Source organism: Rhipicephalus microplus, chromosome 1, assembly GCF_043290135.1.
Source record: "Rhipicephalus microplus isolate Deutch F79 chromosome 1, USDA_Rmic, whole genome shotgun sequence".
Taxonomy (NCBI): Eukaryota; Metazoa; Arthropoda; class Arachnida; order Ixodida; family Ixodidae; genus Rhipicephalus; species Rhipicephalus microplus.
Window position 1 is genome coordinate 281897211 of NC_134700.1, and position 59147 is coordinate 281956357.

Here is a 59147-nt window from a genome sequence, read left to right on the forward strand (position 1 = left end):
TTCATACACTGCTGTGCCTCGTAAACTTTCCATAATGAGAAAGCGATGAAGTGCAAGCACAGGTTTCTTCTACAGACTAATGTTCCACCTTTCATTCAAGAAAGCAGATATATATAAAAAAACACCTAAAAATGTTCAAAACGTGACAGAACGTTAATCGAGTTATGCGGTGCGTCGCACGTCTCATTTCGTTTGTTTTGTGCGCTGTTGTAGTTAGGATAGAATTGCAACACGTCCGTACTAACTCCTGTAGCGAAACGAGACAGAGAGGTGCGACGTGCCGCATAGCTCGATTAACAGTACAATAATAACCTGTTTTCTATATTTACTTGTAATGCTTCGTAAAGTGAATCATTAGTTGGAAGTTAGCGTTGAATCCGCGTTGATGCCTGTTGGAGGCATCGATGTGCTACTGGTAGACTACTACAGAGCGTATAATTTGCCCCAAATATCTGACATTGCTCGTGTTCGGACGTTTTAGACATGGAAATATTCAAGACCTTTCCTGTAATTCTTGGCTATTAGACCGTTCATTACAAAACTTCGTAGGTTACAGCATCTGTCTTCCTCGTGCTGTCGCAGGTGAACTACCCGGTGTATTCTGCCGCGAACAAGAATGGACGTTTTGAGTGCCTGACGGTGGACCCAGCGGACAGGCTCTGCCTGCTGGGTCCCAACATGTTCCCCAGCTACCGAGCATGCACACGCGCTTGTCTCGTTTCGTGATAAAGCTTCTTTTGTTTGTTTCGCATTTTTTCGATGACTGCGAATTCTCGAGTTCTTTTGTTTGTATAGCTCGCTTGGGTGTTTTAAATATGGGTGTGCGATCATTTGTTTTCGAATCGAGTCCTAATAATAAATGCTGAATGCGGCGTTGATTCAGTGTTTTCTCGTAGGCTACAATTCACGGGGAGAAAATGAGCTGATATTTTGGACACGGTCACTCCAGCCTCTCGTTACGTGTACTAATAACTGTCGGGGTTTAACGTCCCCAAACCACCACATGAATATGAGAGATGCCGTAGTGAAGGGTTTTGGAAATTTCGACCACCTGGGGTTTTTAACGTGCACCTAAATCTAAACACATGAGCCACAAGTTTTTTCGCCTCCATCGAAAATGCGGCTGCCGCGGCCGGCAATCGCTGCCGCGACCTGCGGGCCAGCAGCCGAGTTACCGTTCTATGCATGCGCTAGTCGCATAGCCGCAACGCTCGTGCCGGCACACCTGCCGCACCCAAGCGGAGGGTGAAAGAGCGTCGCCAATTGGCTTAGGGCCGTTCCACGCGCTTCCCGCACAGCCGCAACGCACGTGCCGGGACCCCTGCCGCACGCAAGCGGGGGACAAATAAGCCAATTGGCGACTCTGCGGAGGGTTGAAGAGCGTCGCCAATTGGCTTATTTGTCCCCCGCTTGCGTGCGGCAGGGGTCCCGGCACGTGCGTTGCGGCTGTGCGGGAAGCGCGTGGAACGGCCGCAACGCACGTGTCGGGACTCCTGCCGCATGCAAGCGCGGGACAAATAAGACAATTGGCGACGCTCTTTTACCCTCCACTTGGGCGCTGCTTGGCAGTGGACGACAGTTATAGAGCGAGAACACAACGATGACAAAGAGACAAGAAGGACACGAAGGACACGATTATATCGTCATGTCATACCAACTAGCCCAAACTGCCACACTTCTAAAATTGCATTGGAGTGAAGGCTACAGAGCCAAATCGCGGGCACCCTACCGCCAGTGAAGCCACTAGGCCACCGCGGCGGGTGATGGTCGTGGAAGCTGAATGTGAAATGATCGAATCGTTCCCTATTCAGAAACACGATCGATACGTATTGTGATAAGCATTGCCGCTTGTCACTTTAATCACAGGCTCGGCAAAGCGTGAAGACGAAATGTCAAGTCAAATTGTCTCGGGCGTTATATGCTGTGGAGAGTCGGTAATATTTTATTTATTTATTTATAGAATACTGCGGACAAAAAGTCCAAGCAGGGTGAGCATACATGAAACACACTAAACAACATAATGAAACAAGGTTGCAAAGCGTTTTTTACACAATTTCTTTGCATATAAGACAGGGGTCATGACTTTAAAAAAAGTAACAATTGAACAACAAGGTGATAATACAATTCAAGGAAGTCATGGAAGAAGAGTATTTACACAATTGGTCAAGGGCGTTGAGGAAATATCGCTTCGGTAGAACACGTTTTCCGTGTACACACAATTTGACGCATGACGACAGTTAGCGACTAGATCAGCGACCGTTGCGTGAGAATCGAGTTATTTTTCGGTGCTGCATGCCCATTTGAACGAGTACATCTTTGTTCTTCGGTAAAGCAGTCGCAGTGGGCTCGGATGACGATAAAATTGTACAATGAGCATGAAAGAATGAACGCGGAGTCACAGGTGCCTGTCTTAAGCCAAGAATGGTCAGTGTTACGAAGTGTGTGATGTATGTATTGCCTGCAAGTTTTCGCAATCCAACCATTTGTAATAATGACATCCTGGAATGCCGCTGTTTTCTTCCCGAATCTGTAAAAATGAAGAGTGCTTGGGAAACCACTCGTGAACTTAAATTAAGGTGCGCTTTAACAATGCGCAGCTTACTTCTTCTTTCTATTCATATTGCGGCTGTGACATGTAAAACTCGTATAATGAAATTTTTACGCTACTGAGATATCCACCGGTCATGTCTTACGCGACTTGTCTCTCTAATGAAATTATGTTTCTTGTTTAATCCCATGCACAATCGCTGTTTTCTAATCTCTCTACATCGCGATACCATTTTAACATCGATTTGCTCGTGACGATGGAAGTGTTTTAGCGATTTCAAAGAGCAAACTTCATAAATGAATCATTCATTAAAGTTTAAATCTCCAAAGACAACCCGATGAAAGAATGACGCTTCTTTGAGAGCACGTGCCTTCTTTGTAGATATAATCTGATTCGCCGACTCTTGCGTAAATTCACTTAAACTTGTCTTCCTAATTATAGCGCCGGTGTTCTACTCCGAGTCCTTATGTTTTTTTTTCAGTCAAAAAATAAAGCCTGCTCACGTGCTACCCCCACTGATCTCAGAGTTGCATTCATACACGACGAAAAAGCAAAAATAATAATAAAAAAACACTATAGGATATGCATATAGTCCCGCCTAAAAGCTTAGATTAAGCTTGACAAAGCCCTTATTTGCTCGCGACTCTGGCGCGTAGGTTTTTATGGCAAGTGGGCAGTTAAATTTTAATCATACCTTTTAACGTTCCTGTCGCGCTTGGGATCCAATCTATAGTGCGCCTACCGTATATTTTCACTCACTACTTCAGGCCGTTGCCAAGCAGCGCTTGTGTAACACTCGACACTAAAGCGCTGCTGCTGTTGATAACGACTTGAAATAGGGCAGAAAGGTGGGTCAGATTATACGCACCTGGACAAAACAATGACACGCGGCTAGGTTCAGCGCCGCATGCATTGTGCAGGGGTTTTATGCTTGACGAATCAACCCTGCATGCAGCCGTGCATCAACCAAAGAACCACCGCGGTGGTCTAGCGTCTAAGGTACTCGGCTGCTGACCCGCAGGTCGCGGGTTTAAAACCCGGCTGTGGCGGCTGCGTTTCTGATGGAGGCGGAAATGCTGTAGGCCCGTGTGCTCAGACTTGCGTGCACGTTAAAGAAGCCCAGGTGGTCGAAATTTCCGGAGCCCTCCACTACGGTGTCTCTCATAATCATATGGTGGTTTTGGGACGTTAAACCCCACATATCAATCAAACCCCACATATCAATCATGAATATTTGTTAACTGAAAATAATGTCATTTCCTTTGTTTCTTACTAAGCACGGGCAAGGTCTTAAGAGGTCACGCGTAGCGCGACGTAAGCCTGCTATTCCATATGCAGTGTTGTGCCGATGCCTCTGACTGCACCATACCTCAAACACAATTGTCATTTATCAATTGTCATTTACTTATGGTCTAGTGGCTAAAGTAGCCGAGTGCTTTAGCCACTAGACCACGGGTTCCTCTTCATTACGTCAACTACCGCTAATAAAGAGCCACTAATATATTATTTATTTATTCATTTATTTCTTTATTTTCTTATTTATTTTATCGATCGATCAATCAATATTTTACACTCCCTTAATTCCCTCTCCACGCGTGGGAACGAGACACAGTCACAAAAAAACGTCAAGCCATTACTAAATTACCCCCATCTCCTTTCCCTCCGCCTTTTTATTTCTCTCTTGACAACCAGCATATGCGTGTGCAGACAGGGTTACCCTTCAGCTGGGGTGAAGGTTTGTCAGAGTTAAATAGTCGCCGTGACAGCGTGACTGAACGGCGCATTGTTGCAGCGCATTTGATAGCATGGTTGCATCTTAGACTGTTCATAGACTCTTCTTATCGTTAATTATTTCCTTCTCCTTTTCGCCCAGGTACGTCGTCTTATTTTCCTTCCTCTCTCTTTTTTAGTCTCTCGTTCTGCTAGAGGTGACACCTAGTATATTTAATAAAGCGCTGTTTGTAAGCAAAGTAAATATTTCTGTCTAGTCCTAGAAACAAAAAATCACAGCATATCCACGTAGTGAATGATGAGTTGGGCGAAGCGTCCGTCAGCCCATCCGTGCGTCCGTCCGTCCGCGCGGCGATTCCTGCGTCCATCTGTCTGTCCGTCCGTTCGTGCGTCCACTCCACGTTCGTGCGGACACTCCGAGTACCACCATCTGCCATCCCCTGTGGCACATACCCGCTTTAAAGTGGGTATGTGCCACCGGTGGCTACATACATACTGTTATGCCTGCGAGTCCACAGCGAACGTCCATGCCTCTGAAAAAGGCAATCTGTGTCAAGGCCAGCACGGAGCCCACCTGACGCGATGAACAACTCAACGGCGTCATCACGTGACGGCGCCTTTCTGCCGCGCACGTGCAGTGAGTCACGTCAGCCAGCGAGCCGGCGCCTTCGTGTCTGGCGAGTCTGACGCAATGCGTGGCGACGTCACTCGTCCTTGGGTGCGGCCACGTGCCGCGCAGTTGCTTCAGATTCGATGACGCGGCCCAGCGGCGACCCCATTGGAGGAGTCTGACCTCACGACTAGCGGCGCTTCTGGTTGGACATTTGGTTACTCAAAGAATCCACCCGGTGCTTATAAAAGAAGCCCTGCGGCGCGTCGCGAGCAGTAGACATGTGTGTCAGAGAAGAGAGTTATGTGTAAGAGAGGAGAGCTCGGCTCTTCGAGTCTTTGTCGGCCCCAGTGCCGAATTTGTAACGCCTCTGTAAATATGCTGTACATAAACCTTGTTTAATTCACCGTCGTCTCGTCCGCTCGTCTATCAGCTCTTTGCAGAAGCAGTCGCGAGCTGAGAAACCTACGCTACCAAACGGCTGGTGACCTTCCCGGCGGAGTTCGAAGCAGTGACGCCTTCGGGACCGTGTTGGCGTCGCCGTCTTTCGCAACAATACATACATACGTACATACATAATACGTACATACATACGTACATACATACGTACGTACGTACGTACGTACATACATACATACGTACATACATACATACATACATACATACATACATACATACATACATACATACATACATACATACATACATACATACATACATACGTACATACATACATACATACATACATACATACATACATACATACATACATACATACATACATACATACATACATACATACATACATACATACATACATACATACATACATACATACATACATACATACATACATACATACATAGGAGTGACACACACATGCCCCAAGGAGCTTCGCCCCTAAAAGGAAATTGAAACGTTTGCTATACGCAGCATAGGAGCATAGTCATTAGATGGACATTAGACAGAAAGCGAAGCACGCAAGGCCAGTGGGATTGGTCTAGGCGTATATATGCATTGCAATGTGTGCTTGTATCGGTGGAAAAACGGTAACTGCCAGTTCGTCCAAGAGGCGCGCGCACATTCAATCAATATGGGCGTAGACGTCGTACGCGCTCGTTCAGGTAAATGAAAAAAAAAAAAATCGGCAGATCCCACGTACTTTGGGAATCGACAGTTACGCGAAGCATGTGGAGGGAAGGTGACCGTGTTGTAATTTTTTGATTGAGTGAAACGTTATGAAATGACGCTAAATATATCTATAAATATTGCACGCACAGATATTTGTTGAACATCGTGAACTTACAGCGCAACACCAGAAAAATACAGGACAGAGAAGGAGTAAAAGAGAAAGAAAAGACGGCACTGATATCACAGCACCGTCTTTTCTTTCTCTTTTACTCCTTTCCTGTCCTGTATTTTTTCTGGTGTTGCGCTGTAAGTAAGTTCACGATGGATCCTAACCAACTGGCCCAACTTACCGCTTTACTACTATTTGTTGAACAGTTTCAGATGTTTATATAACCAGTTGTTTGCACTTGCGCGACGATGCCAACAGGAACAGGAGTATGAGTAACACCAGAAGCGATAAGCTGGTATGAAGCGCTGGTGCTAGCGAGGATAGTAGCCATGGACACTGCTACATAAATCAACTTAAGCGTAGTGCACCTAACTGCAATTGACGTTAACCCGACATGCAGGCTGTATCATGGGAGTTCATATGTAACGTTTATAAAATTAGATAGTAGTTCCGAGACCTAGCGTAACTCCGTGGTGCAATACTTGATTGCTACGCAGAATGCTGGGGTTCTATTCCGGCTGTGACCCTGACATTTATTCTTTTCATTCGTTGGGTCAACGCTGCCGATGCCACCTTTTTCTTAGCACTCACGTATTAAATTTACCCACGTCTGTTCCCGTCGTTTTATGTTTGATACAATTTGTCAATCACCTGTGGTACATACCAGCATACCAGTGACATATAGACGCCCGTGGGTATGTGCCACTGTCGGGTGGAAAGTGCTTGACAACGTACGCGATGGGGTTGTGACATTATTCATGTCTTTACCAGCGTTACGATAGTTATAGCGCGAGAACAGAACAACGACAAAGAGACAAGAAGAACACGAAGGGCACGAGCGCTTCTTGTCTTTTTGTCGTCGTTCTGTTCTCGCGCTATAACTGTCGTCATGCTATACCAACTAGCCCAAGCTGCGACACTTCACCAGCGCGTATTATTCGTGAAACCATCTTACCCTCTCGTACTAATTTTGGTTGGCGCCAAGTTAAGGGGTTGATCACGAGAACACTCAGACGTAAGCGGCTAGATAGATAGACATATAGATAGATACGTATATAGACGCCAAAACTGGTTGCAGTACGCAAAGAAGTGGTTTATATTGAAAAAAGAAAATGGCAACCAAAGAAAAACACTTTTCTTGGCCAATTCCCTGGAACGAGTATGAGCCACCCTCTGACTGAAAAGATGACAGGCAGTGACGGCAGGCGAAATATGTCGTAGTGTCTAAATAACGGCAGAAATAACTGTGCTAACAAGAATGGTAACAAGCAAGGGAAACAGTGGACGCAGAGTGACGTCATTGAGGGACAGCACATATTTGAGGCTTAATATATTCCGCTTACCCGCCTTAATACCTCACGAAATCACGCTTCCCACTCCGTCCATGCAAATACCAGAAACCCACATATCCACTTTCTTTCTCTTCTCAGTCGATGTATTGATTCTGCCCTGCCCTGTACGAACGATTTCTGCACCTAAAGTGGTTCTCCACACCCTCTGGGATCGCAGGCACTTCACCTGGTTTCGGATTGCCTCCGTGATCGGCCCACCCATGACCAAGGTACGACGTCTTGTGATGACGTCATCATGTATTGTTAAACCACGTGACGCAATAACGACGTCGCAAGTTTTGGCGATTGTTTACGTCATAATGACGCCATCACGAGCTGTTTTTTCCCCTACATGACCCGACGCCGCTGGACACCGAGGAACAATTTTGGCGTTTGATGAGTCATCTAAGGCTTTCGCCTTAAAATAGTTCATTTTAGCAGGAGTATATCTTCGCAGGAGTATGTTCGCAGGAGTATATTTCGCAGGAGTATATTCGCAGGAGTATTCGCAGGAGTATATTCGCAGGAGTATATTCTCAGGAGTATATTTCGCAGGAGTATATTCGAATTGTTTCTAAATGTTTACCGTCTAAAGTTACCGAGGCAAATCATCGCTCACAGGCTGCAATGGTGACGTCAAAAGAAGTAAGATCACGAAATGTGGCGAAACAGTGGATTGGGACCTTACGTTTTGTTTCCATGGATTTCAGACAGCACCGAAGATATCAATAAAGCGGCATCGGAAACACGAACAGCTTGCGTAAGAGGAACGCACGACGACGACTTGAAAAACCCATTGGGATATAGTTTTGCAGCTGAGGCTGCCAAACTCAAGGACGCGATTTCGATTGGTGGCCACGGCGGCGGGTTTGAATGCAGTTAATATCCGTTATAGACTTGCATCTGGGTGCTTATTAAGTAAGACCAGCTTGGCTGCTCGGTTGTAACACTTTATAAGGTCCTGCAAGGAGCACGTTAGCGCGGAGCAGGTCAAAATTAAACTAGTGTACGCTATACCGCTATACAACTACATGGTGTCTGCATCATGTATATATATATATATATAGTAAAATGATTCAAAAACTTAGGTTCCGCCTTCATTCTAGGCCGAACCAATTCTAGAGTTGATGGGATCACCACCGATAACGCTAGAAGGTTCGATGAGACATCTATAGAAAGCCGAAGCATTTCACAAACGAGCAGATCAACCTAGGTGTGATGAATTTGCTCGCCGTTATCATTGTGCCGGGAGTATAGCTTGTCATTTGAGTCTTTATGTTACTGTGAACAGGTTCGCCCAGTAAAGCGTTTAATCTTTACCGACTGCCTCATGCTTTTTTTCATCATTGAAATTCAATGGAAATTGGGTGGTTTTGACCCGTAAAACCTGATATTTTAATATTCTTTAAGAACTCTTGTAACCACAGAAAACGAAACTAACAAACTAATCAACCTAAGGAGGCCCATATATGTTGCAACGACCCAAATGATCCGGTACATACGCGTACATATACTGCTGTGGCATCCGGTTGGCTTCCTTCAGCACAAATTATGACGGCGAAAATATATAGACAGACATACATACATACATACATACATACATACATACATACATACATACATACATACATACATACATACATACATACATACATACATACATACAGACAGACAGACGGACGGACGGACGGACGGACGGACGGACGGACGGACGGACGGACGGACGGACGGATGGATGGACGGATGGACGGACGGATGGATGGATGGATAGATGGATGAATATTTGATTTCTGACTGGGAGCACAGTTCACCACCCGCTGGGAAGAGGTATGGAGAAAGAAAAAGGGAAGGGCAGTGGTTGCTATGAACGGAAGCCAAAGTGCACAACTGTTCTAGCAAGGATGATCAGGGGCGAGACGAGTGTGGTCTCTTCCGCAAGCGGTCAATCAAGCACCGGAAAGACAGAGACTGATGGCGGGGCGCAGGAAACAGGATGGTCGGCGCGCAGTTTGCTGGCGGCAGGCCGTGTTGGCGGATCGTACGGCAAGGAAAAATTTGTCCACGGCGTGTTCTCGCTTTTGCAACGTGCTATTCCAATGGCATCACAATCGAGATGATGGTGCTGAGGAGTAAAACGATAACAGGAAGGCATCTATATCACCAAGAAAAGATTCCTAGTAACTTGTTTCACGCAACTGCGTGCTCGTAACCTCTGATGGGCTGGGAAGGGCATGGACGTTCTACGTGAATGTTACGGGAAAAGTTTGAAAACAATTTTTCAAATGATCACTCAAGGGTACTCAAATATTCTAAGCAGCACCTGTAGCTATCTGTTTAGAGTATATTTTTTTGTTGTTGCAGGATTCACTGTCATTGCTAGCGTGCGCAAAGGTAAGTATGAGAGGAGTGATCATACGAAGGACACACAGAAGAAAAGAAAGGTTTACCTGCGTGTTTACAGTCAGCAATCTATGCAATCATTATCAACTTGATTTACATTCTCGTCCACGTGAAAGAATCACATGAAGACAACTTCTGAATGGTGGCGGTCGCACTAGTAGCGCTCACTAATACAAATCAGAAGTCGTATTTTGGCGAATTGAGGCGCCTGTCTCGGCATTCACACCATGACAGACACGGTTGTAATTGATTGATATGTGGGGTTTAGCGTCCTAAAACCACCATATGATTATGAGAGACGCCGTAGCGGAGGGCTCCGGAGATTTCGACCACCGGGGGTTCTTTAACGTCCACCCAAATCTGAGCACACGGGCCTACAACAGTTCCGCCTCCATCGGAAATGCTGCCGCCGCAGCCGGGATTCGAACCCGCGACCTGCGGGTCAGCATCCGAGTATACCTTAGCCACTAGACCACCGCGGCGGGGCGACAGGCATGGTTGTACACAGCGGAAAAGTTCTAAACTTGCCTCAGTGTGTGCCACGTATTAGAGGCGATAAGTGTCATACAGCTCAACTTGATAAAAGGTCGACGCGGCCGGCGTGGACGCCAGCTGGCCACGTCACGGCCACTTTACTTACAAAGTGTCTCATGAGCGCCCTCACGGTGCGTATATCCTCATTGCAAGGTCCCTTTATAATAAAAGTTTTATCTAGGAACCTTTCCTCATTGCCGGGCGAGGCACCATCCACCATTTGGGAACCGAACCATAATTAGACAAAGCATAACACAATACATATCGTCTAGTTATATTACCCTGTAGTATAGTGCATTCTAGGCACTGTATTTGCTAGAATGGATAAAAAAATTCAAAAGCTCCACTGCGGAGCACAAGACTGCACTAAAAAGAAAGATGGTAACAACAGAAACTGCGCAGCGACCTACTTTTATATTAACAAAGGGCCGTCCAGATGGGCTACGGCGTTGCAGTTTCGCTTAGCCTATAGACCTGGCCAAATATGGGAGCGGCCCACATAAGCCCTTGGCTGCCCCTCAGAACCCAATAAATATTTATTGCACTATAGCAAGTCATATACCATGCCATATCATACCATACCGCGCCGTACCATGCCACATTTGCCACGCTCCTTTCTCAAGTATTGTAATCGCTCCATTACACGTGTAAGTTCTACCTTGCGTAACCACGCCGATTGATTAAGAACCATCCAGATGATCGTACAACATTTAGAGATGCAATTATGCGCATAACGCTAGCATTACCGATTTTTCTGGAACTTACGTGGCCGCTAGCGATAACGCTGGAATGTTCGACGTCACTTATATGAATGGTGACGCGCGTCACTCCTTGTTAGATTATCGATGACCAAAGCTCTGTTCGCCGCTATCAGTGCCAGCGTGCATTGCTAAAGTCTGAGCTTCTCTTTCACTGTCACAAGTTTCGCCAAGTAAATAGTTTCTTCTTTGACGCGCTGACTTTGCCTTCCTCGATGTCGTGACCACGTGACAATATTGACTACTCGACCCATTTCCTGTAATGGGCAGCAGCCGTGGAGCGCTATGCAGGATGGCCCGAGCTTCGAGAAACTCTGGATCTTTCCAAGCTCTGCCGAAACCCCCTTTTGAACGAGCCAACAGTACGAAAAAGTCAAATACACTTCAGAGCGCAGCGTTTCATTGGTTTCGATGGAACCGCGCGTTGTGTCAAGGACGGTTGACAAAACTACATTCGTCTTTTTTCATTTGTTTTTCGTTCCACTTAGTGAAGAAATGCAGCCATGCAATAAAAGTGGCAGAAACATTTCCTGGTGATATTTTTTAAAGGAACGGGCTGCTTGAAATCATTTTGAAGCATTTAACGTCTACACTAAGCTGCTTCATAATAATCAGCACGGTGGCCTCTGAGATTAGTTCTGACCGAACGCGCCTTACGTCATCGCGACCGCAGCTGAACCTGAGGCCATGTGTTAATCATAATGGTCGGCCTGTACATTCTAGCGAGCAGCTCTGACGGTGCTGCTGCTGATGATGAATCCACAGTCATGGCTCGTATCCACTCAGAGGGATCGACCAAGCGCACCCTCTTTGTCGTCTTCATCATCTGCTAGCACCCGAGCACGTGTGTCTGGCTAATTAGCTATTTGGCTGCATGGTATATTTTGATAGTTAGGCCTGGACATGCTACGACGAAGCTAATTAGGCTAAGTAGTGGTTAGACTAAGGTGGTTACGTCGCATCGTAATTAGACCATGTTAATGAAGCCATGTACAACTAAGAACGTCCTAACTAAAGCATGCTAGTTGACACACTTACTGAACCATCATAATCAATTTGACGTTAATCATGATCATTTAGGTAAAACCATGCCAAATAAACTTTACTATTATAATTACAATTAGAATGACATTAATTACGATTACTTCAAATGACTCTACACTAATCATGTCGTTGCTAATTGCACCCAAGATAAATATTATAATTTCAATTGACGCCTTGTCAGTCAAGCCAAAACTGTTCAGCGTTATGTTCATTAAGTCAGAGCTAATTACTATAATCAAAATTAGGATAGAGTCACGACTTCGAAGGAGACCAAGCAGATACGTAGACGACCCACTGAAAAAAGCTTGAAAAAGCTAGGTTATCACAACCTCCTCTATAAGTCCAGCCTTGCACAAGTAGTGCAAGCTGACCAAATTATTTTGTGCGCAAAGATGCAGCTGCTTAGCTCCCACCGCATCAAAAGCTTCACAGACACACCGGCACCATGACAGTAATAATCTAAACCGGGGCCTTCTCAGAATCAACGAGTTCGTATTCAAATTCACGCATCAATGAATTTGATTGACAGACGCCCGCGACGAAAATGGGGTCCGCCCACCACATTTGCTGTTGCCAAGAAGCGGTGCTCACGCCGCAACGGCAGCGGTACGATTCATTCATTAGCTTCATCGTGCAGACTATGCACACACGCGCGCAGAAGTAAAAGTTATGTCATCGCGTGGAGTGGCTGAGCCAGTGATCAGCTCTCGAATTTTACTAGCCAATCTACCATTTAATATTTAGCTGTTACACTGCAATGATTTAACCTTCAGAAGAATTTCATATAACGATTGCACCTAAGATATTCAACAAATTCTAATATTTCTCCCCCCCCTTTTTTTTTACATTGCGCCAAAGTAATTTCACAGTCAAAACAAAGTAATCATATTCCCCTAGTCTCGAAAGGTATTGACTTGCATTAACCACCGGCTTCTTGGCCAATCACCCTTAGTGGGTGAGAGCCACAAGTGAAAGGTTCAAGCAAGCAAGCAAGCAAGTGGCTACGATGTCTTGCATTCGATTTCACCGTGCTCACGACGTATATCCACTCACAGCCGCGTTGCCACCTCGATGCAAGCAGATACCCCGCCGTGGTGGTCTAGTGGCTAAGGTACTCGGCTGCTGACCCGCAGGTCGCGGGTTCAAATCCCGGCTGCGGCGGCTGCATTTCCGATGGAGGCGGAAATGTTGTAGGCCCGTGTGCTCATATTTGGGTGCACGTTAAAGAACCCCAGGTGGTCAAAATTTCCGGAGCCCTCCACTACGGCGTCTCTCATAATCATATAGTGGTTTTGGGACGTTAAACCCCACATATCAATCAATCAAATCGATGCAAGCACCATTGGTGACACCCTGTCCTTATATTTATCTGCAATACTTGATAGGTGCGAAGCGAGCAGCACGAGAGTGGTGCCTATGCACGCTTGCCGACTTCGAAAGTGAGAATTTCCATGCTGCAGGCGGAACGAAAGAACCTACCCGGAAAAGGACAAACATTCACGAACATGCCTGTGGGAAGCGCCTGCTGAGTTGACAAAAAGATAGCGCGACAATCACGCTGACGTAGCTGGAATGTTAAAATGTTGACCGAGTGGCGGCGCTGACGTGTTTTCACACGGTGTTTCTTGCATAACTGTCGTAAATGCCCCACATGCGTTGCTGACGCCGCGTGCGTTCCTGTAGCCATTTTTATCAGCGCTGCTATCACACGCTGTGCGCTGTCATCGTGCCATGGCCGCCATAGAGCGAGCTCAGAGCATTCGTCTGCCCTAGAAGCTTTGGATATCCTCTTAGAACCCCTGGCCATAGGAGGAAAGCATCACGACTCTTGGTCGGTGCCCCTGTGTGGGTAAGTGCCAATAATCTCAGGAGCACCATCAACATCATTTAACGAGAGCATGCTGGTCGAATCGACACGTGCCGCACGCGAGCGGAGAAGAATTTCGAAGGCATGGCCATGCATGTCACGAACGAAGAGCGCGGTCCCGAACTCTCGTCGACCGAAGCTTCCCCCGTGCAGGACGAACGCTCCCCGTCGGTCGTTACACCACAGCCGGATGCGACGTCCATCAAGACGACCACGTCGCCAGTCCCCGACGGCAGTGGTGCGGAGATCTCGTTGGCCCTCGCGGACTCAGTCGGCGACAGGCCGCGGCGCTCGTTCCTGCACCTCACACTAGCTTCCGCGGTGGGCGTTTTCGCGCTGGTAGCCATCGTGGCTTTTGCCTTCAGCGTTCTGCGGGCCGGCTCGACCGCCTTCCAGGATGACCTCGACGCTGCGGTCGCCACGGATAGCGAGGAAGCCGTCCTCGTGAATGGCGTGCCCACCGTAGATGACCCTCCGCCAGCTCTGAGACCACAGATCAAATACGGCTTTGAGGACGAGCCCGTGCACTGGAAAGAGAGCTTGGTCACGGAGCTCAATTTTGGTGCTGGCACGGAGAAAGGGGTACGTGCTGTGTTCCTTTGCTGTTGGGACTATTTGCGTAGTATTAAGGGAAACTTCTGCACGCTCGTAAGGGGATGTCATGCGGAGTTGAGACATAAGAGAATGACGTACAAAAAGACAATGGACCAGGAGAAAAAAAATAAGCTTTAGCTCATCCTCGTTCTTCACCTGGTCGGGTGTCTTTTTGTGCGTTATTTCGTTATGCCTCAAGTCAGCCAACACTAACTCATACAATCGTCAATACCATAGAGTCGTTGTCTTATTAACTTTATATCGTTCGCCCACTTTCTCATGTAAAACCTTCTGTTGAGGGTCTTTGGGGTATAAAAGGAAATAAATAAATAAATAAATAAATAAAACTTGCCGAACTTTCTATCCGCTTAAGTGCACGACACGCAATAAATGCACTGATGCGCTCGTCTCTTCCGCATTTTCGCCCTTACACCGTGCCTCTATTACTTGAAAGAACAGACCGGGTCACCCTGGGCCTCCTACATACAAGTGACAGGTTCTTAAGGATTATCTCGAGTTGGCTGGCGACTGCATTTTAAAGCGACGTTATTTTTCACGCACGTTAGGAAGCGAAAATTGAGGAGAGGAAAGTGAGGGCCTAGTGGTGATATAAACTTGAGGCGGAACTTCTCCACTCTTCAGTTAATTCACTACTTCGTGTAAGCTCCGCTCTGAAAAAGCTGCTAAGCGTTGTCACTGATATAACCATCATTGCCATGCACACTGCTTTCTTTTTACACGTGCGGCCACCGATCGGTGCGAGCCTTGCTGGAACCTTCCCGATTTATTGAGTTTTTTGTATTAAGATTGCACGCACGACGCGATTACCGCATTCACATCGAAGTAGGTCGACACACACCATTTCAGGAGTCTGAAGTAGAAGGGCCGACGTATAATCGAAACCGGTTTCGATTGCAAGGTTGACAAAACAACCAAAACAGAAATAAACAAGTAATCCGGCATGTTGTTTGGTTCCGGCTCTACCTGCTACATATATCGCATTTTCCTGAATACAATCAGCATCCTCTGCAACGATTCACGGAATTTTTTCTAAAAATAATTCCCCGTATTAATGCAAAGCTAGCTTTTCTGCATGGCTTTGTATTACTGCCGTAAAACGACTTTTACGCTTCGAAATTAAAGTTGTGTTTTCTTCAGCCACATCGTAACACAGTAGTCTACATTATTCTGCGACTCGCTCAGTCAGCACTGATATTATTGGAATCTTCTAATCTGCGTAAAAGCCGTGGCGCTTCACAAGCGATCGGATCATCAAAGACCGATGCTTGTGCTCCCCGTTATCATGGTACCTAAAGTGCTGCTCGTGCCTTGATTCGTTCTTTTGTGGGGCACAAGTTAGCCCAATAGACCATTTGATTTTTTCAATGTCACAACCACGAGACGTCATTGTGGCTGGGCTCCTAGCCATTGAAATATTTCTCTGCAGCCGAAACCTCAGTGCCGCCAGTTCCAGTTCTCCTTCTGCAGCGAACGCAGAGGCGGTGGCGTGTACTACGATGCGGCTTTGGCCTCCTGCCTTCCGGTCTCGGCTGAACTCGCCTACGTGTGCAACCGGAGCCCGAATCGGTTCCCCTCGCTGCACGAGTGCCGACGTAGCTGTGTCGAGCCCACGAAGCCTCAAAGACGGTGTTTGTCGACGCCGGTGTTCTCACTCTGCGACAGGTAAGGCCGCCGTGTAAGTTGTGTAGGTCGCGTCTTATGTGGTTATAAAAGGACAAAGAAGAGAAAAGTGAGCCCCGTAACTGCCTGCATCTGGTGCGACACCTCAACAGCAGCTCACAAGGGATAAGGGGTAAGGAGGGATTGAAAGGATAGGATTAAAAGGTATATATATATATATATATATATATATATATATATATATATATATATATATATATATATATATATATATATATATATATATATATATATATATATATATATATATATATATAGGGTGAGAGGCGCAGGGAAGGGAGCGATGGAAGTAAAGAGAAGATGCATAGAACACGCGTACATAGCGCACACATGCATACATGCGTGTCGCGCCATCTCTTGCAAGCGCGGCGAAGCAACACCCTGCACTATTACGCGAGAAGACGCTCCGCAAATCAAACGCAAAACATCACAAGCTGAGTCCGGCTGTAAACATGTTTCGCGCTTTTCCTCTCCTAAAATGTTGTGCTGTTTTCGAGTGAAACGTCGAGAAACAGTCCGAAATGTCTACAGCACGTGCATTGCAGACTGCTGAAGTAACTTAATCAGGTACATTCGTCAGCAAGATTTTTATTTATTTTATTATACCCTCAGCCCCCTTCGGGCTATAACAGGGGGGGGGGGACAAACATACATATACAAGCATTAGGCAGACCCTATAAAAACAACAGAATATAATAGTCATGGAACTTTACAAAAAATATTAATAGCACATTGCTTTAGAGCACATAAAAAAGTGTACATCGTGAAATACTACGTCACTTAGGTTTCTCAAGAAGCGAGATACACCTTCACACGAGACAATGAAATTTGGCAGCTTACTCCAATAACTGATCACCCGAGGGAATAAGCTTAACTTAACATGATCTTTGTGTGATTTGGGCGGGAGAATGTACACAATATTAGGATGGCTTGATGTTTCCTCAGTTTTTATACCTATATACCTCGATTTGTCAATTTTTGCTTGTTGTTTTATTATTAAAAAGAGTAAGTTAAGCTTTTCGTACTCTGTCCTTTGTTGTAGTGGTTGGAGGTGTGATTCCTTACAAAGCTGTGTCGGGGAGTGGCAATCCTAGTATTTATTAAATATGAATCGTGACGCCAACCTTTGTAATCTATCTAGCTTGCTGCAATTACTTTTTTTGTATACGGATCTCATACCACTTTCGCATACTTCACAGTTGGTTGTACAAGAGTCTTGTAAGTCAAACATACTTCTGGGCTGGCGTGGCACAAATTTCTTCAAAGCCTCCACAACGCTTTGTTAGTCTTAACACATACGGAGTCGATGTGCAAGTTCCACCGTAGATTGGATCTTATGAATAATCCCAAGTATTTTTGGTGTTCGACACTGCTCAGCTCGAGACCGTCTATGAAGTACGTCCTCTTTAGAATGTGTTTTTTTTTCTAGTTACACCCATGGCTACTGATTTTGTGGCGTTTATGTCCATCTGCCAAATTTTGCACCAGTTCTGTTTTTTTTATGTTTAGTTTTAATGGGACGCGCACAAAAAAAAAAAACATGTGACCTACGCCACGAATCATGGCCTGATTTGACCCATTCGTGTCGGGTCATCACAGCATTGCACATTGCATAAATTCATGAACCAGGTGGTCTTAAGTCTATTGTGAACCAAATAAAATGGTTGCTTCACCGACCACCTTCATCATGACATAACCTCGTGTGATAATGTCCTCACGTATCCAAAAGTAAGCTGATACGTTGGTAACTGTGATAGTGTAATAATAATAATAATAATAATAACAACAATAATAATAATAATAATAATAATAATAATAATAATAATAATAATAATAATAATAATAATAATAATAATAATAATAATAATAATAATAATAATAATAATAATAATAATAATAATAATGATGATGATGATGATGATAAACTGAAGGTTGATGCCATAGTCGAGGTCTTAGGGGTGTGTCCAGATAACATCGAATACTCATCCCGACTGGTGACTGATCATTTGTCAACATTCCCGATTAGGATGACATTGGGTGCGGGCCCAGACAGTAGAGCCAGAACAACGGTTTCGAACTCAATGCGAAACGTAAAGGTTGGTAAAAAGGTCATGGCGTCCAATTTTCGACCATAATCTGTGTTGTTTGGGTTGATCCTTGTACGTTCACAGACAAACTGGCGAAATTTAGCGCATTAGGCTCGTAATTGAATATTTTTTTAATCGAGAGAGCAGTCTGAGAGTCGGGCAAGACTGACACGTTCACTAGCCGCCATGACGTAACGTGCCGCTTGCTGGGTGGCTGCACGGTCTGCATTTCGGACGACGATGGCGCTCCGCAGTAATTTGCGAATGCGATCGAGCTTTTGCGGGCGAAGCTCCTAAAGCCGTGGGTTTGCCCTTGTGCTGTGATCGGTTCGTGACCGCCTAGTTTATAGAAGAGTCAGCAGGTAGCGCTAGTGAGACAGATAGACAGACAGACAGACAGACAGACAGACAGACGGACGGACAGACAGACGGACGGACAGGCGTACAGACGGACGGGCAGACAGACAGACAGACAGACAGACAGACAGACAGACAGACAGACAGACAGACGGACAGATGGATGGACGGACGGACAGACGGACAGACGGACGGACGGACGGACGGACGGACGGACGGACGGACGGACGGACGAATGCATGGTTTACCGATAATAAATCTCCGAAGCTTTGCCCCACTCATGATCATTCACTCCGTGCACATGCTACGAGTTTTTCAGCGTTGTTGAACTTACCACTAGAACTAAATGACTTGCAGCGGTCGAAACATTGCCACCACGTCACCCATGGTGGTATTGTTCATTACTGGGGCATAGCAAACCGCATACACTTCACGCCCACCATACGATCAATCAAATTGAGCATGTCAGGGATCAAAGAAAGAAAGCGACGCCTAGCGCAAAATGCTACATGTAATCACTTGGTACGCTGCAAGTGAGTAAAAAAAAAAATTGTTTGTGAAAATGAAAGGACGCGCTTGCGCACTTGCTGCATCAGGGGGCGCGGTGATGCAGTTTTATCGGATTGCGGTCTTCGCACGCACGTCCGGACTTATTTTACAGACGGGTGTACGTACAATCGCGATGGAAAGAAACGCGAACAGCGGGAAGCGTCGCTTTCGACTCGGTCGCACTGTGACATGCCTCGGCTGTGGAAAGGCAGAATTTGTGTTGTAGGCCAGCGTCAACGTAGCGCTAGAATCCTGCTCCGGCTTGCGCTCATGCACGGCATGTGTTTGCCATTTGCCAGTCATGTCTGGCACTTGAAACACACGTGGTGCGAAAGTGCCAGACAAGGGAAGACTTTATAGTGCTATGGTGATGCCGGCTGAAACCGCAGATTCGCCGGGCGACAATCAAGGCACGTCGCAGTTCGACTGAGTCGAGAGCCACGCTTTTCACGCCGTTCACGTTTCTTTGCATCGCAATAGTACCCCGTTACAGTTGTACTAAACGTGCGTGGTGCGTGCATCCACGCGGGAGTCGTGATGTATCCTATTATTGGCCTGCATAAGAGTACTACAATGATTTGGTGCTACATAGTACAGGCGTACTGCATGCAAATCACTGCTGTGAAGTGGAATAGCGGGCATTGCACTTGAATAAACGCTATAAAGATACATAATCATACACATTTACTGAGATCGTAGTTTTTTTCTGTTGATTGCAATTATCCACTGGTGGTGGAGCTCGGCGTTTCTCGTTGCAGATGGAAATCTGTGCAGTCTAAAAACACCACACAGCACGGTTGCCGCGTCGTGTTGTGCACTTCACAGACAATGCTAAGTAATACCTTCCTCTTGCGCTGATTGTTTCCGCATCAAAAGACGGCGCAGTGGTACCTGGACGGCATCTTGTAAGTGGTAGCGGCGTGAATGGGCGCTTTCTCCCACTTTGATGTCCCAGAGATCCAGCCTGCCATGTTAACTTGGCGCCACGGATACATGCCTTAGCAGATCAAAACAAGACGGCCGTCTGGGTGCGAGAGTATACGCCAGAAGCCTAGGCGCCTGGGTGCGGGATAGGCGTGCTCTTGTCTATAAGACACTCTGCATTCTTGGATGATGTCCTTGGCTTCCGTCTTAAGCAGTGATTTAATGTATACGTTTTCAGTGACGGATCGTGATGCAGTCTCGAACAGCCTTTAGGCTTGCGTGAGTTGTATTCAATGCTGTTAAAATGCACTCAAAATAAAAAAAAAGGTTGGGTGGGGCTGCTTGCTTGTCACGCTACACATGCAGCTTTAACCTGTAGTCCTTCCATAATTATTAAGGCGAATATCCTAAATGCTTTACTGATACTTGAAAACCGACCATTAGTATCGCGCGGAGAAACGTCAGCATGAGTGATGTAAGATGATCACGTGACGGCATCACGTGATCATCTCACAGATAGCTCAACATTATGACGTCTCGCCACGTCATCATGACGTCACACGGACCACATGTATCTTCGTTTGAGCAAAGGTGGGCCGATCACAGAGGCAATGCAAAACCGGGTATGGTGCAGAAAGTTTGCAATGTCTTCGATCTTGGAGGCAGCACAGAACCACGTTAGGTGCAGATAGATTTGGGAAGTAGGGGAGAGCGAAACGATACATCGATTGAGAAAAAAAGCACATGGCTTTCATCTTTCAGTCACCTTAGGTGAATGGATAACAGACTCTGAGAGCTTTGTATATCGTATCAAATCACGAAACTTCTGAAGCACGAGAATCACCGTGAAATGATTACGTGCAGGGAGTTGACGAGGAGCTGGTGGTTCTCAAACGGCACCCAGTGCGAAGAGTGGCGCTTCCCGCAGGGTCTGTGCCCGGCGCAGAAAAGCTCGGTGTTCTCGAGCGCACGGCAGTGCAGCGAGAACTGCCTGAGACCGCGGGACAAGCTACATTGCTGCCACAGACCCGAACCTCTCGTATGCACCCTCGGGCAGCTCAAGTACCCGTTTTTTGCAGTGGTCGGCTACGACGGGCGCTTCCGGTGAGTCGTCTGGGCGCGAATGCGAACGCAATCTGATGAACCGTTCTTTCGGTATAACCTCCATTATGGCGTTTATATAGAAGAGCAAAGACACAGGAAACCGTAGAAACAGAGAGGTTCTTCATTGCAATTCTCGTATTGTTGCGCTGATAGGTGCCATCATGGAACCTTACAAATTCCTCAAGTATAAACTCGTCAGAGAACTCTACAGTCGTGTAGTAACTGAAGTTTAGGTAACTGATAGTGATGCCTAATGAAAATCGGCAGATAACAATGCCAAGGAAGGTATACAGGACGTATGAAGTGTACACGAGTAATTACAACACAGACGGGAGGATAATAAAGTGGAGGAATAAGACAGCTTGCCACCACCAGGGACTGAACCGGCAACCTTCGGATTACGCAACCGATGCTCTCATCAACTGTGCTACGGCAGCAGTCGTCCCCTCATCCACTTGTATCCTGTATTTACATGCACGAAAACCCGTGAGTGTTAGTCAGCGCCACTTGTAGCTACCACGGCGAGTGTGGCACACTCTTCCCTTTACCAGATGCCATTATGTAGCGAACAGCTGACAAATAAGCCCTGGCATATTATACCTGAAGGCATCAGATTTGCGGAAATGAGTATCTCGGTAAAACCTATAAATATTTGGGGGTTGTATTAAGTGCAGATTTTAAGTGGAATGAGCATGTTGCCTACATTGAAAAGAAAGCTTTACAGAAACTAGCATTTCTAAGACGTTCTTTGCGCAAATCTACTCCAAAGTTAAAATTAATTGCGTATAAAACTTTTATCCGTCCAATCCTCGAGTACTCATCTGTGGTTTGGGACCCTCATAACCAAGTAAATATTAAAACACTTGAAATGATTCAAAGAAAAGCAATCCGATTTGTATATAATCGTTACAGTGCTCTTACATCACCCAGTGAACTGTTAAAAAAAGCTGACTTGGATACATTGCAGGCAAGACGGCAACACGATCGATTAAAGTACATGTTTCTGCTTTACCACGACAAGCTACGCATAGACAAGCACGCGTACATAAAAACGGTTCACCGCCGATCAACTCGTTCCGAGCATCCAAAAAAACTGAAGGAATATTCCTGTCAAACGAAAGCCTTTAAAAACTCATTTTTTCCACGCACTGTCACTGATTGGAATGCTCTTTCTGCCGATCTGGTGAACTGCGAGACCGTTCAGTCGTTCGTGGAAAAACTTAAACACCAGCAACCCACTTGACTTTGATCTTTCTTTGCGCTTCGCCCTCTATTATTCCACCGCGCATCTGAACAGGCTTACATTTATGTTCCACTTTCTATCACTTTTCTCATATCAATGCGTTGTATTTTTGAAATGTTGCCGATTTTTGAACTGTTATATGATGTTTGTTTCTTAGTTCTGAGTGTACAGATGTTTGTCATCATAGTTTTTTTTTGTACGTGTACGCGTAAACCACTACAATTGTGTAAGTACTAGCGTTTTACTTTGATGCACTAGTTCTTGATGATGTAGCTTTACGTGACGTGTTTCCTTTCCTGTTGTATCTTCATATGTTTCCTTTTTTGTATCACCCACCCCTGCCTAAGGCCTCATGTGTGAGGCTGGCAGTACTTCTGAAATAAAATAAAATAAAACAAGAAAATTGGAGGGCTAGTTTTTTTGTGCGACACAACCTTAATCAAATCCAGCAGGTAATGAAACCAAGGAAGGCATAGGGCACTCTAGCTAGTATTATGTTTTAAGAGTATTGAAGTATTTGTTATTTAGATGCGATGCAAGTGATGGGAATGAAAAGACAACTTGTAAATCAGTAAGATAAGACAATCGGGCATGTAATCCGAAGGTTGCTCGTTCGTTCCCGCTGGCGGCAGGTTGTCTTTATGTAGTTCAATGAGCTTTTTTTATGACATTATCGCGATTAGAACTACAATACCGTACACTTCGAACAGTATAATCAACGCCCCTACACCGTCTTTAGCTTTATTATCTGCTGGTATTTTGTCCAGGTTGTGTGAAACAAAGAAACTAGCCCTCAAAAGTTCCTTCATTCACAACAGCGATGCTCTGCAAGAGCATTCACATATGGAGTGTCCCCTTTGTCTGATACACTCGCTATGGGGTTATAAAAGTTACGGTGCTCATCAAATCCCGGCCGTAGAGATTGTGGGCGAAATGCTAAAGTTGAGGTCCGTGTGTTCTTATTTTGGTGCCCGTTAACGAACTTCAGATAGCCAAAATTTTTGGAACTCTAAATGTTCTGAGAACTTCGGCCATCTAAGGGCTCCTCATGGTCATATCGTTGTATTGGAGCGTAGAACACCAACACTTATCATTATTTGTCGAACACATGAGGAAAATTAATTGCTTACAGTGGTGAATAAAGCCGGGAACACCCCGGCAGCAATCTCACTCTCTCTTCCGCCCTCGGTGTGATGTGTCAGCGTCTACAAATGTAGAAAAAAAGAGAGCTGTGCTTGTTGGTAAAAAAAAAAGGCAGGCCTGCGTGGAACGCGCAGCACAGTCACAGCGAAAGCTGGAAGAGTGCCCTTTCAGAGCTTTTTCTAAACACTCTTGGGTAACTGCTACAAGTACACAACCTGGGTACCCACTACGCCATAAATAATCATAATTTTTTTGTCATGTAGGCCAGCATTCCCTACGCTACCCTTCGTCATTCTTTGGAGAAGCGTGTTATCCGCTACACACTCGCTAAAAATTTCGTGCAATTTTTTTTATGCAATGGCTGACGACGACGAAGATTTGTGAACAGCTAATAGGCGATCAAGAACACGTTTTTGTAACGGGTTGGGCCACTGGACCACGCACTAGTTACGCAATTTGCATTGCGTGATGCTGGGTTGTTCCTTTGACGTTCTAAAACGCTATGTCACTCCCGACATTATACCTGCCTAAGACCAGTTTAGAAACGAGTTCCAAGCATCAGCATGGCACAGTGTTATACCATACTCGGCTGGCGCGTGGCGGACCCGGTTTCATATCCCACTGTGTCCTTGGTGTTCTTTATTTACCGAGTTTTCCCTCCTACTTTCTTGGGATACTTGTTACGGACACTGGGCGCAGCGGTGGCGGACAACTACGGCGCTGCACGTGACTCGAGTTCTGATCTCATAACAGCTTTCCCTGTAATAAACTTTTTCCGGCGACTCAACATGCAAGCACTGACATGACAGAGAAGTCAGCACACCACAGGGTTAGTGTGCCTCTGTGGTGCCTTTGGCTTCTCTCTCGTGATTGCGTGCCGAGTCTTAGAATGTTTACATGTGCCCAGATTCCCCGTCTTGATTCACCCCCTCGAGGCGCATAAGCGCGATTCGCTTTCTCATGGCGTTTTGTCACAGCTTATACACAGATGCGACGTGCACATAGAAGTGCGATGCCACGCGTCGCATTCCCGTGGAGGCAGCTACTGTACAGGCGTCGCTTCCACGCTCTATCACTGTATCGCAGGTGCCTCGAGGCGACCACTAGTACGCTTGCTGGCTACCAGTGCCTGATTGGTGCCAACCGGTTCGACACGATAGACGCGTGCAACAGCACCTGCATCGACAACAGCGGCGACCACGAGTGAAAATCGCCGTCGCACCAATTCGATTGTCGGTGCCCACGCCACGCATACAGCATTCGTTTGCTCATCGCGGCCATCTACCTTTAGATGCGTGGGTCATGATTAAGAGGAAGTGTAAACTTTTTTTTTTGGTTGCATAAACCTAGTAACGATCGTGTAAGCGGCCCTTAATTGCATACTCGACGTCGGCACGATGCACCCGTTGACTAATTCATTAGCATATTGTCCTACCTGCCTGCCTGCCTGCCTGCCTGCCTGCCTGCCTGCCTGCCTGCCTGCCTGCCTGCCTGCCTGCCTGCCTGCCTGCCTGCCTGCCTGCCTGCCTGCCTGCCTGCCTGCCTGCCTGCCTGCCTGCCTGCCTGCCTGCCTGCCTGCCTGCCTGCCTGCCTGCCTGCCTGCCTGCCTGCCTGCCTGCCTGCCTGCCTGCCTGCCTGCCTGCCTGCCTGCCTGCCTGCCTGCCTGCCTGCCTGCCTGCCTGCCTGCCTGCCTGCCTGCCTGCCTGCCTGCCTGCCTGCCTGCCTGCCTGCCTGCCTGCCTGCCTGCCTGCCTGCCTGCCTGCCTGCCTGCCTGCCTGCCTGCCTGCCTGCCTGCCTGCCTGCCTGCCTGCCTGCCTGCCTGCCTGCCTGCCTGCCTGCCTGCCTGCCTGCCTGCCTGCCTGCCTGCCTGCCTGCCTGCCTGCCTGCCTGCCTGCCTGCCTGCCTGCCTGCCTGCCTGCCTGCCTGCCTGCCTGCCTGCCTGCCTGCCTGCCTGCCTGCCTGCCTGCCTGCCTGCCTGCCTGCCTGCCTGCCTGCCTGCCTGCCTGCCTGCCTGCCTGCCTGCCTGCCTGCCTGCCTGCCTGCCTGCCTGCCTGCCTGCCTGCCTGCCTGCCTGCCTGCCTGCCTGCCTGCCTGCCTGCCTGCCTGCCTGCCTGCCTGCCTGCCTGCCTGCCTGCCTGCCTGCCTGCCTGCCTGCCTGCCTGCCTGCCTGCCTGCCTGCCTGCCTGCCTGCCTGCCTGATTGCGCGTTCACAGCAGCCGTGCGTATGCAGCCTCCCAATGCAAATAGCCGGCAGGCTGTGTCTGTACGGCTGCTGCGGACGCGAAACTAAATCTCGTCTAATGTCACAATCGTGTTGCGTACGTCGTCAAGCCTTTTCCACCAGATGTGTGGCACGCACACGCGGGTAGGTATGTGCCACAGGTGATTGACAGCTTGTATCTAACCGGGAACGACGAGAACAGGCGTGAGTAATTTTAACGCATGAGCGCCAAGAAAAGCCGACATCGGCAGCGTTGACCCGGCCAACGCAATGAATAAATGTCAGGGTCCCAGCAGAAATGAAACCACAGCATTCTGCGTGGCAATGAAGTATTCTACCACACATCCACGCAAAGTCTCGGAACTACTTTTCAAATAGACGCTAATGTTTCTGAAACGTCAATTGTGGTTGCAGTGCTGGTTATCAAATTTTACAAACATTACATATGTACTGCTACGATAGAGCCATGACGTCTTGTTAACGTGAACTGAACTTAACCACCATCCACTGAAGTTGATTCATGTAGCACTGTCCAGGGCTACCATCCTCGCGAGCATCAGCGCTTCTTATAAACTTACCGCTTCTGGTGTTGCTAATATCGATGTTGCTGCTATCATCATGACGCTACTTTAAACTGGCTATATAAAATATATGTGGCTGTTTAACGTGTGTGCATGCATTTATACATATTTTCAGTGCCACTTTGTAACGTTTCATTCACTAAATAAATTAGAACAAAGTCACCTTCCGTTCATATGATTCGCATAACATCGACTCCCAAGCTGCTAGGGATCCACCAAATTTTTTTTTATAGCGCCCATAAGTGCTCATTTGTAGCGTTGGTGCCAAAGTGCCTAAAGGGCCTATAAATGCCTACCTACAAAATCGGTGCCTGTATGAACATTGTGTAACCTCGCATATCACTTTGGAGTAGAGTTCGAAACCTCCACACATGTTACTGGCCTAGAATGACTGTTCCAAACTCTACGGAATTCACAGCTTCTTTAGTTAACGAATTACCGGAACAAAACCGCTAGAACCAGTGAAAATAGATGTGCCGGCCACCATACGCCTCCGCGCTGACGTGGTGGGAACCGCTGGTGAATGCCTAACCGAGGAGAGCCTTCAGGGGATAGGAGAGTGAAAAAGAAAAAAAATTAAATATGCGCACGCGCCTTTTGTTAAGCAGTGCTTTAAGGTAGACGTTTGCCGAGTTTCGTGGATAGAAAATTGCAATCATAAAACGTACGCACTGTTTTCGTTTTTTTTGATCACCTCTATCATAGACTTAGCTCCCACAACTCGTACGCCGATTTGTACAGCGTGGGGGGCAATAACTCTGATGGGTGGAAGAAAGAGTGCAGACAGAACGAGAAAAAGAGAAATTCCCGGTGAGGCGAAATCCCAATCCGTGTGCCCAAGATCCGAAGGCGAGTGCCGTAATCACTTGGCTATAGCCAGGCGCGTTAGCAGAGTATATATCGTATAGTCTTGTATAGTGTAAAGCTAGGGGGTGGTAAAGGGAAGTGGGGGTGAGAAGAAAATATGTGAGTGTGAGGAGGAGGAGACGAGGAGTAGGGAAAGAGAAATGAAAAAAAAAGGAAGAAGGTGAGAATTATAGAATGCACGATAGAAGGTATACGCACATGTTCAGAATAGCTTTTGAAGCCACGCAACATAGCTTAGCAAGAGTAGTTACCACTCAGTCCTGATAAACGCGGGTGACATTAAGGAGTCCTGAATGAACGCAGGCCACACTAATATGTACACAACATCGACAAACCATTTTGAGCAGCATGATTTTTATGTAGAACTTGTATGAATTCAGTTATAATGGCAGTTAGAGATGGTGAAATTGTTACACAATGCGCACACATAACGGAAACAAAGTGACCACACACACGTCCGCTCTACATATGCACGTTTGTCCGATGAAACACAGGGTCGGAGACGTGACGAGCGTTGCTATACATAGCACAGTCTATATACACTCGTCTTGTTAAAAAAAAAAAATGTCAGAAGGGCGCATTTTGTGCATGCTTGTCAAAGGGTCGAGCCTGCGTATACATCAGTCGACTATGAAAACAGGGGAACGTCCCACCCGGCAATTGTGGTTGCAAGTGTCCGGAGCTGTGGTCTTCCTTCAGTTGAATCATTGAGGACGTGTTCTTTCGTACGCTTCACACCAGGCAGTATGGGTCGTTCTGTCCTCTCTGTGCAGTGAACAGACCATGACTGGACCCTTCGTGCAGACCGGTCGCTTTTCACTGCAGGCACTCAAGTCCTTTTCAGCGCGGGCGGAATTTCACATGAAACTAGTGGATTCACATGTACATTATAAGTTAGGCGCGAAAATACGCTGGGCTTGTTCGTGGACAGGAAGGTTTTCGCACAGGTCCAACATTGTGCCGAGTGGACTAAATAGATGCGACGTTCCCCCAAGGTGCCCAGGTACCGTTGTGATACTGCGGGAAGGACCTCCGGTCTACGGGCTTGTTGCGTGGCGCCACCGATGTGACGGCATAGCTCGCCAGTTTCCGAATGAGCACGGACAGCAGCTGGATAGAAGGAAAGAACATATAGGCTCATTAAATAATTTTGATTTGTGGAAGCACTTCGACGTTTGGTAAGATGAGACTAAATAGTACTAAGTGTAGCAGTTTTTGGAAGACAATATCTTCTAGTCTCGTATCACCCACGATATTTTACAGTGTTTATGGCGATGCTCTAAATATATTATGACAAAAGGGGTGATCTCGAAAGCAGTTGAAGATCCCGAGGGCTGTGAAGTATAGCAGGTTGATTGTGTAGGATAGTTCGACGGAAAACACATGCACAAGTTCATCTAAATATTGACGAAGAGTTGTATGGTCCCGAAACAAATGAGCATTGAGTACATCTTTTCATGTGGCACGTCATGTATAGGAGTCGAGCTGTAGTCCTAACCTTCGTAGACGTGTTGCCAGAATGAGCGAATTGAAACAAACTTAAGAACGAACGTATACGCTTGCATCTCATTACCTCGCGGTTGTCAGGTGCCAGGTTGTGCTGCTCGCACGGATCCCTGGACAAGTCGAACAGGTAGGGCGGGTCACCTCCCACGAAGTTCGAGATTTTCGTGGGGCCGCAGTGGAGCGTGGCCCTCTGGCGCCACTGGCTGGGAAAGAGGAAGGCACCCGTGTTGTAGAATTCTCGCAGTACGCGCGCTGCCTTAGACTCTGCCATCAGGCGGTCCAGGTCCGAATAAGGTCGAGAGTTTCCGGGCGTCTGGAACCTCTGGTCGTACATTCCGCCGGACGAGACGCCCAGCACCAGCTTGTAATCGCGGTAGCGCAGTGCCGCCGTGCTGCCCACTGGATCGATGTTGTACAGCATCTCTGTACGCGGGGAAGGCAGGTCGGCACACAGGTGCAGCCACATATCGTGGCCGTCGAGGTTCCTCATCTTTGACGGATTTCCGCCTGGGCGGAGGAGTGTGTGCGATAGGCCTGGGTGTTAATGCTTGGACGTAGTGCAGGACTTTTCAATTGACAAAATTACCCAACCGTTTGTGGTCAGAATCCCAATAATGAGATATACCGATCATTTTAATTACTATGTTTTTTGAGGCAATGTGTTGCTTGAACCCTTTCACCCACATTTTGTTACAGGGCGGGGCGATTAAGTAAAGTAGAACCTTCAAACTGTGGCATCCTCTCACTCCAGGGGAATGGCCGATTGGGATTAAATATGGGAGCATCCCGAAAAGCACTTGCCAACCATTTTCAATAGGCATTAGGTCCTAAACATGATGCATCCTATCAGGTAGTTTTCTAAATCGCGTGTCTTCAACTGCCGTGTATTTGCTTTCATACAACCAGAAATCATTAGCACTGGCTAACGTTGGCTAGTGTTGGCGAATGTAATCTAATATTGGCTGGCAAATGTTCGACGAATCAGTAGATGAAAAGACTGGCACGACAAGTACCAGCGGCTCTGTAGAGCGTGGGAAGCCAGTCGACGATGTGCATGAGCTGGTGCGAGACCCTGCGACTGCGGCTGATTAGGGGCGACCAGATGAATGCGGATGCCCGTGTGCCTCCTTCCCACAGGGTGGTCTTTGCGCCCCGCAAGGGCCAGTTGAAGCCACGGCTGGCGTGGCTGCCCCACGGCAAGCCTCCATTGTCGCTGCTGAACACTATGATCGAGTTGTCCAGCATGCGCTCCTGCTGCAGTGCCTCGAGGACGTTGCCCACAGACTGGTCCAATGCGTCCATCATACCTGCGCAGATTGTTGTGTAACGAGCACAGTGATGTGGGTGAGATGGTTTACGTTCATGGTTAAAACGAGCGACATGAAGCACTAAAGTGTAGAAATATAGGTAAAGAAGTTGGCAAGGAAGCGAGTGAATGACGAACGTGAGCGCTGAATACCAAGCGAGTTTGATTACCTTGCAGTAGAGCACCATCAGACATTGTGATGTTGTGTGATGTCTGACATTGAGAAGCGCGCAAATGTGTGTTTGCGAGGAGTAGCAAGACTGAGAAGGAACCTTTAGTGAAGTGTCCCCGTGCGTGTGGCATAGACAGATCTAGATCACAGTCAAGTTGGGAATAATTGCACATAAGATAACCCACTCGAAAACGTGTTCTTAATGCTGAATAGTTTAGAGAGAAAGACAGTCGTTCTAGGAGTCCTAGGGGCTCTAGGTTTACAGTCGCAGAAATACCCAGCAAAGTTGACAAGGGAGCACCCTCCTTCATTACTCAGTTGGTAGAGCATCGTGCACGTATTTCGGAAGTTGTGGGTCCGGTTCTCAGAGAAGGAAAAATTATTTTTCCTCCACTTCAATTTATTTCCACTTATGTCTTCAGTGCGTCTGTCTGCCTTCAGTGCGCTTCAACAAACATTTTTCAATCATGAACGTTATCCAACTAGCCCAACTTGCCACCTTGTTGCAATAACTACCATAAAGTTACAAAACGACAAATAATGTCCTATCTGAGAAGCGTTGAAAGCTCGGTGAGTTGGGTTCACCTTTCTGCAATCCACGCAGTGCACGGAAAACAAGAAAAAAAGGAAAAAAAAACAGACTTGTGGAGATTCACAAACGATTCATTGAAAACCTGGTCGACCTTGCATAGTGTTTGGCAAAGAAAACGTGCCGCAGTCAAAGCTCGTTAATGTACTAGAAATAAAAACCACGAGTTTAGTCAGGTGCACCCGGAAGGTCGCGTTAGTCAACAGTAACCCATGGAACGTAATTATGCGAACTCTTCATTCGATAGTCTTATAAAGCATTGGCAGACATGCAGTTCTCCTCTTCTCAGGATATAGAAAGCCTCTATTATTCTGCGGCCTGTGTATCTGCTTTCACTGAAAATGCCATTCGCATAATGAAAAACCGGCTGGCAACAAGACTCTCGGCAGTGCGCTGGCCAATGCAAATCAGCGCTTTCAGAAACTGAACGATCGTATGATATTTTTAATGCACGTTACTCTTTTACCGATATACGACCTCAAGCACATTAAGGAAACCTCGTACACAATGCCTACTGCGCATGACACACATTGGTTTCCCTGTTTACGTTGAACATGTAACTGATGTTTTAGTGGCAGACTAGCAGATTCGTTCCTTTCACTAACACTTCTGCAAACTTTCGACGGCTTGCCGATGCGCTGCGCGTACACCATATTTTCTATCATACTTAAACCCATGCGAAAGGCCGTGAACGTATGGAACGACAGCAACTGATTGCTCACGCTTGGCCGGAATGATGACGAAATGCGAGGTACATCAAAGACTGGATAGGAATTGCCTGTACACTACAGTAAAAGGAAGAACGAGACAATAATCACTTCAGAACTTGGTTAAGATGAGCGGCATCCCAAGGAAAAAGAAGAAACAACCTAGACACAAAGAAAATGCGCTTGTTCTTCTTGGAAACCGTGGTATACGGGAACAGCACACGAGAACCCTTCTTAAGGGCACCTAGATTGACTTTCATTGATCGCCATCACTCATCGATAAGTTGGCTTTTTCGAAAGAAGCTTCCAAAAAAGTTTCAAAAGACCAAAGGTCCAGAGCTACGGATGAATATGCTGAAGCAGTGGCAAGGACAAAAGGAAGTCCCAATGATCAGGTGAGTCTACGCCCACTTGATGATTGCATTGTTAAAGAACGGTCCGAGAGTGTTGATTTCAGACGAAGAAGGGTACTTTCGGTCATAGATAATGACACATGCAGTGTGAAAACAAAACCAAAGTCAGCGAAGAAGTTCAGAAGAATAGGCAGAAGCGCGCAAGACCTGAGACAACGAGCTTTGGACTACGTGGTGGAGGTAGACAATGAGGACGTGGCCGTTGACGTGAAGAAGTCCCGAATGATGACGCTTGAAGTTTTTTACGTCTTAAACACGCACGTCTTAGGTACTTCTAGACGCAATAGCTTGCGAAAGAAGCACGTGGCCGAGCGCGATATCCGGATTCCCCCATAAACGCTTCGTACGACTAGTTGTAAAGGATTCGTTCAGGATCGAGGATTGCTCCGCCGTGGTGGTCTAGTGGCTAAGGTACTCGGCTGCTGACCCGCAGGTCGCGAGATTGAATCCCGGCTGTGGCGGCTGCATTTCCGATGGAAGTGGAAATGTTGTAGGCCTGTGTGCTCAGATTTGGGTGCACGGTGAAGAACCCCAGGTGGTCGAAATTTCCGGAGCCCTCCAGTACGGCGTCTCCCATAATCATATGGTGGTTTTGGATTGTTAAAACCAACAATCAATCAATCAATCAATCAATCAATCAATCAATCAATCAATCAATCAATCGATCGATCGATCGATCGATCGATCGATCGATTAATCAATCAATCAATCAATCAATCAATCGGTCGATTGATCGATCGATCAATCAATCAATCAATCAATTAATCATCAGAATCGAGGATTTGCGTGTTTTGGAGACGTCCTTTAAAGAAGACAACCTGACATGCTATGGCGTGACTATCATTGATGTGGAAGACTTGTTATATTACCTGTCTTGAAGAGAGGTTCGTCGCATCGTTCACGTATGTATCAGGGATTTTAACGACCTGGCAGAGTGTTAGAAAGAACCGTGTGTCGGTGGAACCAATTCTGCAATTTTAGGCTCTATATTCAAACTCCACTACAGTAGGTGATGGTGATGAAATTATGTGCAAATATCTGGTGTGTGCTTTGATCAAGTGTAGCGCCGACTTTTAGCGCCATATTTATTAGAATTGGGCTCAGGGCGATGCAGGCAATACGACTCAAAATATTCCACTACGTGGACGGTTACTTGGTGTGTTTAGGAAGGTGACAATGTAAGGAAACCGTAAACTTTGTTTTCGCACTACTTAGTAGCCATGGCCTAGGCCTCAAGTTCAATGAAGGGTATTGGCGGGATGTCTGGCTGCAGTTCCTCGATTTGTCATTGTGATTTGAGGTATACCATGTATGCTGAGCATATCGTCATAGGGCAAAAAACAACCGTCTGTCCAGTTGGGCCCCTAACTATTCAAACGTTGTAAAGATGGCCATTGTGTTCATTACCTTGCGAGCAGCGCTGGAGAATCGCTGTTTCGACAAAATGAATGGAACTTTCGAGAAGCCGGCCGAGAGGCCTAACATCGCAGGGTATCCTGACCACTGGACAGCTGCTGTTTGCCATGAGGTTAAGGCGTGTGGTTCGGGAGAAAAAAAAAATGACAAACGAAAGAGTCTGCTCGCCTGGCGCTAAAAAAATCACTGCCATGTTCCACATAAAGAGGAAAACCAATGTGTACCACGTGCACCATGTGTTGTGTACCAGATGCCCTTAATGTCAGCGAGGTCGTATATCGGCGAAAGCGAAATATGTATAACATGTGACACGAGCCTTCGCTTTCTAAGAGCCCGAGTTTACATTTGCGAGAGTGGTGCCGGGAGTTCTGTAGCGAGATGGTTTTTCACATTGCGAAAGTCGTTTTCACTGAAAGCATGCTACATAGGCCGCAGAATAATACATGCTTTTCATATCATGAGAAATGGATAATAGTGCGTTAGAGAGCCCTCTATAGGACTGTCGCGCAATGCATATCTGCGTTCCAAACGCTACTGTTGACTTACCTGGTCTTCCACCTGCGTCCGATAGAATTTATAAATCATTGTTTTCGGCACGTTGATAAACTGTGATTCTGGCAGGTTGTCTAGGCCGAACTCTACGTAAGGTCAATCAGGTTTTATATAGGTTGTGAGTGTGTGCTCGTCTCTCTCTTTTTGTTTTCTCTTTTGTGCTTAACAACTACACTTACGCATCTGCCAGTGCGCCTCCGTTGTTCGTGACGAAGGTTAGCGGTCCCGTGTGCGCCGAAACGCAGCCACTACAGGGTGATCGGATATTTGTTTTTATTAGCGTGCGCACTGAATTCAAACTTCACATCTTACCTGCGAATATCGTTCGGTTCTTTTCTCCGATGTAGGGGAATTTGTCGACGTTCTCACTTGGCGCTTGCAGATCAACTGGAATGCCTCCATGGGGCGCTTGGTAACACAGGTATAGAAATAGCGGCTGGTGAAAGCAAGAAGAATATTTCAAGTTACTCAAAGTAGTACTGATTTAGCATTTGTGCTTGATAGAATATAGAAGATCAAGACATGTACAAGAAAAGCAAAGTTGAGCACTTTAGCAATCGCTCAGATGTTGGTTATCCCATGGTAAAACACTTTTTTATATATAAACTTGTGGTTTGTGACATTGATTTTCACCTTAGTTTAGTAATCGATTTGAATTATTTCGCTGGCTTGTATTTTGTAAATGATTTCGGCACTTCTGGGTTCGCTTTCAACGCATCAAAAATTTTTGATTAAACATCAAAGGAGTGACTAGGAAGGATCTCTCTGCCAATCTCGGCGAGCTAACCTATGCTGGCTGCGTTTGCTTCCAGGTGGTATTTATTTGATCCGCACTTGCCCAGCTGTTTTTATAACCGTGAATGTGGTCTTGTTTTCGGAAATACGCTTATGTAACTTAGGTAATTCGTTATGCAGACTTATTGACGTATGTTGTGTTTGCTGGAATAACAGTACGTAGTTAAAGAACCCCAGGTGGTCAAAACTTCCGGAGCCCTCCACTACGGCGTCTCTCATAATCAAATAGTGGTTTTGGGACGTTAAACCCCCCAAATCACTCAATCAATAACAGTATGTAGAAGAATCACTTTGGTTTATGCTGTATGTTAGAAGGCGTGTGCTGAGTTAGGCTATTGTGGCCGCTGAAAACAATAAAGGTTACGCTTGCATATTTAAACGTTGGGCCAACCTTTATGGGCCTTAAGTAATGTTCTTTCAGAAAGTTTTTTTATGTAAATGGCTGGTTTACGCAGTTAGTTGATTCATGATTAGGATTTTACGTGTAATCACAAATTGACAGTCTGTGCAAATGAGTTCTGCAGAATCGCACATGGTGGTGGAAGGGTTAACAAAGGAATTACAGACAACTATCTATTAGTAGCATGACAACACGAGGAAATCTGTACGGATCTGTCAGAAAGAGAAACTTCTAATTGCCGAAAATTCGTCTTGTTCCGTGGTTCAAATCCGGCACGAACGCTTGACCGGGATGATCGCTCTACCAATTGAGCTAACCAGGAAGTGATTAATTGACAGCGTGAGGGCGAATTCATCGACAACTCGAAGCACACCGATGCAAGTAACGCAAGAAAGTTTGCGGAATCCCGCAGAAAGGGTGGTTGTCACTTTTCCATTTCTTCTTGGCCGTACGTTTTCAACGTCCTCTTCCGTTCAACTCATAGCGCAAATAATTGAGAACGGGCAGGAAACGGATTTCAGATAAATTGGTACACCAGGAAAGTTTGAGTAGAATAATTGCTTAAACGGAGAGTTGGGAGCTGGCGACAGTGACTGGCGGCACATCCGGGTGATCGCTAGCGCTCTCACCGTGTTGAAGACTGTTGAGTTCTCCAGTTTTAGGACTATACGACAAGGACAATCAGGTATGCACGTCACGTTTCTCTTTTCTCATCACGTATTGGCCAGTTTATTTTACTGACAGTGCTTGGATTCTATCTTAGGTACATTTATGAAAGATTCCAAAATCTAATGTACCATAAAAATGTATACGATCGCCATATTTCCTCACAACGGGGTTTTTACTCTTCAATGCCCACGTCGGTGCTCCACACACTAGATAGCACCATGAAATAGTCGTTGATAATGCACGAAGGCAACTTGGTAACATTTTATGGCTAAATATTCACGTTGCAGCTGTCATTTTAGTTCGAATTGCATGGTAGACAGTAAAAACTTGTTGCTAGGCGATTCGGTAAATATTTGACGTGGAGCCCTCTTCAAGACAGGACACCAGTGTGACCTATTGGGGCTAAACAAAGTTTCTTCGTACACCCCACCTGTCTCCACTCTAGAGCTTAAAATGCGAACATCAGACGCGGCAGCTCAGACTTTTGTCCTGTGACCTGTCATGCGTTTCTCTTTTTAGCGCTCAAATGAAGATGTCGTCGCGCATTAAGGCGTTGTCATATGGCTCCGACAGCTTTCATGGGGATGTTCGAGCAATCGCTGCACATTTGGCTGGAAACACCAGGTCACTATGCTCCCGCACGGTGCACTTTGACAGGCTATCACCTTCAACCTGGTCCAGCGCTCTGCGTTTCAACCAGCCGAATGAGAATCGTGTCGCCAGAGGGCTCTTGAGCGCTCCGAAAGTACCTTTCGAATATATGGCGGTGTGCATCAGAAGTTCCCAACCCGGAATGCTGCATGATTTGTTACTTACGATAGTGGCCTGGCAACTTCTGAGCACCTCTGTAAATCGAGTCACAGCGAGGCTGCCACTGACTAGCCGAATGCTCCGTTACTCTACTGAACTTGTTAACTCTATGTAGTTTCAGATCAAGCAAATGAATGTACGTACCTTTTTCGGATCCCGTTCCTGAATCAACTTGACTGCTCGTTTGCCGAACAGCGTGGTCGAATACTGGCCCGTCTCATTCCTGAGTGGCTCGTTGTTGAGCCAGAAGTCGAGGCCGACTTGCGAGCTCTGTCATCAACAGTTTCGTTTCGTTCACCAATTAGCGCACAAACGAGAACTTCAATCAGTTGATCGCTAAACAAGTCTACATTAAGTACATGCTTTCAATGTGTGGTGCGTGTTGTGGTGTCTACTGATTCCGTAGAGGTAATGGTGCTTCTACATGAAATAATAATAATAATAATAATAATAATAATAATAATAATAATAATAATAATAATAATAATAATAATAATAATAATAATAATAATAATAATAATAATAATAATAATAATAATAATTCATCATCATAATTATTATTATTATTATTATTATTATTATTATCATTATTATTATTATTATTATTATTATTATTATTATTATTATTATTATTATTATTACGACTACTACTACTATAACACTTGGCCTTGTGCAAAGACTGCAATAACACTAAAAATACTTATGAGCAGTTGCGTCTGTAAATCAATCTGCACATTTCAATATCGACAGTTTCATTTGCAAATGAGTATAATCGCATGCGTAAAACATGAACGTCATATCAAGAGAAAAATAGCTAGCATGCTATCAAGTTACCATCCCGAAATTTTTTATAAGAGTAAGTTTATGTGTATCAGTTTAGTTTCGGTCGGCAGGCTGTGACTTCTTAGATAAGATAAACAAAGTAAATAATAATAATCTCTAAAGTTTAACGTCTCAAAACTACGATATGATTATGAGAGACGTCGTAGTGAAGGGCTCAGGAAATTTTGACCGTGTCGGTTTCTTTTTACGCGCACCTAAACAAAATAGAAAAATTTAAAAAAAAGTCTTGTGATAGGATTTCCTGACCACTCTACGCACTGCGTCGCCAAAACTTTTCACTCCCTGAAGTGCACATCTGCTAATTCTTTTTCTGGTATTGGGGCAGTTTATCGATTGCTTGACACTGATGTTCGTCTCACCTTTTTTTTATAAATTTTGGTTTTGAAGTCTCTATGGAGGTGCAAAAAATTACGGATGTATTGACTTAAGCATCAAGCAAGGCACCAGGGCACCTAATATATGCGAATATAGTAGAATCAGTGTTATACAAACATAAGAGCAGAAAACGGAAATGTAGTTCTGTAGTTTGACAGGTCCGAGAAATTCTCAGAAACTCGCAAACAAATTATAAACCATCTCGCCGAAGGGAAACCCGATGGGATGCGAAAAAAGCAGCGGTTTGCACGGCATCGGCCCAGTTGAAAAGAGCGTTGACGCGGGTGCTGGAGAACGGGTTCAAGAGAAACTCTGTGTAGCGTTTACTCGAGTAAACGTTTGTTTGAAACGCAAAGACGCGGGAGGCGGGTTGGGTTTCGTGTAAGTTTCATCACAGATAAACGAGCCACTCGACATGCGGTTGAGCGTTGCCATCTGTGGAGAGGGTGAAGCGAGAGAGAAGTGTGTTGCAAGCAGGCGGAGGTGCCAGCAGCTGCTGCGGATGAGGGAGAGAGTGACCTCAACGCGCAGCTGTGACTTGACCTAATTGGCATTGTTCCAGCAACTGCAGCGAGGGGGGCATGGTGCGGCGCGTTGGCACGGAGACACGGACTGACAGCGTTACACAGGCTAGTCAAAGTGCTGCTTCGCATCTAATGAGCGTCTTCTTTACGCAAACCCAGGCTTACCTATAAACAGTTTGAAGCATATGATAATCGTGCAGAAAATCCCGCCAACACGGTGCTTCAGTGGAAACCAACCATCTTCACAAGTGTGGTCGAAGAACTAGCGCATGCTAAGCGAGCTGTAAATCACAAGGGTTTCCAAAAAAAAAAAAGAGCGCATTCGTTCTCTTTAGTCAAGCTCTTGAGCAACAACGTTTTTAAAAGGAGTTGCCCTGCTTGATCAGAAGAAACCTAGGATAAGAGACTGCTGGAGTTGTACGAAACTGCACAATGTATGAAAGTACGCATTCCATAACACACTAGAGGCCACAGCACTGCCTGGATCACTCACTCACTCACTCACTCACTCACTCACTCACTCACTCACTCACTCACTCACTGGCTCACTGTTCGCCGCAGTGGAGCAGTGGTTATGGTGCTCGACTGCTGTCCCAAAGGTCGCACGTTCGATCCTGGCTGCGGCAGTCACATTTCAACGGAGGCAAAACGGTAAAGGCCCTTGTGCTGTGCAATGTCAGCGCACGTTAAACAACACCAAATGATCAAATTTTCCGGAGTCCTTCCCTATGTCGTCCAGCAATCATATTGTGGTTTCCCGATGTTAAAATCTAGCAATTGTTAAGAAGACAGATCTGCTCGTTGCAGTCTGGAAGAATACAAGATGCTTTCTCGAAGCGTTGGCTGCAGCAACACCCCGTGCTCAAGAAAATTTCTACTTTAACCGCTGAAGTACACGCCCTGGGACGTTGCGCTGTTTCATGCTCGACAAAATGAAGCGCTGAGAAGTGATAACGCGCAACGCCCTCTAAGGACATCGAGGTCTAGACAAATAAAGAATATGTCATACCTGCGGCACAGGGAGGGTGTGGTTGTAGTAGTCTTCTTCGCCATTGTAGTAGCCGTAAAAGGTGTCGAATCCACGGGCAGTGGGCACGTACTGTTCCGTGTAGTAGCCAAGGTGCCACTGGAGAATAAGCGTGCAGCACGTTTTGCATCTTTCTTCGAAATACCGAGAAGAAATATATTTACTTTCACTGGAGAGTTGCTGCTAAAGAATACAGTGGCGATTATAGCCGTCATTCTGAACATGCATGTATACAGTATATACTGCATTGGGCGAACACTCGAACGACATTTTTCTATACTAACGTGATAACGTTAAAGAGCTCGTTTCGCGGAAATTCGGGTGTCGGCGTTGGTGGTGGTGAGCGAAAAATTTCATGCGTGATCGAAAAATCGAGAACAATACAATGAATAAATAATAGAAACCCTGCAGCAAAGTAAGGACCGAACCAGGGTTGTTTGGGTGCGAGTGAGGATCGCACCAGGGTCGTTTGCGTGGCAAACTTATACCACTTAGCCACGCCTATGCTTGTGAAAACAGTGAAAAGAACTTCATCTGCTTGAAAATGCAGTGAAAGTAGCTTTCGTGCTTCACAAAAACATGCGTTCTGTATCATCATGTCCGGGTCACCAGATGCGGGATGCGGAGTCGATGAAGGACGGATCCCAACATAAAACGCAACCATAGTTTATTAACGTGGTACCAGCAGCAGGGCAAGCATGCTGATGCTGCGCTCGAACGGTTAGAGAAACAATCTATGCTCCTGCGAGCTTGCAGCCCAGTTTTGTAGCCGCCGCCGGTGACGTATGCCTCGGATGATTATCGGCGCTGTGGCTTATCTGATTGTGGTGCGCATTGTGCAGCCGTGTCAGACCGAGCGAAATGATAGGGAAGTGGAGGCTGCGTAGAGAACTGCGAAGATTGTGTCGCCACACATGATTCACTTGCAACATCAAATATTGCAGTAATAACACCTGGTACAAGCGTTCATTGTCAACGGGCGTCAAAATACGTGATTATCATAGTGGCTGCATGGTTGAAAGACCGTACCCCCCTACAAAAGCCACACACGCTACGACGCCTATTCCCTTAAGGTCACGTATAGTAAGTGCATATCGAATTCGAAAAGGTTTTATGCACTAAGTGTTTGAAGTATACTCACTAGGCACAGGATGTTGCTATCACGTTCAACTCCTAAAGACGAAGCTTTAGGGTCCCTTAAATTTTTGCTGCCCCCCGAAGGCAAATGGATGAGGTAGGATTGTTTCTGCATTACACTATTGGGCAAAAAAAGTCATAATGCTCTAGTGCCACAGTCTAATGTGAATGCAAGCCAGTATGCATTTGCAGGAGAGCGAAATCCGGACATGACCGGATGCAAGTGTTCCCATTAGCTGTGAACCTGTCTGTATATGCTAAATATGTGTTATGGCCATTCTGTTTGAGCAACCTTTCAGCACGGCAGTTTTTTCGTTCATTGCGAACTGCGTACAGGGCTGTAGCAAAAAAAAAAAAACTACCTTGGTGGTTAATCGGGGGTGGTCAGTCACATTTTGTGTGTTTTTGTGCGTTTGTTTATATGTGTGCGTGTGTACGCATATTGAGCACAGTGCATTGACCGGTTAGTTGATTGATCCAGCCAAATGGACCAGGAAGGTGTTACACACACACACACACACACACACACACACACACACACACACACACACACACACACACACACACACACACACACACACACACACACACACACACACACACACACACACACACACACACACACACTATATATATATATATATATATATATATATATATATATATATATATATATATATATATATATATATATATATATATCAAACAAGAACCTAAAGGCGCGTGTTTCTCGCCGCAGTCACAAGAAAAAATCTCATTTCCTTGCTGGACAGTGACAAATAAGGTACGCTGAAGCACTTTTCATTTTATTTTATTTCACGGGCTTCAATGATTTCTCTTCTCAATATATATTTTGCACTGTTGAAAAAATAGTCGTTTTAATAAACGTCGGAATGCAGGCAAAACTTTGAGAGCGAATACTAAGATGCCCGGAAATCATTTCGAAACGTTATACTTTTGCTCCTTCCAGCTTCGATTGACACAACGGCCAGTCTGGCCAATGTACACACAAACGTACGAAAACAAAAACAAATAAATCGCACCTTTAATACAATCCACAAACGCATCGCTATCTTTTGTGGAATACGCGGTATTTCTTTTTTTTTTTTTGCCGCTCGCAAGGTCCCTGCATGCTGTCACACTGGTGCAGTTCGATATTTCTTTTGTGTTGTTTTCATCTGTTCCCGCATGTACTTACGTATATTCACGGTGTTGCGACGTTGACGAAGCCAGAAGTCGGCGTGTCCAACATTAAATTCTCTATTTGGTCAAGCTAGTGGCCTTAAAATGGAAGGACCAACTGCAGCAACACATTTTCGCCATAGCGCTGGATAGAACGTCAGCCGTGAAAAAAGTGATATTTGTTGGGACATTTATAGATAACGCATCAAAGTTTCCAGCTTTGTCACTGGTGGTAGCGCAAGCTCTAAAAAAAAAAAAAAGCTTGAGCTGTGCACGTCCTGCGCGCTATCTTAAGAAAACAAAACAATCTACTGCAATCGCGAGGCCTCTCGATCATCGAGGCATGGTCTGCGCCGAACATTGCTCGCGGTTTTGTGGGTGTAAGCCGAATACAGCAAAACTAAAAAAAAAGAGAGCGCGTAGCAGTATGCGTCACATTCACGTGAAAATAAAGGCCTTCAATTGAAAGTGAGCGCTGTCTGTGAGCTTGTCCACGTCCAGTTGCACTGTGCAAACGTGGAATCTATATACTGTTATACTTGGATAGGCTGGGCTCCGGTACGACTCAGGAAATACGCCATAGGACTAGAGAAAAGCATCAGTGTGCGTTACACTTGCCGTAGAAAGGAACAAAAAGTGCGGTCACGGCGCGGAAATGCTTTAATTTTCAAAGCATTGCCGTGACCAGAGCAGATGGAAAATCAAATGCATTGCCGATGATGCGCATGTGAGACGGCGACTTATCACCCGATCAGCTTGGTCCGACTGCGGCGCTGGATGAAAACAAATCCACGTGCGCGATCGTAACAATATACACACACGCCAAATTGTACAATTTAAGTGGGCACTGAACGACTCTGCCCCTCATGAGCCTGGCTACGCGCGTGAGTATGAGCCCATTGTTCGCGTGTAGAAAAAAAAAAACACTCGAAAAAAAAAATTGAAGTACCTTCACTAAATTAACGTCGCGAAGATGCACTGGCTCGACAAGGGGGCTGGTGGCATCAATTTGCTATTTCACTGCTCTAACTTCCTCGTATTAGTGAGCCGGAGGTGAAAGTAGAGAGGCATGCGTTCATCACCAATATTGTTTGGGCTCAATGGAAGTTCATTCATCATCATGTCCAATTCCTGAGGCACATACCCGCTACGAGTCACGCAGAGATTAGCCTCGACCTGAAACACCTGCGCAATTAAATATATGGGAAGGGCGAGCGACAGCGGCCTGTACTGAAAGAAATACTTGATTGGAACGAAATTTCAGGGGCGTGCAGCACTACAAAATGAAAAAAAAAAGGGTCCCACTTTTCGCAATCAAAGTGCAATTTCAGCGCGAAAGCGTCAAAGAGCTCGTCCCGCAGAAATTCAAGCGTCGGCATTGGCTATATTTTAAGAATAAATTCGTTTATGTAAATATTTGTATGCATTACATTAAGCACCACACTTTCCTAGGCTATCGGTAATCTTTCTGTTAAACCTCCATCATTCCAAATCTGAACAGTAAATTTTAAAACCACTCGATTCTTGGCCAATCCCCCACAGTGGGTATGCGCCACTAACAACAACAACAACAACAACAACAACAACAACAACAACAACAACAACAACAACAACAACAACAACAACAACAACAACAACAACAACAACAACAACAACAACAACAACAACAACAACAACAACAACAACAACAACAACAACAACAACAACAACATCGGCGTCCGCGTCGTCATTGGTGACGGCATCGGCGTGGGCGTCTTTGGTTGTGAGCGGAAAATCATCTTGTTCATGATGGAAAAATGGACAAGGATGCAAATATAAAGAATAAAAATTTCCTGGCTTGAGGGAGGATTGAACCCACGTCATTTGCCTGGCAAGAAAGTGGTGTACCACCACACAGCCCCGCGTCCGCTTGGAAGTACCGTTAAAATAACTTGCAGTGAAGGTTACTTTCATACTTTAGAAACGCACGCGTCCTGTATACTGGCTTCACAATAATACATGTAATATTTCAGTAATATTGCGCGGTACAGACGTAAATTTCCATTGGATGTCAGTACATGTGATTACCGTAACGACTTCATAGTTTAAAGCCACTCACCGATTACAAAAGGGCACACATTACTGGGAAATCCTGGAGACCACGTAGTTGCGGCATAGGAAGTTCGAGAAGATTTCACGCACATAATTTCGCGTAGTTTTAATCATGCTACCCATTGCACATAATGCAGCCACATGCAAAAGCTTCACTGACACATGCCACTTTCAACTTTATTGATTACATGTTAGTAATCCACAATCTGAACTTCTCGAGCAACGTCAAACAATAAAAAGTATGCACTAAGCCGTTGAAGTAGGCATTAGGGACAGAATATTGCTATCGCGTTCAACTTTTAAAGGCGTAGTTGAAAGGTCTCCCAGTTTTTTTGTTTCTTTCGTATCATTTAGGTATATATGTTTTTTGCGCTGACATGTACGTAACACTCCATCCAATGTACATTTCTGTATCTTTTTTTTTTCGCATCAGTTATGCATTATTGCAAATAATGCTTAGCGCATATATTTTCTCTACTTCTGTTTTTTGTGTGTGGTACTGTAATATGCATATTATTTGTGCTAATGTATTTTGAACCCTTATCTAAAACCCTTATCAAAGGGTCTATAAGATAATAAAGTGAAGTGAAATTGAAATGAAATTGTAGAAGTTACAAGTCATCTGTGTGTCTCCAAGCAACAAAAAGAATGGGGAGGATATTTCAAAAGATAGGATATTGATATAGCTTGCATCGATAAAGAGTAATCTTGATAGAGTACCAGAAGCTGCCATGGTTACATAATTCAAAGAATCCGCAGAATACACGACGCCGTTGGGTGGCCGTATGAAAACTCGAAATATAAGCAACATCATACTTTCCGAAAACACGTGTCTCTTCGAATGTTTCGGTCGCCAAAGAGAGCTACAATGAATTGGATAATACTACTTGTCCCGTTAAATCTAATTTTACGGGAACAAAGTCAATTGATTTTAAAAAGGCTGCTTTTATGGACGCTGATATCAAGCGCTTCTTGTGAAAGTGATGATGGAAATAATATGCGAACTCATTCGAGATTTGGTAAATGGCCTAGAAGACTACGAATATTCCTTACGTAAGCGCATTAATTCGAGTGAACAGCAATTATCGTTGGCAGAGATGCACGAGGAAGAAGCTTACCGTAAAAACAGATTAGCCTCCAGAGCGTGCTTTGTATTATGGGCGTATACGGTCTCTAACTAAAAACTAAAGGGGCCATCGTCTGGATGTGGCCACACCTGCACCCGATTTCATCTGTCTCGACACTCCATCCACTCCATCACAACATATATATATATATATATATATATATATATATATATATATATATATATATATATATATATATATATATATATATATATATATATATATATATATATATATATGATGCTATGATGATTGGGAGACGTGGCCTGGCTCATACACAATGTTTTTTCTAAAGCACTTCTTCTTCCTATGCCTCTACCAACCATCGCTTCATACGTCACACGATTCCCCCTCCCCCCGAAAGAAGGCATGGATTACGAACAAGAAAAAGTAAACAAGTAGAGGTTAAAAAGTCACAAATGTCAAAAACTCACAATTGGTGCTATGCTCCAGCGGAGTTGCGTAAACACTCAAAGACTTTAGGGGACAGTGTAGCAGTCCGGTTAACGCAGGAGTTCTGGTGGGCGACTGATGGTTGCGTTCTGGATAACACAAAAATGCTTTGGACGTGGACACAGATGGAAATACAGCCGGTATTCTTGCAAAGAACGAACGAGGTTGGAACGCTTTGCAAGATTGAATGTTTCGTAGGCGTCGCATTTTTTGTCGTGGGTCATACAAACGCCGTGCATGCAATTTGCGCGCCCGTTGATCGTGGCTGATTATGCATGCGCCGCTTGTGTTCCTGCAGAGCACAAGCGGTTGTTTTGTGGCTTTTTGGGATTTTTCAATGGTGATGACACAGATGTTCGGACTGAAGGCGCAATCTTGAACGCTGGTGCGGAAAAGTTCCTTGGCTTTTCTTTCTGCGAAGATAGCTCAGATGCGGAATCAGTCTTTTCTTTAGTGTATGTTGATCACGACACTCTTCAGGCCGCAAGTATCCTTGCGATGTAGATTTAGTTGTTCGTTTCCGATGTTGATGTGGGCGTTTTAGCTGTTGGGAATCCTCTTGTTGCTTTTGTTGGCATTGCCGATGTTGCCCTGTCTGACGAGGTGGACTTCCTTTGGAACCATGAGCCCGCTTTTCTTTGTAGGTTGACGTGACCAGCAAATAGTTGATACTTGTTAGGGTGTCGCGATTTGTGTCAGGCAATGAATATAGTGCGCCAGAATTGGCAGAAAAACCTGCTGAGGCTCTTGCAACGCCGTTCTTAATGGATGTTTCTGGCACAGAGAGGTGAGAGTTGATCCTTCCGAGCCTCCTGTGTGGGTTGGGCTCTCAGGTGGCTGGGAATTCGACGGCGACACTGCGAAAGGACCGGTTTGATCATATTTTAATTGGGAATGACTGTTTTTCTATGGAACGAACGATGCGAGCTTTTCTGGCGCATGAAACTGAACTGTAGGTGACGGGCTCGACTGAGTGTGCTCGGAGCTTCTCCGCCCTATTGTGACCATAGCGAAAGCGTGAGACGCGAGCTGGGCGTTGTGAGCGACTGAAGATCCACGCGACGGAAAAGCAGGAGGTTGGTCAATGCGTGAAGGCTGCTTTTGACTGTGACGACCGAGTGCGGTTGTCTGTGGATGGTGGGTTACAAGCAAGTCTTCGTCGGTGTCGTCATTGTATTCTTTAAACAAAACGATCATCTCTTGTTTTATCTTTTCCCATGACTCGTCGTGTTGAAATATGTGGGTGAGGTAGAATTTGAAGACCTCACCGGAGACGTAGTCGGTAAAGTTGGTGACCATCTCCCGTTCCGACCATGATGCAGCGGTTGCGTGGAGCTCGAACAGGTCGAACCAGTTCTGTACAGGTCCATCGTCCGCTGCTCCGGTGTACTTGGGGATGGGAAGGTCGGTCGATGATTCATTCTGTCATGGTGCTGGTCGCCGTGTGCGGCTAGGAGACGATTCCGTAGTCGACGTATGGTCAGGGCGTTTTTTGGAGAACTGCGTCGATGATGAGACACTGATGAAGTGGCTGGAAGATCTTCATCCTGTCGACTTGTGTGACGCTATGATGAATGGGAGACGTCGCCTGGCTCATAAGCCATGTTTTTCTAAAGCACTTCTTCTTCCTCTGCCTCTACCAACCATCGCTTCAAACACGTCACACACACACACACACACACACACACACACACACACACACACACACACACACACACACACACACACACACACACACACACACACACACACACACACACACACACACACACACACACACACACACACACGCACACGCACACGCACACACACATGCACATATATATATATATATATATATATATATATATATTGCAAAGTAATTAGGACGAAAAAAGTCGATGAAAAAATAACTTGCCGAGAGCAGTTATCCTGCTCACGGCAAATTATTTTTTCACCCACTTTTTTTTCGTCTTATTTAGTTTACATTGGTTCTAATAACTTCCGCTATACATTCGTTGACATTATGGTCTGTTAGATGTTAGATCTCATTATATTGCGTCAAAGCACGGAAAAACGAGCCCTTAAGTATACACTTATATATATATATATATATATATATATATATATATATATATATATATATATATATATATATATATATATATATATATATATATATATATATATATATATATATATATATTTATTTATTTATATCTATATATACCTGTAACAGGGTGCTTGATGCATAAATGCTAAACTTTCTTATTGAAGTTTCGGCGACGGGCTCAGCCTTCGTCAGAATGAAACCGTTTCATTTTGACGTAGTTAGCAGAAACTAGTTGAGGTTGCGTGTTTTCAGGACGTTTGGAGCGCAGATTCTGAAACGAGGGAAATGCAGGTGTTCCGACAACTGGAACGGTTTCGTTCTTCGAGGCACCCAGAAACCGTTCTGGTGGCGACTGTGAAGTCACTTCTTCAGAAAATGGAAAAAGAGGAGAAACAAATGAGCCCAGGTTAAATGCAAAAACTGCAAATTGTGAACTAAAGGCAGCTCATGCGTAAAGGAAAGCACTTCAATGAGCTGCCTTCCGTTCACAATCTGCAGTTTTTAGAATTAATCTGGACGCTATTGGTGCGATACAGTGGCTGAGCCTACTGTCTTTGCTCTCGTAAAAAAGTTTTATTTTCATCATTTTTGATAAGACCTGTTAACAGGGCAAAACATCAATATGACTTGAATCTGCATGGGCGTGCTTCTGTGTTCGCTAAATGCAGGAAAGCTTTAACCATCAAGTAGAGAAGCTAAATTCAGCTGGATATACCCTTGCTCAACTATGGTATAGCAATAGCGGAAACCCTCATTCTGAAACTGAAGGCCAAACCGAAGACAAAGCCGTCGGTGGAAAAAAGACCGCAGGTCATGCCGAATATGCACAAAGTGTCCTACAACACAAAGAATGTGGCGAACGGGCACAAGGTACAATGTATATCGTTTTGTAACTTTCACGGTAGTTGACCGGCCTCTTTCCACGCTTCCCAGAGCCGTGAAAGGTGACCTTTTGTGATAAAAAGCACGCAAGACTGTTTGTATGTTGCGTGGTGTGAGTTCATGGTCAGCGAAATCTGACTCACATGCGGCAATGTTTATATTTACCAGACTAGACGCTGCATTAATGACAGGGCAAGATGCATGAGCTTTCGAATAAAAGTAAGATAAGTGCCCATTCACCAGCACTGTGAACGCTGCATGTATGGACCACACTCTACATAATATTTTTTACTAGTAAGATTCCTGTATCTCGTGAATTTTGGAGGCGCATTTTAAGAATGTGAAGGGAGATCTGTGCACTATTGACACGTGTGTCACCCTGCGTAAAGTAGAAGTGACATTTTTTTATATTGTGGTGTCATAACTGTGGAAGTGTTCGTAATTGGCATGCGCTACTGTAACTGTGCAAATGTAGTCGTGTATATAAGGAGGAGCCTTTTTTAAAAAAATAAAGTCAGTTGCAAGGTGAGGCTCTATCCTGTCCCATTCTTTTTTTGCATGTGCGGGTCTAGTCCTTAAGCTTTCTTCAACATGAACCAGCTAATACCACAACACGTTCCAGAAAACATTCCTCACTTACCTTTCCAATCATGTGCGTTTGGTAACCGAGGTCCTTCAAGTACTGAGGCATCAGCCTGAGACGTAGTGGCAGTCCCCATGGCTCGCCTATTTGTATGACTGAAGTCTCCATGCCTGCGGATTAAGACGCAATCAATAAAGCGTCCACCCTTTCCGAGCGGTCTTAGACGCCAGTGCACTGCATTGATTGTTTTGTAATGTAACTTCACAGCTAAGTTAATGTACTGCGCTACGAACTAAACGATACTAAACTCGTTCTTTCGAACATACTTCAATGTTGTACTTCGAATGTTTTGCGAATGCAAACCTCTGGAATGCAGGATGCGTGTTTAATTTGATCGGACGTGTAAAGTAAGAGTACGCAACATGAGGCGTCAATTGGAGCATGCTGTGTTTTGACAATCTTCAGTACTTGTTCTGCACTATAATGCAATAGTTGCAATGTTTAATTCAGGACGAGGTGACACACTTGGTTCTGTTAAAACTATATAGATGATAGAACAAATGAACGTATGTGCTCTGTTAGTTGCTTGTTCACCCTCCTGACTTTCTATTTACAAGTTTATTAATGTACTCTCATGAAATGTAGACAAGTAATTAAGTCGGCGGTTGTAACTGTAAAAAATGTTCCTAAAGTTGGTTAGCGTTCGCGCTCAAGCAGCTGTATTAACGCTTTTGTAGCTTGACAGCCTTGGTTGTTATTCCGAAGCAGTTTAGCGGACGCATAAATATTTCGAAGGTGGCAGTGCACATGCGCACTAATGCAACCTGCATCGGCCCCCATTTTTTTTCAGACACCACGCTGCACTGCCGTGGGCTGTGTGTGACCTCATCATTTCTTTTTTCTTTTTGACGCAGCTTCCATAGTGTGAGGCTCTTGTGTGTTCTCGCACTTGAGAGAGTGCGTTTTAAAGATCGCTGCAAACGAACGAATTTTCCAGCTGCCGCACTGTAATAAGGTGGTTGATCTAAACAGAGATCTGAGAGAGAGGAGGAACGTGACTTAGCAAAGCTCAAGCAGCTAGCGCGCTTGCCAGCGAGCCGTCCATGAGAGATGTTAAGCGTGTACAGCATACTGTACTGCTGTTTCACGGCCACGCATTGAGTGTGTTTGTGATTGCAAACGCCCAACTGATACTCTGTTCACGTGCTAGCCAACCTTGGTCAACCTCCCTGCCTTTCCTCTCTATTTAGCTCTCTCTCTTTCTATTCACCCGCTGACATGTTTAGGTAATTTATCTGTCGTGTTGTTGAGAAAGTTGAAATGGACGAGCTTTTAATCCGGCAAGATGTTTCACTCTCCTTGGGAATTGCGTACCGGTGTGGATAGCTTCACTCTCCTTTGGAATTCATGTTTTGCGTACCGGTGTGGATAGGGTAGAGGCCCGTCATCAGAGCGGCTCGGGAAGGAGTGCACACAGGCTGCACGTAGTAGTTGTTCAAAATAATCCCGTCGGCGGCCAGGACGTCCATGTTTGGAGTCGGTATTTGAGGCGAGCCGTGAAAGCTCACGTCATCCCAGCCCTGCAGGTAAGCGAAGGCTCGCATTATCTGACGGATTTTTTTTTTTGTAAGCTGAACGAACTAAAGGCTAATTCGTACCCGCGAGTAGGTTGCAGAACCATTTGCGACTGCCGACAGCAAGTCGCCTCAACTCAAGGCGAGCGCTGCTCATACCTGCTTGCGACATAATGATAGCTTGCACATTTTGTGTCACGGATGTAAAACTTGGGTACAACATGGCAGCTTAAGTGACGTCGAAGCAATATAAGGGCGAGGACTAATCACGTTTAGTGTGATAACCGTGTCGCTGAAAAGTTACTGGCCACCTTGCACGAATGATGGAAGAACCTGCATATAATGCACCGATAACACAGTGGACGGCTTGCTCGCACGTCACTGAAACAGCTATGCTGGATAACTAACATAATGGGATGCAAGTTATGTGATTTCACGTTAGTGTTATCAGTACATCGTACCACCAAGCATTAAGGTGGGGCTTCCACAGAGCACTCACGTCTGGTCTCATTGCCGATCGCATGGCCATTGCCAGGTAAAAAAATCTTGCGTACTGTTGCGGCTTACCCGATTGGTTCGAAGGCTCGCGACTGCAGACGCGCGATTGAAAAAAAAAATAGAGTCATGAGTGACTGAGCCAAAAGAGTTGTTCAGGGCCAAAGGTGCTACTTCATAGTTGCACGATCGACTCTAGTTGCAGTTGTAAATGAGCTTTCAGATATTGACAAGCGGAGTGTGCACGCACGTGAGGTTGAATCACACTGCGCGTATATACGGGGTTTGACACAGTGCACGAGGAAGTTGTCTGCACCACCACAGGAGCACGATATGAACATACAGATAGAAAACTCTGTTGCAATCTTAATTTTTTTAGTAATATAGGTTAGGAAATCAGATATGCAAGAATAAGGGAAGTTTTTATGTGTCTGTTGAATAAATCGCTTGTGGTCTTACGTTGATGACTCAGTGAAGCTCCTTCCCCGCTATGTACTGCATACTTCAACTACGTCACAGCTATTCGATCGTTTTACACGTTTAGAAAAATAAAACCTAAATATTCTTTCGTTTGTATACAAGACAAAAAAGCTCATTTAGAAATTACATACATACGAACCAGATCATCAGCAAGAATGAATATAATGTTTGGTGGCATTTTAGAAGCCTTTGATAGCCATGGCAGCAAAACAATGGTGATCATCGATGAAGCGACATTCGGTACCTGTCGGAAGAAAGAATAAAACGAGATATGGCATTGATAATACTAAAAGCAATTTCTTCTTCTGGAACGCTTGCTGACACTAGCACGCATTTCTTACAGCGGCTATGCGACTGAATGGCAGAGTGTTTACTCGGCAGCATGCTTTTCTCTTCTTTTTCAGATTAATATTTGCTGCCCTCAAAACATTACCGATTCGTGTGATTCAGAGTAGTATTTCAGTTGGGGTCAGGCTCTCTTGTTGAGCGGGAAAGGCGTACGAGAAAGCAAAAAAAGTGAACTAGTTTTGCGAAGAGTGGCTATTTGGGGGTACATTTCTTTCGTATGGTGTCCTATTTTAAAGTCTGATGACCTGTTTATGCTGTTAATTGTTTTGCTTGGACTTGCATAAGGATGCATTGCCGAAAATAGCAGTGCTGCCACAAGGCGACGTAAACATCTAGGCTATACGGTTGTGGCATTGCGGCATTTGATAAAGAGTTAGCTTTAGTACCATGTTAGTAGTGCATGTTGCCAGATTAAGTTAGGCGTCTGCAGAGCTGTTTTGTACACTCGACTAAGTCTGTCTATAATTAAACATCGCTAACAGCAATGTGCGGGCCACTTTTAAATAGGGGTTAGACTTGCTAAGTAAGGGCTATACGAACCTCTGACGTCATGTCTGCTATAAGCCGACAAGGACTTCGCCGGTGTAAGGCGAAGGGGCCCAGACACGCACTGACGCTTGCTCGGTGAAGTAATGCCAATATAAGCCCTCGCTGATATTAAAGTATGCACAACAAAAGCCACGCGTTCGCGACAGATGCACGGAAATGTGTCGTCTGATGCGCATGGCCGCACTTCGAAAAGTAAGCAGTGTCTGCGTTTATGCGGACGACATCGTGACCCCAGCCTGCGTCGCAGTGAACGAGGTCAACTCATTGTCCAGGGTTTGGCCAGTATTTGGAGCGCGCAATGTTTTGCGTGCGTTGTATCGGACGTTTTCTTTTCTTGTTTTCATTTACGCCAAATGCGGACGCGTTACTCGACATTACATCGTCTGCTCAGCTGCTACGTAACCGAGCGTCCCTCAGGCCTCGTTTCCTACATCTAAAAATGGAAAGAAAAGGAGTGGGGTATCAGTGTTACACAATGTTTGCCTTCGAACATTACTGAATAGTTCAGGACGCATGCTAGGCAACTAGAAGATGAGTATAGCCCTCTGCCATTAGTGGCTGGCCTTAAATAAGGGCGAATATTCAAAGCCGAAGTCAAACTTTGCCGCTGACTTGCAGAAATTGTGATATTGAGGTAATAAGCTCAAGTGTTTGGGTAGCGGTAGCGCGGAGTGATATATCTTGGGATCCCCTTATGGGGCGCTTGTCTGCTGCACGCAGAAACATTCGCGTTAACGCTAAGTACGCGGTGCGCCCTGCTCAAGTCGATATATGTCTTAGATGAACTGCGTAGCAACTGAAACAAAATTAGCAGACGGATGATTTTGATGTTTCCTTCAAGGAAAGTTTTTCATGATTGCTTCAAAGCGATCTCGATACTGAGAGAAAGAGAGAATGAGAAGTTCAATGTTAATGAAAAGTCTATTCCGCTATGCAATAGAAATACCGCTAACGGGATTCATACTTGTAAAGAAGTGCGTTAGATCTTACGAGCATTGATCTGCCATCATTTGGGGCGAACTAGGATAGTTGTTTCAGAAGATGTTAACTTGACGAAAATGCGATGTATACACTTCACCTACAGCGGAAATGGCCAGTGATGAAGCAAATGCAAAAGAAGAAGAAAAAGTCTCAATTTTTATCATATTACGGCAATGGGGGTTAGTTAGTATTTCTTCACTTTTTTCCCGTACCCTGCAGCTCACAACAAGGTTGAAGTCACGATTTCACAGCAAGGGCGAAGAAAGGAATACGACAGGAACAACTTGTAATATTATACGAAGTAAGGCTAGCAGCTATGTCTTTGGGACCCAACTTCGGGTAACTTTACAAAACGCTGGGGTAAGGAAAATACGGCTGCTCCAGGAAGAGAAGCGGTTTTCACCCAGTCTCTTCGCGTTCAAAGCACGGCACGTACGATGTGGGAGCCATTTACAGCGCGTGCGCCAGAGATCGCAATCAAGCTCTTGTAGTCAAAGTTCACAGTCGCTGTTCGAGCCACATACTTCCCCAACCCTTCCCTGGCGTCCCTACGTGCTCCTGGCAGACGTTTGCTCTCTTCTTGAGCTGCAATCGACGACTGACTTCACATGCCAGTTGACGTTATCACATGCGCCCACCGTGCGACTGATACGGGCGCGGCTAATTCCACCTCTACTTCCGTCACTTTCGTTGCACCAGCTCGCGCGCTTTTTCCAGCGGGTATAACATACGATGTGCGAGGGGTTGTTACCGCTAGGGACTTTATACGGAACGTTGCGGTCACGCCGATAACAGAGAGCCGTCGAGAGTGTTGACAGAGTTGATGCCACAATAAAAAAAAGAGAAGCCTCCTTTGTACTGACAAAATTTTCATTTTGCGCCTATTTTGGTTCTGCCGTACATATTGCTAAACACTTAGAGCATCCACAGGAAATATTATATTAGACGAGATCCCATAAATAATTTTTATTGCCACAAATGGCATCTCTCTTGATGGTTGACGTATCCCGTCTAGAAACTGTTGTAAAATTCACGAAATGAGAAACTTGTTCTACACTTCTCCGGAGACATTATACAACAGGGGTATGAAACAAGCGGGCCACGTGCAGTCCACAAAGCTTTTGCTAGTAGCGTAGCCCACCGCTTCCTAAAAAAGCTGGTCTCAAATATTTTTTTCGCGTATTCACCCAATACAGTCAAACATTACCGTGAAACAAACTGATGTTACAGAATATTTGTCCACATTTGGTCATGCTAAAGGCTGATATCAATGTGTTATTTATTAAATCCAGATGCCAAATTGCCATGTCCCCCCCCCCCCCCCCGGGGGGCATGATCTCTATGTCGTACACGAAAAAGAGCACCTTAGAAATGTCGGTGTTAGCTGAGGTTTTGAACAAACGATAGTTATTGTATTCGCTGCCTTTAGATAGTAGCATATACTATAACTGAGCCCGCGTCCACCGATCAGGTTCATTCAACTCAAATGGGCCAACTGAGATATTTACTATTCAGAAGTTCGTTTAATTGAGAGGTTTTTGCAAAGAATGCAAATGAAAACCACCGGGGACTTTCCAAAAGTTCGTTATTGTGAAATATTCGTTAAATTGACGTTAACTTAACTGAGAGTTGACAATAGTAGTCTGCCAATGATGCACATTGTTATTGCAAACGTCTAGAGTGCTTATGTATGGAAGATATAATTTGTGTACAATCTGGGGCACCAGCCGAATTGTACAAACACGGAGTTATGATTTAATGGTTGAAGTTTTTTTCGTCGTTGATTATTTACGATGTTAAGGTTCAATTCTGAATTTCATCAGTAGAAAGCAAAGACAGCAGATAAGGCGGGCCCAAACTGCCTTTGTTTGTGCTGCAACAACTGCTTGCTTCAAGTGCTCAGATAACTGGTATATTTACGAAAAAAATTCTAATAGCGCCACCTCCTCCCACTTCCCCATTACGATCTAGTTAATTCTACCTAGTTAATGAAAGCTACAGAATCCTATTGTAAGACAGGGAGACACGATCTCTCCGATGCTATTCCCCGCGTGTTTACAGGAGGTTTGCAGGTCCCTAAATTTGGAAAAGTTAGGGATAAGAGTTAATGGAGTGTATCTTAGTAACGTGCAATTTGCTGGTGACATGGCCTTAATAAGTAACTCAATGGACGAATTACAGCTTATGATTGCCGAACTGGACCCGGATAGCAGTAGAGTAGGTCTGGAAACTAATATGCACAAAGTTAAAGTAATGTGCAACAGTCTCGGCAGAAAATAGCACTTTGCAATAAGTGGAGAGATACTGAAAGATGCTGCAAGAGCATGACGCACGCAATGAAATAAAAAGAAATTAGATTCGACCTCCAAGGTAACTTCGACCTGGTGAAAGACCTATATCCCTTTGTTGCCTGGCATGTCGTGGGTCTTTATGAATAGTTAGTTTTGCAGTGTTTATTATTCTATTTACCATTTTATTCATATTTCAGTAGCCTAAATGCCCCAAGGTGTTAAATAGGAAAATGATGAATGAAAAACAAAATATATGGTGGATAACTATTGCCAATGGCTTAGTATACACACAGTAACTACAAGCATTAGTGAACGGCGTATTTAAATGCTGGTGCACTTACAACCGCGACGATGTAGGTTGGTGGGTGGTTCCATTACTTTGCCTTTTTCGGCACAAATAAATCTATATACAACGAGTATGACATTGAGGTCACATTCCGCGCTTTCGTATGCCGCTGATTTTGACGAAACGACTTCACGGAACAGCTTTGCTCGTGGCTTCGTGATAGAAAGAGGTAATTGTCAATCAATCCTTTCCTAACCCTTTTGTCACCTTCTGATATTCCGCAGAGCTCATCTGCAATGCTCTGTATCCTTGTGCTCTGACATGTTGACTGAGCCGCCCTCGCGCTGCCAATCGGCCGAGAGGGCCTCCATTGGACAGGCCGGCATTGCGACCGTTTTGACGTCACTACTGCTCACCTTGCTGCGTAGTAGTCGTGGAACGCAAAGGTCGGGTGAAATTGTGGCGCGCGAAGTTCAATTTTTAACGTGTGAACTTTACGATAAAAGTATTGCATGATATATTAGTATCTTTTAGTTTTCTCGACATCACTTGCACATCGTCTCTCATGGCGTCAGCTGTACCAGCTTTAGCTCATATTTCATGATTTTATAATGCAAATTAGACGCGCTTGTGCCCCCGGTGGCACAGAGTCGCGGTTAGCTTGCCCGGATGATAAGATCGTACCTTTGCTTTAAATAATGACCTTCAAAACAAGGGAAGCATGTGCGGTGTCCACAGGAGAGACGCGTGGTGGCAAAAACGCAGGAAATGCCCTCGAGGACAATGGCATCTTGTTTAGTTGATATGGTAAGGTGACCGCACCGGAAGTCATTGGTCTCGCGTTGGATCCTTGGACGAGGACAAATTTTTCTTCAACTAAAAAGCTTCAATTTATGAGAAATACCTGTACGGATTTCTTGGAAGCTTCGTGTCACAAAGGGGTGGTTGTCAGTGACCTCTTTCGGGAGGAATCTAACGCCACCACTGGACTGTGCTGAAATACCCACAAAACAAGCGTTTCCAGCGAGGGTTGCTCGGGTGGGTCAGCTAGACAAATTCGATTTCACCTATCAAAACGCCAGCCCTACCTTCAGATGAACTTGCACAAGATGCAAAGTGTCTTTTAGCACAAAAGTGGTTTATGCCAGGTTTTACCACGGCTCCGCCGTCATATTTGTGTCAAGGATATGACGCCTTAAAACGAATAAGAACAAACTGCAAAGAAAGAAACGAAAAAACCAAAAACGAAATGGCAGCATATCCACGGAGTGAATGATGGAGAGTGGGGCGAAGCATCCGTCCGTCCATTCGTTTTTGCTTCCGTCCGCCCATGCGTCCGTCTGTGTGACCATCCGTGCGTCCATCTGCCCGTCCGTGCGTGCGTCTGTTCGTGCGTCCGCACGTTTCTTCTGTGCGTCCGTCCCTGCGTTCGTCCATGCATCCGCCCCTGCGTCCGTCCATGCGTCCATCCGACCGTGGAGCCATCCGTGCGTCCATCCATGCATCTGCCTGTGTGTCCGTTTGTCCATCTATTCAACACTCCAAGTACCACGATCTCGCATCTTTTCATCATATATTCCCCATATAGAATCACTGTCATCCAACGGACATTACAAGGACTAAATAAGAGGTGGTACACGCACACTTTCTTACGGCTTGCGCCTCGTGTCTACTTCCCACCTTTAACCACCTCGAGTTCATGGCATATACTAGTTCACTGTATTCATGGCACTATGGCCCAACACTCGCTAAACCTTTCTAAAACCAAGGAGGTTACGCCCAGCGAGTATAACGTAGCAACCCTTGCTTGTCAGATAGTGCTCAATGTACATCCCAATGGCTGCTAATGGGGAATTAGAGACAGGAGAATTCGGCTTTTACTTTCTTACGGCTTGCGCTTCGTGTCTACTTCGCACCTTTAACCACGTCGAGTTCATGATATATACTCGTTCACTGTATTCATGGCACTGTGGACCAACGCTCGCTAAACCTTTCTAAAACCGAGGAGGTTTCGCCCAGCGAGTATAACGTAGCAACCCTTTCTTGTCAGATAGGGCTCAATGTACATGTCAATGGCTGCTAATGGGGAATGCGAGACAGGAGAATTCGGCTTTAACGCACACGCTGCGATTTTTTATTGTTCAACAACGCACAGGAGAAATCTCCCACCGGCACCACCTTGCAGGTCAAAACGTAAGACTGGTTACACACTACGACTTGACTACGACTACTACGAGAAACGAACGGGTGCCGCTTTAAGGAGCTTCGCCCCTAAAAAGCTGTTTAGCGGGGCGTCGAATCAGTGACCTCTCGCTTTTCAGCGCGCGGCGTAAACCACTGGATCACAAGGTGCACATAGCTAAGCTTGTTAACGGCAAGCTATTCATTTTCCCCATGTAGGTTTATATGCAAGTTACGCTATACATGGTGCATATAAAATGTAGCATTATACGCACCATGTTCGCGGTCATCTGAGCTCAGGAACTTCTGCGTTTTCTTATCATCAATGGTGAGATGGCACGAGAGTCGCACGTTGGGCGCGTGCTCTAAAGGTGCGACGGGAGCGCGCCTCCACATGGTAAGGTCAAAGTCTGTATAGATGTTCTCAGGTGTGGTCGCTCATTCGTGGGCGCGTTTATCTCGCGATTCGGGTGATTCGTACCTCTTGTGCTGCCACCGCAAGTTTGTTTTGAAGTTACCGTGGTTAAAAAAATTGGCAGATCCCACGTACGGTGGGAATCGATGATATGCGAAGCACGGGTGAGAAAGAATGATAGGTCACTTTAAGATCAGAACAACGTTATGAGGCGGATGTAAATTATGCCATACCTGACTTTCATGTCATGATTATCAGGTTCGGATGTATAATTCACATTGTCGTCTATTCACGTCACGTGACACCAAGTTCTGTACATGGGAACTAGCAAATCAGTCGCGAGCACGCTATGAGCGTAGCATGTAGGCAAGTTTTACATGACACGCATGTCATATTTATTAT

General features: G+C 45.4%; 2 protein-coding genes across 2 annotated transcripts in view; one reads left to right on the forward strand and one right to left on the reverse strand.

Annotated features, from left to right (window-relative positions):
• Positions 1 to 878, forward strand: part of LOC142769958 (uncharacterized) — a 16611-nt gene extending 15733 nt beyond the window's left edge. Inside the window, exon 5 of the mRNA XM_075872665.1 lies at positions 583 to 878. Coding sequence (XP_075728780.1) covers positions 583 to 726 — 144 coding nt within the window. The 3' untranslated portion in view covers positions 727 to 878. The remainder of the gene's footprint in view (positions 1 to 582) is intronic.
• A 26950-nt stretch (positions 879 to 27828) lies between these two features.
• Positions 27829 to 52025, reverse strand: LOC119165392 (arylsulfatase B). The gene is made up of 10 exons (XM_075868789.1): positions 51834 to 52025; positions 50566 to 50725; positions 49203 to 49315; positions 39581 to 39697; positions 36974 to 37099; positions 34461 to 34591; positions 33595 to 33698; positions 30014 to 30388; positions 29068 to 29507; positions 27829 to 28604 (listed from the first exon to the last, which is right to left on the reverse strand). Exons 1-10 carry the CDS (start codon positions 51915 to 51917, stop codon positions 28464 to 28466), a joined length of 1791 nt encoding a protein of 596 aa, XP_075724904.1. The 5' UTR covers positions 51918 to 52025; the 3' UTR covers positions 27829 to 28463.
• Positions 52026 to 59147: the final 7122 nt, after the last annotated feature.

Coding starts and splice junctions, on each gene's coding strand:
- LOC119165392 (XM_075868789.1), bottom strand. CDS start 51,917: ATGATCACCATTGTTTTGCTGCCATGGCTATCAAAGGCTTCTAAAATG. Junction 37,100..39,580: donor ACACCCTCCCTGTGCCGCAG/GTATGACATATT, acceptor TGTTGATGACAG/AGCTCGCAAGTCGGCCTCGA. Junction 30,389..33,594: donor TCTCCAGCGCTGCTCGCAAG/GTAATGAACACA, acceptor TCTACACTTTAG/TGCTTCATGTCGCTCGTTTT.